The 70887-nt window shown below is 49.9% G+C and overlaps 1 protein-coding gene across 1 annotated transcript; it reads left to right on the top strand.

Annotated features, from left to right (window-relative positions):
- Positions 1-14130: 14130 nt before the first annotated feature.
- COPS8 (COP9 signalosome subunit 8) lies at positions 14131-28636 on the top strand. Its single transcript, XM_045481844.1, has 8 exons — positions 14131-14798; positions 15867-15937; positions 17250-17298; positions 18519-18651; positions 23374-23481; positions 25452-25514; positions 26687-26734; positions 27662-28636. Exons 1-8 carry the CDS (start codon positions 14406-14408, stop codon positions 27739-27741), a joined length of 945 nt encoding a protein of 314 aa, XP_045337800.1. The 5' UTR covers positions 14131-14405; the 3' UTR covers positions 27742-28636.
- Positions 28637-70887: the final 42251 nt, after the last annotated feature.

Genomic DNA, 70887 nt, shown 5'->3' on the forward strand with positions numbered 1-70887 from the left:
AGACGGTCCGGGCCCCTCTCTGCTCATGGATAGAACTCAGCATCCACAGTAGTTGCATGGCATCGGGCCTGGGAGCAGGGACCCTGCAAAACCGCGGGCCTGGACTGTCCAGCAGGGCCTTCTCTCCAGCGCAGACCTGTGAGGCCACCCAGGGCAGCTGCAGAGGCGGGGGCCAGGCTCCCCAAGCAGCCACGTGGAGACCTGCCCGAAGCACGGGTCCCTCCTGGTCCACGGCCTCATGGCCTCCATGGCCTGGCATGACACGGAGGCTGGCGCAAGACATCTGACCTTGTCCCGCCGACCCGGCCCCTCCTCGTCCGTGTGGTCACTCTGCCTTCCCCAGCTCTTCCTCACTGCCACCACGCTTTGCAAACGCGAGCTGAAGGCCACAGCCCTCCACCTGCCTGGCCCGGGCAGACCGAGACACCAGCCCTCACTGGGACCAGCTGGCTACAGATGCGGGGGTCCCACACACACCGTCAAGTCCAATAATTCGCCAGAATGACGCGTGAAACTCAGGAAAGCGCTATGCTTACAGTGACCGTTTCATTGTAGCAAAAGGATACAAATCAGAACTAGCCAGCGGGAGAGACCCGGAGAGCAGAGCCGGGGCTTCTGTGTCCTCGGGGAGGCAGAACCCTCCTGTCCCTGAGGACTGACAGTAGGCCTGAAACGTCGCCAACCCGGGAAGCTCTCCGGAACTCCGGCGCTTATGGTTGGGGTCTCAGAATGGACTGAATTGTCCCCTGTGTGACCAGACTCCGCATCCAGCTCCTGCCCCTCCCCACACACGGGGGAGTGATCCGTGGCTCAAGTCCCAGCTCTCTAACCACATCGTCCGTCTTTGCGGCCTGGCCAGCCCACAGGCTGAGTCAACCGTCGGAGCCTGCCCCGTAATGCCCCCGCTGGAAAAGCCGGCCGCTCACCTGGGCCGAGTGAGCTTTCCACCGACATCTGGCCCAAGCCCTGTGGTTCTCATTCGATTGCCAGACACCCTGCAGCAACACCGGCAGGAAATGTTGAAAAATAGGGGCTCATTAAGCGTCCGACCTCTGGTCAGGTCATGATCTCACAGTCCGTGAGTTCAAGCCCTGCACTGGGCTCTGTGCTGACAGCTCAGAGCCTGGAGCCTGCTTCAGATTCTGTATCTCCCTCTCTCTCTCTGTCCCTTCCCCAATTGCACTCTGTCTCTCTCTCTCTTTCAAAAATAAATAAACTCTAAAGCAATGTTTAAAAAAAGAAAAATAGAGGCTTAGTCCTTACAGGGCCTGGAAATTACACAGCACCCCTGGGGCCACAGGGCGAGGTCGCAGGTAGAGAAAGAGGGGTTTGGCCTTGGCTATTACTGGGGTCAAGGGTGAGGGCCCAGGGTTTTGTGGGCTCACTCTTTATCAGTGAATTTAAAACATAAGGGCAGGCATTTAACGCACAGGAGGGTGGCCCAAATGATCAGTTACTGAATTCAAGCAGGATTTCTAAAACAAAGGGAACTCGGTATGGGGATGTGGTGAGCTCTTTATCTAGTGATGTGGCTGGCAGTGTGCTTATTGTAGATAGCCCTCTGGAAATGGATGCTGGGAACAATGAACGCTAAAGTCAGGCACTTGCAGTAAAAAAAAAAAAAAAAAAAAAAAAAAACTGTCTGGAGCGCCTGGGTGGCTCAGTCGGTTGAGCGTCTGACTTCGGCTCAGGTCATGATCTCGCGGTTTATGGGTTCCAGCCCCACGTCGGGCTCTGTGTTGACAGCTCGGAGCCTGGAGCCTGCTTCGGATTCTGTGTCTCTCCATCTCTCCGCCCCTCCCCTGCTCTCTCTCTCTCTCTCTCTCAGAAATAAATAAACATTAAAAAAAAACTGTCAGGCTTTTATTTCTACGTCAGCATAATATATGCAGGGTTCCCGTACCATGAGTCACCTCTTTGGCAGAAACTGTCAGGTGTGGTCCAAGGCCCCCCCTTACTCCCCCCAAGAATTGCAAAGACACTCCCATCTCCCATCATTAGGGAAATTCCAAAGGTCTAGAGGTTACTTCCCAGGAACTGGGGCTAAAGGCCAACTAAATTCCTCATTAGACAACCAGCTACAAACATCCCTTTGGGTATAAGATTCTGGGACGGGAGCATCTACATTTAAATTCTGTAACTGGGTGGGTGTTTAACCAAACAGCGAAATCACACGCATGCTGCCTTTGGCCTCCCCACTTTCTGTGAATAACTTTGTTTGTTTTCTAACTCCATAATTAACATCAGTAAGTATCATATTCTATTGAAAGCCATCTGTTTCACCAGAACTATGTTATCGATCACCCTGAAATTCAGGAACTTCATCCTGGCCTCCCCACTCCATAAGGCAGGTGGAAACCACACGTGGACAATCAGTATAAATCAGCATGTGCCCAGGGAGGCCACGAGAATTGCTAGGAATCTCCGGAAAGTCATTTACCACAAGGCTTTCCTGGGGATTTTCGGCACTCTCCAACTAACATCAGTGAGCAAAAAGCAAGTCGATCTAAAAGGAAATTATTACACCTGTAAAAATATGAACATCCTCCTTTTCCTTTGGGCAAATGGGGCAGTGGTTTGCTATCTGCCCCAGATTGTGTCACCAATGGTCGAACTCTTCAGGGAATTCAGATCACAGGGAAAGTTTCCGGGCCTCCGGGGAGGGATACCGAACACCGTGTCTGTACTTTACAGATTGGAGGGCTGTGAGCGATGATGCCCACCACAGCCTCCAGGCAGAACCAGGGAAAATGGTGAGAGACACAGACCCTGGCTGAGCAAGTCCAAGAAACCATCTTGGTAGAATCCCAAAATGATCAGGGCAGAAGAGTAGTAACACATCCTAACCAAAGCCCTCAAAATGCCGAGCTGTCCTCGAAAATACTAACATGAAAACCCCATAATGAAACATCAGTTCTTAGAGGGACCAAATCTCTCCCACCAGTCCCTTCCTGGGACCAAACTTTCCTTCAGAAAGTCACTGTAGGTGGTAGACGGTGGGAATGAAGGACATTGGGTGAATTTAAAAGCCCCTCACCATAGCACCCATCGCTGGCCAAGAAAGCCAGGGTGCTTCCTGCCTTCCCTGAGGAGTTAGAGTTGCTAAAGAGACCATGATTTCTGTGTTCTTGATCATACCGCTCTAAGACATTGGTGCATGCACTGTCCTTATTCCGTGTCTGCTCCCAATCTTTTGCAGCATATCCAAGAAAGGAGGTAGAAGTTGCTAGTCTTATTAAAGAACTGGCACAATTCACATTTTCTGCGTTCTGTCGGGCCAAGCAAGACACAAGGTCAGCCCAGATTCTTGATGTGGTTAGCCACGCATGCATGGTGGGACTGATGGAATTCATGGCGCTATCTTGGGACTCAGCCTCCCACGGCTCCTAACAGCATCCATTCCTTCGGAGAGCCACATAGCTGCCTGAATATGTTCCATGGTGTGTTCAACCAATCTTCTACATCTCAGCGTTTAGGCTGTTTTCAATTACGAATAAGCCCCTAATGAATAAGATTGTGCACATTCTTTTTTGTACCATTGGATACATGTCTTCAGGGTAAATTCCTAGAAAAGGCTTTATTTGGCTAAAGAGTACATGTACTCATTGCCTAGGGCTCCCCTAACAAAGCACTCTACTGGCCTTGTGGTTTTAAACAACAGAAATTTATTCTCTCACAGTTCTGGAGACTAGAAGTTCAAAATCAAGGTGCTGGCGGGACCGAGCTCTCTAAGAAGATCCTAGGGGAAAATTCTTCCTGGCCTCTTCCAGTTCCTGGTGCTGCCAGCCAGCCACGTTTAGCATTCCTGGGCTTCTAGAAACATCACGCCAACCTCTGCCTCCTTTGTCATGTGAACGCCTCCCTGAGGCTGGGTGTCTTCTCTTCTTATAAGGACATCGGTCATACCGGGTTTATGGCCCACCCTACTCCAGCATGACCTCATCTTAACTTAATGACATCTTCAAAGACCCTATTTGTAAGTGAGGCCACATCGACAGGTTCTGGGTGGACATCAACTAGAGCAGACACCATTGAACCCAGCACTGTTATCTGTAGACGTAGTTTGGCTACGTCGTGTGGAGTACCCTCCATGGAGCTGTGCCTTGTCGTTCTCCCCAGCGGGCTGCGGGACCACCTGCTTCTTCCCAGCCAGAGACACAGCGTGTCCTCAGGCTTTGGAGTTTCTGCCAGCCCGGTCCATGTTGGACAGTACCACAGTGTTCTGTTGTTCATACGGACAAAGCGAGAGTGTCTTCTCATGTGTCTACTTGCACAGTTTTTGGTCCGTTCAAATCTTTGCCCACTTTTCCAATGGGTTGTGATCTTATTCCCTCCATTTTTCCCATAGAGCTCATCTAGTGTTTTCCCTCAGTCCTTTGCTGTTGTCCGTTTTTGTGCTGGTTTTCCCATCCACAGAGCCCTCTCAGCTGTTAGCTTGTGAAGTGCTTCAAAAACATGGCAGCCGGGTTTCTGCAACTTCCTGGCCGCGTGGCCCTTTCCCAGGGGCTTCTACACACTCTTTTTCCCCGGTTGTCCTTTTTCTGCAAAATATTTTTTCTTACCATGGGCATGGAGCCCTGCCCCGGAAGAAAACCCGGGGGGATCCATTTTGTGAGTCAACAGGGTCTAGACAGCTCTAGTCCCTCTCACGTGCGGCAAGGATGCTGGCAGTCAGCCACCACTGGGGTGGGCACCACCCCTCCCAGCTTCACCTGCTGCACGTGTGCAAATCATTTTCTCTGCTCAACAGTGAAAACCCCGGGGCCTCTGTCTGGGTTTCCTCTTCTTGGGGCCATCAGATATCCTGGTACTTCCTCTGCTTTTTCTTGCAGACGCAAAAACACACAAGTCTCTGCACTGTCAATGGTTTATTTCCATCTGCCTGTATTTTGAAGTTCTTAAGAACATCTTATGACCCAGTTTCATTGTTGTATAAATGTCATGCATGGTATCCATGGCTGTCTGCTTCTCTACCTAGTTGTTCTGGCTCCTTATGGGGGATTCGGAGAGAGTGAAACGTTACGCTACAGCCAGTGTGGCTGTCTCCACCCGCCTGCTCAGTCTTTAAGAAATCTTTATACATTACTGAAATTGGCCCCATGTCTCCAATATACATTACACATAATTTCTACTGGATTGTGTGTTTTTCTTTTTAACAATGCATATAGTACTTTTCGGTGGGTACAGAGTTTTTTTTTTCTTTCCAATTTTTATGGGTTCAATTTGATTCATCTTTTCTTTCATGACATTTGGAATTGGGGTCATAATGAGAAAGGCTTTCCCCACAGAAAAACTCACTGACGTTGTTTTCTAGAACTTGTATAATTTCATTTCTTACACATATATTGCTAATTCGCTTGGAGTGTATTGGTGTGTATGGTGTGAGGTATGGTTATTTAACGTCTCGGCATCATTTATTAAAAAGCCAATCACTTGTCCAGCATTTGAAATATCACCTTTATTATATAATAAATTTTCGTATGTAATCGGGTTATTTGTGGACTTTTATCCTGTTCCATTGATCTGACTACTTATGGACCAAAGAAACTTTCTTTTTGCAACACTTGTTATGAAGTATCAAAGACACACATACCAAAAAATTTGAGGAGTGTGACAATGATCGCCTGTGTCCCCGTCACCCAGGTTAAGAAAGAATTAGTCACCATCAGTCAGACCAGCGGGAGATAGACTGAGGAAGCTATTTAGTTGCAAACACTTTCTGCCTTTCCTTAATAGAGGAAGAGTGAAAGAGGAGTCCAGAGACACGCAAAACTATTCTCAGGGCTTGAGACAGAATGCTGGAACTTTCAACATTTGCCTGGCTGAATTTCAGAATTGCTCTGGACTGAGGACTCCCGTAGGCCCTGCATGTCCCACTTTTTCTGAGCAGGAAGATCTACAGCTGTCCCGCCTGTTAGTGCAACTGGGACAGGACCCGGGCCTCTAGCTCTACAGACCTACTGGTCAAGGGGAAGCATACTTACAGAAGCACACCCCGAGAGCCTCGTTCACACCCACATCTGACTCAGATGGTAAGACTCTGGGTGTCGAGCTGATGCGATAGGGGTGTGAAGTCTCGGGGGAGTCTTGCGGAGAGGGTGAGGGTGTTTTCCACGGGAGAGGGATGTGACTCTTTAAGGGCCAGAAGGCAGACTGTATCGGGCAAGCTCTAACATGACCCCCAATCTCCCCGCCTTCTGGTATTCACAGCCCTTCCATTAGGTGTGGGCTGGACTTAATGACTGGTTTCTGAAACAGCAACACAGCAAAAGCGATGGGACGTCACTTCCAATATCTGGTTACAAAAAGACTCTGGCTCTCATCCTAGGGGTTGTCTCTTGCACTCTCTCGCGCTCCCTGTGAACGATGCCAGCTGACCTCCTGTGAGCCGATCTGTGCAGAGGCCCCCCCTGGCAAGGAGCTGAGGAAGCCTGCAGCCAACAGCCCGAGGACCTGAATCCTGCCAACCTCCACATGAGGGAGAGTGGATGGGGATCCTTCCCCCGTCAGCCTGGGAAAGAAAGAGCCCAGAGCCTCAGTCTACCCCTCTGCCACAGCGGGAGAGACCCTGAGAGAACCCAGCAAGGCTCCGTCCAGATCCCTGCACCACAGAGAGTGTGAGATGGCCAATGTCTCTGGTATTAACCTGCTCAGGTTTAGGATCATTTGTGATGCAAACATACACAGCACAGAAATGGACCAGTAAGTTCTAGAAAGCACAGACCCAAACAGAGCTAGAAGAATTCCTCTGGGAGCGGGTAACTTGAGGGCAGAGGCTGAACCTCTTGGCCGCTGACCCCAGCTCCTGGAGCACTGCCTGCACGCAGTCTGCTCAGTAGAACTGTTCCAGGAAGGATAAGACCTGACTCGGGGGGGGGGGGGGGTGGCGTGGGGGTTGGGGTGGTCAAGTAGGTCTTGGGAAGCAGACAGTAGGCAGAGTAGATCTAGGTGTCATGAAGTTTGGAATTGAAAGGAGTTCCAGGAAGGATATGGGTTCATAATGTTGCCTCGGAAATTCAGCCACCTGGGCACAAATGTGCTTCCGGGCTGCCCCTGACCTGATCCCCCCGAGTCACATAAGAGTCTGGACACAGCTGGAGTGAGCGCTCGTTGGCGTGAGGGGTCCCCTCAATTTCTGTGTGATGCTGTTGAGAAGGGGCCTTGCAAAGGGAGGCAGCCCAAGTTCAGGTCTCTGATGCTTGCTCGCTATGTGACTTTGAGACAGTTCCCTACCCTCTCTGAGCCTTGGTCCTTCGTTTGGTGGTTGTGCCCATAAGGTAGCTTCATAAACGGTCACTCGAATCCACTTAAATCCAGCTTCGAAATCACCCTTGATTCTATCAGACTCAGTCCCGGGTCTCACAGGCCATGCCTCACAGCTTCCACTTCTTTGCGCCGGCCCCTCCTCCGGCCCCTCAGCTCCCCAGGACAGGGACTAGCACCCTTGGGGCTCCCACTCCAGGAGGAGGCTTGCACCCGAATGCCGCCGATTGGCCGTGACCTTCACTCCTAGCCTCGCACACCGCGACCACTCACTTGGACTGTCCAAACTCGGGATGAAGCCAAGTCTGAGGACGCCGCGGAAAATTGAGACAGATATGTGACCCGTGGCAAGGGACACCTCAAAAGCACAGTGCCCCTCTTCCTTTTGAGGAGGAGGAATGAACCGTCCTGAGCTGGGAAATAAAAAGAGACTAAAGATGAAATAAAGCCGGTGCCCACCTGCTGCACTGGGAGGCCTGACTGGGACCCTCCAGTCCGGGGGGGGGGGGGGGGGGGGGGGGGGGGGGGAGGTCAAGGATCCTCCGCGGTGCAACAGCTCCCCCTGGTGGCGAAGACTGAGATCGCACCCACGAGGTCTCCATACCCGGCCCTCCTCGCTGGCCTCCCCCCTTCTCCCTCAGAGGCCAGAAAACTGAACTTCCTTCCCCAGAACAAAACGTAAACATAGTATTTGCTTTCTACCGTGAAAGGTTTCAAAATATGCGTCTAAAAACCCTGTGCGAATAAGGTTATGGGACGTCCCAACTTAGAGGTTACGTGGCTACTTTTGTGGAATAAATGACAATCCCAGTACGTGAGCCCAGGCACTGGACCAGGACTAATCTAACTCAGTCCTCAAAGCAGCCATGCAAGAACCCAGTTGTTACCCCAGTTTTACGGGTGCAGAAGTGGACTCGGAGGGACGGAGGGCCCAAGGTTTGGAGGTCAGTGCTAGGGATCTACGGCCGGGCTCTCAAACATTCTGCTGTAAAGGGGGCAGGAAACACGATGGTTTTTGCTTTGGTTCGCCCCAAAACTCAGGATGAATTCTGATTTGGTTTTCAAAATTCCTACATTTCTTCCCCCACCGAAGACTCACTTTCTCTTAAGCAACTCCAGATCCCGGCTTGTTTCCAGGGAAAGTATGAATCACCCCTTTGAGAAAGTTGATTTACCACAGACTTATTTGCAAGGGAGCCAGGTAGGAGCGGGGAAAGTGAGCCAGCAGGAGGCTCACATTCCGGGCTAGTGGTTCCCACAGGCCCGGTGGAGATAGGATCACCCAAGGTGGCCGATGATTCCAGAACAAGGCTGTGCAGAGGCAGCGGGCTAAGAAATCAAATGAAACCCAGCACTCATTGCCAACACATGCTGCTGCTCTAAGGCCTGGGTTGGGCTTGGGGATCTCCGTGACTCAGATGGGCACAGTTTGCTGGCACTCGGGGAGTCCTGAGTAGGCAGAAGGCAGGAGAGAGGAAGGAACAGGGAGAGAACTGCCTGGGGAGGAATGACAGTCCGGATCCTCCCTCTGGAAATGCTCCAGATTAGGACCCTGATCAAGCACATGGGACACAGCAAGTGTGAAAAATGGAGCAAATAGGTGGGTGCTGGAGGGTGAATCTGGGAGGTGACCTGCATGGCCTTCCATCCCGGGCTCTCTGAAGACTGGAGCAGTCCTGGGCACGCCCCACACTGGGGTCTGGGAGCAGGCAGTGAGCCAGAGCCCCCTCAGAGCAGCACCCAGACGCCCCTTCGTCTGGAGAAGGGTCCTTTGTGCCAGAATTTCCTTGGAGCTGAAGGCATCAGAACACCCTTCCGAAGGGATTTGGGGGACGAGGAAATGAAGCAAAGACTGAGGGACGACGGGAAGAGAAGGCAATGCAAGTCCCGTTCTCAGGGAACGGATAAAGAAAATGGGGACACTGAGTCAGCGTTGGTGCCACCGACATTTACGGAGCACCGGCGATGTGCGTGCTCACAGTGCGAGAGTGTGGGACGCTGCCCCGCAGAAGTCACAGAGTTAAGTCACACTAGCCATGGATACTCCCGCTCATGCCCTTGGCCAACAGACGCATCTGTGCTGAGGACATAAGTGAGGATGAGAAGGGCTTTCACGGCGACACCTTCTGCAAGAGCATCCCCAACACCCGCCCCTCACCGCTCCCGCCTTGCCTGGCACACGCGCCCTTCTTCCCTGCTTTATTTATAATCCCTTTGCTTCTATCACCGACATCCCTTTTTACCACTTTTCTTTATGCCTCCAAACCTCCCCTAACATGTATCTGCCCTCAGCTCCCGGGCCTTTCTGAAGTTTTGCAAAAACGTTCTCTTTTATTACTCACCTGTGACCACAAGCATCAGGAAAAGGGCAGGGGGAGAAAGATGTGTCCTGATTTTGGATTTTGGATTGTTAAAGTTGTGTAAGATTTGGGGCAAAAAAAAAAAAAAATCATCATTAAAATAATTTTACAATATTATAAGGAATCTTACAGGAAATCATTGTTCACCTTGTAATCCAGCCCCTTAATCTTACCAGGACTTTCGGGTCTATGTTCCTTCCAACACATAGCCATACATCTGGTCTTATTATTTCCTCTGTTTTCCCCTGACGTTATCTCAGAAAAGCTACTTTTATGTAGACTTTATGAATTTAATAACTTCAAAACCTCTCCCTGACTGACCATGACATGTTTAACTTTCACCGATTAGATATGTAGATCATTTTTTAAAAAATTTTTTAACGTTTATTTATGTTTGAAATGGAAATAGAGCACGAGCCGGAGAGGGGCACAGAGAGAGAGGGAGACACAGAATCCGAAGCAGGCTCCAGGCTCCGAGCCATCAGCACAGAGCCCAATGTGGGGCTCGAACTCACGAACCGCGAGATCGTGACCTGAGCTGAGGTGGTACACTTAACCGACTGAGCCACCCAGGCACCCCTAGATATGTAGGTCATTTTAAGGGCTTTAGCTGTTCTCTTTGTATTTTACGTTGTTGAGCCATTTTGAGCTACAGCGTATTTCCCCTTTTGCAATGACTTCCGCAGGAGAATTTCCGGGGACGGGACCCTACGTTGAAGGCTACGACTGCGGTCGCAGCTCCCACCGTGTGTCGCTACCTTGCTTTCCAAAATGGTGGCACCCGCTGGCAGTTCCACCCACAGGGGGTGACTTGGCCAAGAACTCCATTTGAGATTTCACCGAGCAGAGACACCAATGTCCCTCTAAGTCAATGATCCGGCGACAGGACACGAGAACCTCCCTTCCTGTTCTCGGCCACATCAGCACCCCCCAAATCCCAGTTCTTCCAGAGGACCAGCTGCCAGAATTAATACACTCCTCTACCTGTAGAGAGTCCGAGGTCTCAGGAATCAAACATGCATCGCTTTTTCTCCCTATCTGTTCTCATCCGGCCAACAGAGACAGCTGGTCATCCTCTGAGGTTAGCCTCCACCCCCAGGGTGAAGCCACAGAGGCTGGCGGGCTCAGGGGTGGCCCATTCCTGCAGTTACTTCTTTCCCTGCAACTCTGGGGCAGAGCTGTCTATAACCTCCATCCACAGCCCTGGTCCCGGTGGCCCACCCTCTCTCCCCAGGTTCTGCCACCCCCCGCCAGGATCTGTCTGCCTCCACAGGGTTGCCTATTCTGGATCTTTCATGTAAATGAAGTCACATGATATTTGGTCACCGCAACTGGCTTATTTCACTCACCATGATGTTTTCAAGATTCGGCCACGTTGTGGCAGGTGTCAATATGCCATTTGTTTTTACTGGCAAATAGCTTTCCACTCTACGGGACGTACCGCATTTTATCATCTGTTTGTCAATGGATTGATGTTTGGATTGTTTCTACTTCTTGGCTATCACGACTAAGGCGGCTATGAACATCGTGCATGAGGTTTTGTATGGACATGTTTTCGTTTCTCTTGGGTATATGCCCAGAATTGCTAGGTCACATGGTGACTCTCTGTTTACGCTTTGGAGGAATCGCCAGCCTGAGTTTCAGAGTGGCCACAGCACAGTACGTTCCCACCCACAGGGTAGAAAGGTTGTGACTTCTCCGCATCCTCACTGACATTTATTATCATGTCTTTTTTTTATTATAACCACCCTAGTGGATGGAATTTGGGATGTGATCTGCCCTAAGGAGTAATGTCCTTGAGCATCTTTTTGGCCATTTGCATGTCTTCTTAGGAGAAATGATTGTGTAGATCCCTTGTCTCCTTTTAAATTGGGTACTTTGCCTTTCCATTTCTGAGTTGTAAGAGTTATTTATTTAAGTCCAACTCTCTTACCAAGTATGTGATTTGCAAAATGTTCTCCCATTCTGTGGTTGCTTTTTCACTTTCTTGTTGATGTCCTTTGAAGCACAAACATGTTTAATTTGATAATGTCCAATTTATCGACTTTTTTTTTTCTTGTATTGCTAGTGCTTTTGGCGTCGTGTTTAAGAAGTCAGTCCCTAATCCCAGGTCAGGAAGACTTGCTCTGTGTTTTCTTCTAACCATTTTAACTTTTACTTTGGAGTCTTTGATCTAGTCTGAGTTAATTATTGTATATGGCATGAGATAGGGGTCTCAGCGTGGGAGCCCATGCTTCCCTTGACATGGGGTCCCTCCCCATGTCAAGCACAGCCCTTGCCACCCCAGAGCCAGCATCCCCAAGATGCAGGGCTTCCTTCCAGGGCCTGCTCTCTTGCCTACTGCCAAGTCCTGATCTCTCTCCTGAGGCCCATCTCTTGAACGGACTGCCTTTTACACCAGCCTCCCCTTTCTCCAATCCCTCCACTCCTCCTGTTTATTATTGAAAGTCTGGCAGTAAAGACGGGTGCAGAACGCACACAGTAACAACTTAAACCTGGATGCCAGCATCACAGCCCCGGAAATCCATCGGCCCTTCCCTGCACTGGGAAGGCCAACGTCTTACCTTTGACCCCAACTGCTCATCCCAGCCCACCGCCAATCCTTCTTCTTTCCCAACACTCTCTTCCTCACCCAACTCCCAGCCTCCAATCCCCAAATGCCTGTACCTGTCTTTTAAAGAACAGTGTGTTCCGGGGCGCCTGGGTGGCACAGTCGGTTAAGCGTCCAACTTCAGCCAGGTCACGATCTCGCGGTCCGGGAGTTCGAGCCCCGCATCGGGCTCTGGGCTGATGGCTCAGAGCCTGGAGCCTGTTTCCCTTTCTGTGTCTCCCTCTCTCTCTGCCCCTCCCCCATTCATGCTCTGTCTCTCTCTGTCCCAAAAATAAATAAACGTTGAAAAAAAAAAAAAAAAAAAGAACAGTGTGTTCCTCTAAACGACACCCCAAATTCTACCGGTAACCTTTGCTCCTATTTCCAAAGCCCCCCCCCCCACCCTGGGATTTTCTGTTCAGCAAAGAACCATTAATCACAACTTCACTTTTTAGCAGTCCAAAGTACCTGCCAAGGCTTTCACTCATACTTTTCCCTTTAAATGATCAAATCACTGGGTAGTTGATCCCACTGAATCTTTCTCTGCCCAAATTATGTTAGCAGCCATTATTACATGTTAAAAAATTTTAAATCCTGCTCATCAAATTTATGTCCAATGGTCTTTGAATCATTTTGCCCTCGGTCCTCCTCTTCATGTGCATGTGGTTGATGAAACTTGGTTGCTCTCTTTCTCCAGAAGATCTCTAGTCATGCCATTTACTTGTCTACCTTCCTAATTAACGTTGACAGTTCTTTGGGGTTTGTGGTGATTTTTTTCTTATATTCCATCCAAAGCATTGGTACACACCATCATTTCCACATGGAGAGTGTTGATTCTACAAAAATCATCAGTGAGGCTGTCACTGTTTTGAAATTCCTAGTCCTTTCACCTTTGAGCGTGCGTTCGGCGAATGAAGCTCATTGGGACAATGAAGCATCTACAGGTGAGCAAAGAGGTACCGGCAATGTTTCTGTTTCCTGCCCCTTCCATGTAGAGTTCCAAATATCACACAAGTTCCCAGCGGACCCCCAATGGTGGGAGTTTGGTGAGACTCCAAGTGGAATCACAAGGTAAGCACCCTGTGTCTACACTTGAGTGAGCTGCATGCTGATAGCCCCGAGAGGCCACATTTTCCCTTGGAACCTGAACTTTCTGCAAATGTATAACGAAGGCAACGGTGTCCTAAGGGACATGAATGTCCAAGGAACGCGCTTGTGCTCTTTCTTACTCGTATTACGTGCGTGTGATCACGTAAATGTGCTGAAAATGTATGAGCTATGAAATACGGATTGTGCGATTTCTGTCATGCCACACAGGGGTTAAATGCACGTACATCTCAATTTAAAAGTTTTTGTGTTTTTTTTTTTTAACGTTTATTTTTGAGACAGAGAGAGACAGAGCATGAACAGGGGAGGGGCAGAGAGAGAGGGAAACACAGAATCTGAAACAGGCTCCAGGCTCTGAGCTGTCAGCACAGAGCCCGATGCGGGGCTCGAACTCACGGACCGTGAGATCATGACCTGAACGGAAGTCCGACGCTTAACCGTCCGAGCCACCCAGGCGCCCCATGTACACCTGAGTTTAAAAGCGGCAGCGCCCAATATAAAGATGGGTGGTAAGATTCATGCTAATAATTTATATTTTTAACTTTTATTTACTTCGAATTATGTTAAATAGCAAAAAGCACTCTGGAAAAGGTGAGATACACTGCAAAGGAAAAAGCTTTACCTTGTATTACCCTAAATGGCACTTCCCTCCCCCCACCCCATTTTTTTGTACAAGGGTCCTGCATTTTCAGTTTGCTCTGGGCCCACAAATTGTGCAGCCAACCCTACGGCAGGACACCAACGCGAGCCTCTTCCGAGGTGGTCTCGCGAAGGGCACCAGGACGTGTAGGCCAATGAAAACTGCACACGAGCGCGTCCGCTGGCGAGGGACACTGGAGGACACCCGAGGCGGCGGCGGCGGTCTGGGGCCGGACCTCCGGGGCCAGACCTCCACGCCCGGTGAGCGGCCCAGCCACGCCGGGTCCTGGGCAGAAGCCCACACCCGACCGGTTTCAGCGCACGCGAGTCTGGGGGTGCAGGAGGGGCGAGAGCCCCGCAGCCGAGCACCCCCCGCACCCGGAGGGGCCGCCCGACCGGCCTTCCTGCCCGGAATCCCCAGGCGCGGCTGGCGCCTCGAAGTACGCATGCGCGTTAGGCCGCCCCGCGGAGGCGCCGAGCGGTCCCCGAACCTGCGCGCACCCCTCCCTTCCCGGTCTGGCCGCGCGCTCGGAAAGCGGCTTCGCCGGGCCGGTCCTCCAGAGCAGCGAGAGCGCCGGCCAGAGCGGCGGCGAGCCTGCCTCGCCGCAGCGGCGGCCGACGACGCGCCGGAACCGACGGCGCACCTGCGCCTGGGCGCTCGGCGGCGTCGGCGGCTCGGTACGTCATCGCGGGCGCGACGGCCCGAGGGACTGTCTGGGGTCTGCTTTCGGGAAGGTGCCGCGGCGGGACCTGCCGGGAAGATGCCAGTGGCGGTGATGGCGGACAGTGCCTTTAGTTTCAAAAAGTTGCTGGATCAGTGCGAGAACCAGGAGCTCGAGGTAGCCGGTCGCGTCGCGCTGGGAGAAGCCGCGGGGTGTTCCGCGGCCCCGGGGCGGTGCCGGTCTCCAGGGTAACGGGGCCCGCGGGGCTCGCGGCGGGCGTGGGAGCCGCGTGTGGGGAGCTCGGGACGCCGGGGCCTGCTCCGAAGGCTGCGTCTCCCCGAACGGGTCCCCGTCTCCCCGAACGCGTCCCCGTCTCCCCGAAAGCGCCCGGAACTTGTGGTGGTTCGTCTTCAGCTAGTGAGCCCGTGAACCCTGTGCATCTTCGCTCCTGACATCCTTCAGGATGCTTCTTGTGTGAACGGGACCAGGCATCTTTCCTCCCCGGGTGGGGGGAGGCGAGGGAGTGTGGATTTCATTAAAGACATTTGTGCAAGCATACACAGACCAAAGAAGAAGTAACCTTTTTATTAACTCAGAAAGCCCTTAGTCTCATAACGTTAGCACCTAAGTTGACTGTTCTGCCTTCAGTAGGATTGTTGGAAGTTCGGTCATGAAGATGTTAAAGTTCATTGAGAACCCCCCCTCCCCCCCGCCCCCGGCACTGAAAAAACATGTATCACATTAGAATAAAAAGTTAACTAACCAAAGGATACAACAGCCAGAAGCAGCAGCTCACTAGTAGACACTTAATATGTGTTTGCTGAATGCATTAAATTTGAAGGCAGAGAGGAATGTCTTTGAAGCTCAGCTGTGATTTTTTGTTGTTACCACTCATCACATGTTCAACGTGTTTGATACAATGGGTGGCTGAATCCTAGTGCTTTAGGGTTCTCTTGGAATTGGAAACGTTTGTTTCTTTTAAGAGTAACACCATATAAGAATTTGAGAACTGGGAAAGGGATCCCGTTTCAAACACAGAGGCTCAGAAGGAGATAAATCACAGCTGCTGGCAGATCTAAACCTAACACTGTGGTTTTTAGTGTTCTGTACCTTCTCTAAAGCTCTTTCTACGTCTGTAGTACTAAGTATCAAAAAATAGGCTTACTTTTTAGGTTACTGTTAATAAAATACTTTTTTTTAAAAAAGTGTAAGTGTAAATAAGGTTTTCCATCTTTGGCCTTTTAGGCTCCTGGAGGAATTGCTACACCCCCAGTGTATGGTCAGCTCTTGGCTTTATATCTGCTCCATAATGACATGTAAGTACCTTCTACCTGAAGCTAAGAGCAGCCGCGTCCCCAGGAGTTACAGAAATTATTCTTGCGTTGAAGAAGCGTCATTAAAATATAAGGCGCAAGAAGCTTTATCTTTAATTGTATTACTTAATACACTTATTTCATATAATGAATCATGATTTAAACTATGATTAGGCCGAGTTGTTTTAAAATATACTTGTATTACAAGTGCGTATATTCTCAGCACCTGGGTGGCTCAGTCGATTGTGTGTCTGACTTCAGCTCAGGTCATGATCTCACGACTCATAGGTTCGAGCCCCGCATCGGGCTCGGGGCTGACAGCTCGGAGCCTGGAGCCCACTTCCGATTCCGTGTCTCCCTCTCTCTCTGCCCCACCCTGACTCATGCTCTGTCTCTCTCTGTCTCAAAAAGTTAAAAAAAATATACATATATTCTCTAAAAAACATTCTAATTTGTTATGAGAAACTGCAGTGTCTGTAAATTCCTTTAATTCTGTTGTCCTTTTTCATCTTTAATGAAACTTTCTTAAGATCTCTGTTTACTTCATTTTGCACGTCACCCATAGACCAAGAGAAACCAAAAGGGAAGATTGAGAAAGCCAAAAGGTTTCTTGAAAGGTGTCCTTCCCTTTTTGTTATTTTTAATTCATGTTTATCGAAGAAAAGTCGGAAAGCATAGCGTACAGAAGGAGTCCCTTCTAATGCTACGAGCCGTTGATGATTTCTATTTAAGTGTTGTTTTAAATTCTATTAAAGCTGGTTTCGTATCTCTTAGAAAACTCACCTGAGATTTCTACGACCCATACACTGTGTAACTGTCGGTTTCGCTTTGTAATCTTGTCATCATACGTGTGTTGTGGTTCAGGTTTCCACACTCTTAAAAACCACCTCGAAGTGTTGGTGGCTCTGTGCCCACTGGTGAGAGGAGTGTTCGTGGTGAGCACCGTGCACCGTGTTCGTTGTCAGGATGTTCCAGAGCCTTGAAAGTATAGATACTTGTTTATTTTTGTGTGTGTATACCTTATCTACTTAAGTGTCGTGTGTTTGGTGCACGTTGCCTTAATTTGAGACCCAGCTCGTTCATAAAAAATGCACCGAAAATGGCAGAATGTTACTTTGGTAAAAATATTTCATTTCTTTTTTTGCCTGGAAAGCTGCTCTTCCTTCCCCTGGACAAATTTATATAAAAGTCAATTTAATTCTATCTAATACAAAGTACTTTTAAGTCTATTTCTGTGTGTTTGCAGTGAGATCTAGAATATTGAACATTTATTGAGATCATTCTTTTTGTTCTTTCTTGGGGGGATGTAAATTAGGAATAATGCAAGATACCTTTGGAAAAGGATACCACCTGCTATAAAATCGGTAAGTATTCTTTAGTATACGCTACTATTTGAATGTGGTAACATTCGTTTAAATGGCAACCTTTTAAAGTTTTTAAGGTTTCTGTTTTCTTTCCTGTGTGGTTCACAGGAGTAGTTACTAAACTGGTATTAAAGTTTAAGAACAGATCTACAAAGTCCTCTAATCAGAAATTTTAATTTCCCTTGGATGGTATAGAAACCTGTACTTAGCTTCTGATCACATTTATTGAGACACTTCTTATAAGTGTCACTTTGCCTGGCAAACAGCTGAGACATTTTAGATGAAGGTTTGCTTTGGATTTTTTTTTCCCTTTTGTAACTGATTTATGCAGTTTCCCGTGATGGTATTTCTTTGAAATTGGTGTTGTTGACAAGAATATTCTAAAAGTGATTTTCACAGCATTGAAATCTTTTGCTAGTTAGCATTTTAGATCTCTTAGTTTCGATGGGAGATTAGAGGAAGTCGCCTCTTAAAAGTGTCTTCCAAAGTGAAATGAAATACATTTTTAACTTCATGGGATTCACTGTTTCCAGCATAAATGTGAATTGAGTTTTTTAAACAGTCACAGAATGTGACCAAGAATTCACCCGAATTCTTTTATTCATTATTGATACTCAGCAGAAATTCATTTTAGTGTTTCTACCCTCTTTTTCTTCTCCAGACATTCTATTAAGTAAGATTGGTACTTAAGTAATTAAGTACTTATAAATGACACTCATAGTTTCAGTGATGTTAGTGAGAATTCTGTCCTGGGAGAGGCTACAGTGTATGGCATCTTAGATTGGCAGTCTTTATTATTAGCAATTTTGTTATACTTGTATCCATATGTATGTATCTCATATATATATGTAAAAATACATATGTATATTTTACATGCACACGTATATGAATATGCTCTATCACGTATATTATGTATGTGTATATATGAGGTAACAAATATGTTTTTGAAAATGATGTGTAAGAAAATTAATTACCAGACTTCGTTCTGAAGTATTTTTAGATTATTTCAGCTTTTAATTTTCTATTATAATAAAAATTTGTATAAATCACACAGATAGATTTTACCTTACTGTCCACAGCATTTAAAATCCTTTTTTGACGGTGGTTGGGCTGAAGAAATCATTATACCTCTTAAAAGAAATGTTGAATTATGTTTTAAGATACAGTTGCTGGTAAATCTGCAGACTGCATATTCTCAAAGGCCGTAATATTTATTGCAGGCGAACTCTGAACTTGGGGGAATTTGGTCAGTAGGACAGAGAATCTGGCAGAGAGATTTCCCTGGGATCTATTCAACCATCAACGCACACCAGTGGTCTGAGACGGTCCAGCCGATCATGGAAGCACTTCGAGGTAGTGTTTCTTTGTGCTTAAAAATTAAATTAGGCCTGTTCTCTAAGTGCTGTAATGTTGAAGTCAGTCAGTTTTTTTTTAAAAAATAGATCTTGGGGCGCCTGGGTGGCGCAGTCGGTTAAGCGTCCGACTTCAGCCAGGTCACGATCTCGCAGTCCGTGAGTTCGAGCCCCGCGTCAGGCTCTGGGCTGATGGCTCAGAGCCTGGAGCCTGTTTCCGATTCTGTGTCTCCCTCTCTCTCTGCCCCTCCCCCATTCATGCTCTGTCTCAAAAAAAATAAATAAAATGTTTAAAAAAAAAAAAAAAAAAGTAAAAAAAATAAAAAAATAGATCTAATTTAAAAAGAAAAAACAGTTACTTTCTGCTAGGTGAGTGGGGCAGCTTTCAAAATTCTTTTGGAAGGATTTGCTGTAACCACGTGTCTACATTTGGTCTTGCTTGAAATACTATCGGCGGCCGAGGGATTCGCTCGCTGTCTCTTTAATTTAATTCTAAATTGAAAGTGCTCTTGCCAGTAGGAAGATTTTTGCTATGAAAATGAAATCTTAGAACACTCGAAGAAGCCCAAGCTGTGGGGTGGTTAAGGTCTTAAACCCCAGGTGTTTGAACGTGGAGACGATGCTTTGGAGGTTGTCGACCTCAGCCTTTGGTAGGGTTTGTCTTCAGCTTCTGGGTTTGTAATTCAGCAGTTCAGTACATAGATGCTCAAATGGTTTTCAGTTGCTTTGAAAGATTACAAGTGCGTGTGACATGGCGCTGATCCTACGATGCAACTGGACCCTGCCTGTCTGTTCTCCCACCCCGGACACCTGACCGTCTGTTCCAGTCTTGCTGGTTCACTCTTACAAATTCACACAGCCATCTCTTAATGCGGTTACCTGGTTTCTGTAGGTAACACTTGCTTCCGCTCCCTGCCTGCCTTCTCTGAAGGAGTCAGCGAGCAGGGGTTTTTGAATAACTAACTGCCCATCCCTCTGTCAAGGGATAGCGCCTTCTCAGGGGAGCAGGAGGTGAAGGTTGCTTCTGAGACGGACCTGATTTCTCTTGGAACGGCGAAGCCACATCATAAAACAGAACAAGGTCAGGGATCGCATAGGAGGCGTTTCCTTTAAATATGAAGGAAGTGAGCAGGACTGCAGGCCCGCAGGTGGGAGGGAGGCATGTGGTACGAGGTCGCCCAGGGACAGCAGGGGCAGGTTCGGATGCTCCCACAGGGAAACCGCCTCAGCTTCTTCGTGTGAGTCCAGAGGACGCCTCGGTGTGGCGGTGGACTTTCTGAGAGGATCTGGCTCAGTCTTAGGGCTGCGGTGTGAGGGCCCAGGCCGCGTGCCGTGTCCCCACGGTCTGTGGCGGGTTCCTTGGCAGGACCAGGGCTTGGCTCTCCTGTCGCATCAGGCAGACGTCCCGTGGGTGTACGGTGTTTCTTCCCAGTGCCGCCTCTGCCCCCGGCCCACTGCGTTAAGTAGGCCTTGAAGGCGTCCGGCAGGCCCCTGCGAGGCTGTATAGCAGAACGTGGTGGGGGGTTGGAGTCCGCAGCCCTAGTTCTGGAGTTCAGGTCTCGGTGCCGTCACTCGAGTGACCCCTCAGTACCTCATTTTTCTCATTTGTAAAGCGGGATCGTAAATAGTACTTGCCTTGGGGGGTCGTAAGTGAATTAATATGTATCAGCACCTAAGTGTACTTACTTAACACGGATAAGCAGTCTGGTGTTCACCCGCAATATTTTTGGACCTATCCTAAGAATTTTACAAATCCCCAGGTTCACGAACGGTACTGGATTTGCCTTCATAAAATGCAGCCTGGTGAAGGAAGTCTCTTCACAGATTTGAATTACCGCTAAATTTAATATTTTGCATTTTAATGTGTTACAAACTTTCGGTTTTCTGGATTGTTCTAAGAACAGTGACTTTCTCCAATCTCTCCCTTTTCTGTTCTGAGTTAGTCACAGTCTTAGAAGGTTGAAAAGCGTTTAACTAAAGACAAGCTAGTGAAGGAGCTGGCCTTCTGGTTTTTCAATGGCAACCAGCGGCCGGTGAAGCACCCAGGGGCTCCCTGTGGGCCCTTCCTCCACGGGGCCCAGAGGGAGAGAGCGAGGGACCCACACTCCTGGAGCCACAGGAAAGGGGCTGCCCCCGGGAGCTGTGGCTCCGCCAGAGCAAGGCCGGGAGGGCGCGGAGGACACGCATTCACCGGACCCGTGACCCATCCGCGAGCAGGCCGTGCGGGTCCCCCCGGAATGGAAGGGCAGAGGTGGATTAGAAAGTGCGAGACCGCTAGCCCAGCCTCTCTCCGTGTCCAGCGCTAGCTGTTGGCGGGTGGGGGTAGATAATGCACACTTGTAGGTGCCGTCCACACGACAGGATGAGCGCTCTGTCAGCGTCTCCCAGGGCTTCCGACCGTGCTGAACGGCCGCAGGCATTAGGTGCTGGCTCCGTTTATATTCCACCTTCTCACGTGTGGTTCTAATGCCCGCCCACAGGAGCCGACACATTTCCCAGGTCTTAAGGGTGGCACGGTGACGAGTGGAATGGCCCTGGGTGAAAGCAGCCCGAGGTGTGTGGCCTCTGACCGACCCTGTGGGACCCCGCCTGGCTTTTCGCTTCCTCTGCCAGCCCGCACCCTCTGTGCCGCCCTCCCCTTTGCCAGGCCTGCCTCAGTTTCTCTCCTCTCCGGCCCTCTCCCACACCATTCTTGTTCTCCTCCCCATCTTTCTCCGCTCAGTTCTAAGCATCTGACCAGGGGTCTTGAACTGAAGTTAATATTTTTAAAGTATGGTCTGTTTGTTTACCAGGCGGCTATAATTTCTGGTGGACACTTGGATTTCCCTTTCTGTTGTTGCTTGTGGCAGCTCTCTTTTATTGAGTGCCTGTGGCCTTCAGTAGGGAAAGATCCCCCATCTCTGACGCAGGTTCAAGCCCGATGTGCGGTCAGGTGCAGAGCCGGCCGGTAGGAGGAAGGAAGGAGCGGGCTGAAGGTGCCGGCGGAGGAGCACGCACAGGCTCAGGGGAGCGGAGAGGATGTCAGGCTCAGTGAGAGGTGGAGGAGCGCGATGGGCGTCGGCGGTTTTTAAGAAGTATGAGAGAACAGGGCCCAAGCCTGGGTCCCGGTGGTAGAGTCAACAGGCGTGTACTTAGTGCACCCTTAGAGAGGGTGGGCACTCCGGGGGCCAGGTGGAAAGATAAGAACGGCAGCCCTCCTCCTGTAGGAAGTTAGGGCATAATTGAGGTGATGGGAGCGTGGACGGGTGGGGTGAGCAGTGCTGTGCATTTAGAGAAGAGCAGAGATGGCCGTGAACCCGAGCGCTGCAGGCAGAGTTTGTAAACAGACCTAGGAGTCCGAGCAGAAACCACATGACAGCCTGAACCCAAAGGCCGAGACGAGAGAGGTGTGAGGCTCGTCTGGGAGCCGGGGGGCGAAGTGGAAGGGGTGTCTGAGCAGCTTGGTGCAGTCGTCGGGCGATGTCCCAGGAACAGAGAGGATGTCGCTGTGTCGTGGGGCCGTGAGGGACGTACGCCCCTGCCTGTTGAATGTGGACAGTAACACGCAGAGTATTTGTCCGCACGCTGACCGCCAGGTGGGGGAGCCCTTGCGTCGCCGAGGCAGCTGTGGGTGGAAGCCAGGCTGGCCGGACTGCACCTCCTAACCTGCAACTGTCCACTCTTCTCTGCCTCATTTCTGAGACATGGAATGTGGGAATTGAAGCCTGGGGAGGTCCCACCCGTCACCTCCAGGGGGGCGGCGGGGGGGGGGGGGTGTTGCTGGAATTGTTGGCGGCCCCCCTGTTAGGCTCAGCCATTCAGGACTGGACCCTAGGATCTGAGCCCAAATTAAGTCAAGAGTTTAGAGCGGACTTGAAAATTAGGAAGTGTCAAAGGACAAAACTTCAACTGAGCAAATCTGCAGAGCTAATTGGCATTTCTAAGCAGACCGTGTTGGGCCACATTCCATCTAGCAAGTAGAGGGGACCCGGAGGGCTCCATACACAATGGTAGGAAGGAACTTGGGGCAGGGAAGGTGTTAGCAAAAGAAAAAGAAGGATTGTTTCCATCAGGCCATCTTCCCTTAAGGGTAGAGCAGGGATGGAGAGGGTCCCTGTGGCAGATTAACTCTCCCGAGCCCATCAGAAAATCCCTCACTTACCGGTTAGGATTATTTCTAGCAGAGATTGAAGCCGTGTCAGGTATTAAGTCCCGGTTTGTTGGCTTGGTGTTTGGAGCCTGTGGTTTTCTTTTGAACAGAAGAGTGCTGTAGTTATACTGTTTGTCTGAAATTCCTAGGTGTGATCCTGTAACAGAGACCCTCCTAAGAAAGGACAGCTAGTTACTGAAGTAGATAATTTCTGCCCCATTCATTCCAGTCTTACGTTTTTAAGTGGGATTAAAAGAGGTTCAAAAAAATTGTATACCGCGTACATAAACATATTTAAATGAAGTTTTCTTGGAGTTTGGGTCTTCTATTTATTAACTTTTTCCTCCTGGGTCATTTTTATTGTCCTCTGAGAGAGATTTGCTGTCTAAGAGGAAGCACAAGAAGATGATTTGTTTATTCGGCAATACCTGAGCGCGTCTTACACGCCAGGCACGTGGATCTATAAGCATAGAAACCTTTGGGTTGATCTAGTCTTGCTGATACAGTTGGACAAGGACAGTGACGTAACTTAATTACTAAAAAAGCCAGTTCTCTTGGTTCACTGTGTTGTGTCGCCCTCCACCCCCGCCGTAGATGCCACACGGAGAAGAGCCTTCGCCCTGGTCTCTCAAGCCTACACCTCCATCATCGCCGACGACTTTGCAGCCTTTGTGGGGCTCCCGGTGGAAGAGGCCGTGAAAGGTATGGGGCTTGCTGGTTACTTTCAGCAAAAGCGAAAGTGTAAGTTACTAGGGCAGGTATGCTTTTGAGATGTAGGTGGTGTTTGTCCTCTGGGAAGGGGATCTGGAACCCGCACGGTCCCACAGCCACAGCGGGGGTTTGGGCAGGAGGCGGCCTGGAGCCCCGCCCCCAGAAGCCCTGCAGTGGCTCCGCGTGAGTGTCCACGTGGCCATGAGGGGAGGTCGTGCGGTTGTGTGTGGACACATTTTGCACGGCCGCTGTCACCACCTGATGAGTTAAAGAAACAACGTTTTAGTCCGCAGAGCTTTTTGGATTTCCGGGTATGGATGAGAGATTTTGTGTTCCTGCTCACTTTCAAAGCACTTTTTGCCAGAGGTAGTTAGTGTCACCTTAGAACGAGAGCTCTGCGAAGGACAACTTTGCCGTTGTTGGAAGTGGGCATTTGGCGGTGTCGGTGAGGTGCGCCGTCCTTGCACGTGGCCGTTCTAGCTCTTGCTGGGGGCCTCTTGGATGTTCCCGTGGCCACTTTTTACCCTGGTTCCCAGGGCTGGATCCCCGAATGTTTTCTGCTTTTAGTTCTAAGAGGTTCGATCAAAACCTGAGTTAACGGTGGGCGATGTGTCCTCCCAGGCTGATGCCCGGGAAGGGAAGCTCGGAGCCACTGTGCGCTGAGCGTGGGAGGGGCGGGGGGAGGGGAGGGGTGGGAACAGAGTTACCGGAAGACGCTGTCCGAGGGTGAGGAGGAAGGCGCCAGACACAGCCCCGCATCCGCATCCGCTCACATCAGTTCTCTCGAGCGGTGGGAAACGTTCACGGGATGTAAGAAAGTAAAGTTGCTTAAGTATGCCGGGAGAGTAGCATTATGCTAGTAATTCTGAGCTTAAACTCTGTAATTTCTGTAAATTATCTCTTTTCCTCCGAAAGTCAACATGTTGATATATGTATTTTTTTACGAAAATAATTTTAATTGCCCTCCCAACACACGTTTGGAAACCCCTCCTCGCTGTCTCTCACCGGTACCTCCCCTCCCTTCCAGCCCCCAGACATGCTTTTGCATTTTCATTCCCCAGGTCATCCCCAGACCAGCTCCTCCCCTCGGTGGATCGCTGTAGAATGTTGTACACGGCCCGTAGCATTGTTTTCCCGTGATTGACATTTTTGAGTCTCCGACCCAAACAGAAACTCCGTGGAGTCCACAGCTTGTTCCTAAATTTCCAAAGCCCGCCACAATTTGAGTCACATAGGAGGCAGCTTGATGAGAGCTGTTGTGGCAGATCATACTGGTACTTACTCACGAACGTTTGTTTCGACTTCTTGAAATTGATCCGTAGCTTATCACATAATAAAGAACATACATACCCCAGAGCCCAGATCTTAAGTGACTGCCTGAGTGTGAGTCCGCGCACCCTCCTTCCAGCCCCCTGCTAGCCGTCTGGGCTGGGACGCGTCGGCGGAATTCAGACTTCATTTTCCACGTCAGTTAAGTGCGGCCCTGTGTCCCCCTGTGTAGAGTGATGCGATGGTTGCCTGCAGTGACCCCCGTGGAGCAGTGCCTTCTGGCCAGCACCGCGTGTGAGCTGTTGTTTCCGTCGTTGGCAACGTCTTTGTTATTATCGGTGCAGGGATGGCAGGCCGTCCTGTCTGTCCCCCTCAGGTCTGCTTTTAGTCACCCTGACTAGGTACATGCGGGAACACACACTTTACGGAAGATGGGTCACCTGTTAAGGGTTGTGTCAGTCTGACAGAGTAAAATGAGGTTGGATACAGGTTTAGAAATATTTAAAAAATAAGCTGACCGGAGAATGTTGTCTCTACCACACTTTTCTAGTAGAAATACACATTACAGGGTAGACTGCACTGGTCAGACCTTCCATACGAGTAGTGTCACGGACAGATGGTGGATCTTAAATGTGAAATTACAGGGGTTTCGTGGTTATTTCTTCATCTGTGTGTTAAATACGTGTTTTTAGGTATATTAGAACAAGGATGGCAAGCCGACTCCACCACAAGGATGGTTATGCCCAAAAAGCCAGGTAGGTGGGGCTCCTCATCCATGGGTGCAGCTCATGAAACTGCGCCAGGGTCTTAGGCGCTGGGTTTGGGTAATGTGATGGAAAGTTCTGGACTGACAAGGTGAAAGTGACTCGGGATCAGTACAGATGCAGAATGACAGACACTTGTGGTAGAAAGGATCTTAAAGATACCTCGTTTTACCTGAATTTTTGAACGTGTATTTCTTGTATAAAAGACTATTTTATATGGGCTTTTTATAATCCTTATTACAATTTAATTTTCACTAGCGTTAATCTCCCATCCTTTTATTTATGCGGCCATTTCTTTCTTTTTCTTTTAATTTTTTTTAATGTTTATTTTTGAGGGAGAGAGAGCGCACAAGTAGGGGAGGGGCAGAGAGGGGGGGACACAGAATCGGAAGCAGGCTCCACGCTCCAAGTTGTCAGCACAGAGCCCGACACGGGCCTCGAACTCGTGAACTGTGAGATCATGACCTGAGCCGAAGTCGAACGCTTAACTGACCAAGCGACCCAGGATGGGCTACTTCTGTGTTTATCCTTAATATCAAAACTGTTGCTTTTTTTAAAAAAATATTTAAGAAATATTTTCTCCTTGTACTGTAGACATGTAAACTCTTCTCCGATACAAGACTTTCAGTGGTTTCAGTGTTCAAGAAATTAAGCTCTTTGGCTTTCTAAGGCTTAAATTATTTGACCTGGCCTCGCAGTCCCCATCTGAATTGCAGTCCTGCAGTCTTCTTCTGAAGTGAGCCATGCTCATTCCTGCTTGGAGGTCTCTCTTGTGCTTAGCAGGACTGGCCTTTTCTCCCACGTCTTTCAAGCCGGCCTTCATGCCCACATCCATACAGCCTTCTACTTCAACCCAAAGTTCCTTCCACCTGCTCTGAATTCCTGTTGTTTAGACATTGTTGACCTGACCGTAAAGAATTACTCAAATTTTGGTGGGTTCTGCCCCGTGAAGGTGCAGGAAGTGGTGAGACATGGTCCCAGCGAGTCTAGATGCTGGAGAAACTGCCATAATAAAAAGAGTCGTGTGATCGAATAGAGCATTATTGTTAACTCTGGTAGAGAAGTATTAAATGGCCATAAGTGCCATCGCATGCATTAAAAATGACATGTTCTGTGTGAAAGTTCTTGCCGGCAACTTGTGTAAATTCAGTTGTTACTTTTAGTTGCAGGGGCCCTGGATGTTTCCTTCAACCGGTTTATTCCCCTATCAGGTATGTATCTTTCATGCTCATTTAAAACGTGTTTCGTTGTTTCTTTTTTGTCGCGTGTATCTGTTTTTCTTAGCTCTAACCTTGTAAAGGAAGAGATTAAATTCTGCACTTGCTATTTATAACAACATATTTGGTTACAAGCGAGACCAGGTGGGTTCTCCTGTGTGGCTGACGTTGAGGCCGTGGCACCTCCTGACCCGGCCACAGCACCTCCTTGATGTCACGTAGGGAAGCCGTGGTAGAGCTCCTCCCGAGTGCTTACTCGGACGGCATCCCTAGGCTGGCGTGCGCTAACTTAAAAGCTGGCACTAAACTCCTTGACGATGGGGTTCTTTGTGGGGCTTTTTTGTTCACTGACAGCTGAATATTCTAGAGCAGTGCCTGGCACACAGTGAGCCCTTGGTAATTATTCACCAGACTTTGTGTCACATGGGCGGGTATCTTTCCAAGAAGAGCTGTATTCTCTTAAGAGAGATGTGGTGGGGCACCTGGGTGGCTCAGTCAGTTGGGCGACCGACCTCGGCTCGGGTCATGATCTCACGGTTTGTGAGTCTGAGCCTCACGTCGGGCTCTGTGCTGACAGTTCGGAGCCTGGAGCCTGCTTCGGATTCTGTGTCTCCCCCTTTCTCTGCCCCTCCCCTGCTCACACTCTGTGTCTCTCTGTCTCTCAATAATAAACGTTAAACAATTTTATAAAGAAAAAGAGAGATGTTGCATGTTAACATGGGAAGTTCAACCAAGCCACACGTGCCTTTACTCCCAGTTTAGGAGAACCACTCCTGAGACTTGAGACTTCTTGGCTTATTTTTCAAAAATGTCCGAAATCAGTAACAAAGTTTCCGTTGGAGCCGTGGGTGGTGGGGCCAAGGCACTGTTCCTCGGGTGTCTGACCGTCCGTCTCTCTCTCTTTCTCCTTCGCGTGCACAGAGCCCGCCCCAGTCCCGCCCATCCCCAACGAGCAGCAGTTAGCCAGACTGACCGACTACGTGGCTTTCCTCGAAAACTGACGTGTCATTCTGAGTTCAAGATCCACCTCCAGAATCCTGTATACTGACAAATAGAGAAAAGTAAAATTTTTATTTTCAACCTATTGGCTGGATTAGCACCTCGGCATTCCTTGCGGAGTATGTGATAAAATACATATATAAAGTATATATTATATATTTTGTCCTTAAACATTATGCTGAATAGTTGTCGAAACGATTCTTGTTTTGTAACATTTGACAATTTGGATGGAGCCCGTCAGTATTACGCAGTTTATATTTCCTGGTGACTCCTGAAACCCGGCCGCCCGGCTTCCCGTGGGACGGCGCCTGTCAGCCGTTTGTCCCTGCGCGGCACGCGGCACAGCCCCGTCCGCAACGAGGGTTGACACTGAACAGCGACGTGTGTGGGAGCTGAGGAGCGGCCGGGGGTCCTGAGCCCCCCCCCATCAGAGGACGTGCTCCCCTTCTCCCCAGCCCCGAGGACCACACCCCGAGTGCTGACGCATGGCAGAGGAGGAAAGGCCGTGTCCTCAGCCAGCAGAGCGTGAGCTCCTGGGGGTGTCAGCACATCCGCTGCCCGCGCTGGAGGGCTCACCGTGAAAACGCGACTATCGGAGACCTTCAGGAGCGCGAGCCGTCGTAGTCCTTTCTCGGGCAGGGGAGCGTAGGGCGAGAGGCGTTGTCCTGGCAAAGACGTCCTCACGACGAGTGACCCGCTTTGTGCCGCCCGCACCCTGCAGCCCCGGTTGCTCGCACCCGTCCTTCGCTTCGAGTTCCGCCTTTTGGAGAAATACTGAACGAGTCTCTCAGTTTTTGTGCGATGGCCTCTGACTGTTTGGAGGTGTTTCGTGTGTCTTCAGGCTAACACCCCCCCCCCCCATTTATTCTGCATTTGTTCAATAAATATTTAATTGAATTCAGCTGTGTCACCTGAGATCGTTTCTGGAAATTTCACCATCCTGGTCTTTCTGTGGATACGTTCTGGTTTGTCACTGGCTCTCGAGATAGGAGTTTCTTCGTTAAATGCAAATGACCTATATGGTAGTGGGCACGCGATTCATGTTTTCACCTGCTTTAAACCCATTTTTCGGTTACTGTTAACATTTATGGAAATACTTTTCAAATTAACGTTTTATTTAACTCAGATGTAGAAGTCATGTTAAAAACTGCCTTGCCTTACAGCTGCGGAAGTGGAAATTCAAGAAGCAGGAGGGTCGATAGCTGGACAGCGATGACTCCCGTTTTTGAATTTGCCGGTGTTGAGTGCACGTTGTCTCCGCGGGCCTTATTCTTAATGGACTGGAGTCAACCGAGCGTTCACCGAGGGGGACTCGCCGAGTAAACAGGGGTGTGCAGGGCGGTGCCGTGCAGCTCTCGAAGCGTCAACGACCGAGGGAAGACCTCCGTGTGCTGAAACACGGTCCTCTCCAGAATGGCCCCTTGGAAAGGAGGAGGACTTTCTACTGTTGCCTTGAGGGTGAGAAAGGGCCAGGGGACACAAGCGTGCATACGTGCCTACTTAACGTTTCGCAAAAACGATCGGAGGTTAAACCACAAACTAGTGAAACTTACTCCCTGAAGGGGAAGAGGACGTCTGTGGACTTCATGTAGCACAACAGTGATTATTTCAAGTGACTCGACCCCAGTGTTTTGAGTCCGGGTTGTCAGTGGCCCCTACGCCAAGGACACGGAGCCCTCAGGCTACTGAGTATGGTTTCATGGTTTCATGGTTTCATAGTTTCCAAAAAACTATCTTGATGTTTTCACCATTATTAAAAGTATATTTCAGGGCCAGAAAACTTAGAAATTAGGTAATCTTGTGAGAAGCCAGTAATCTTAAATTTCAGTAAGAAACCTTAAATGATGTTTCTTTCTAAAGAAGAAACAGTTCCTGGCTCTGCCCGACTAAAAAGGCCTGGAATAATCATAGCCCAGCACCAGCGAGAACCAGTAAGGCTGAGAGAGTGGTCTCCGAACTCCCATTTTCAACTAAGCAGAAGCAGAACTTATTTTCAAAGTAGGTGCTAGTCTGGGGCAGTAATTGTACGAGTTGGTCCCCAGGACAGGATGTCCCAGGTTCAGGAATGTTTTCGGAGTCTAATGCGGTTTTTTTAAGTTTGAACATGAGACCGGCTGAACATGAGACAAATTGAGCATGAAAAATTTGCTTATGTGTTTTATATTTTTAATCCCAAGTTCATAATTCTAGTACTAAGATGACCTCATCATGGTACAATAAAGTCAGGACAAGTGCCTGATTCAACCTCTCCCGTATTTATTTATGAGTCTTCAGAATAATGAAGTGATGCCCTAGTGATATCCAAAGTAACAAAACGGAACCACCGAAGTAATCAAACGCATGATGATGGAAAATTCTTTATAGAAGGATTCCACCTGGTAAGTGGAGATAGAATTCGAAAACCAGTGCTTTGCAGTCCTTTTCCTAAAGGATCTAGGAAAGCAGCGTCATTGGCTGCTGAGACCACGGGGCCGAGAATATGAGACTGAGCATAAAATAAGGCCCCACGTGCATCCGTCCGTCTCTGTGCTCTGGCTACTGCCAAGACCGCCAGCTGCGTGCAGGTGTGGCCTGACAGCACCTTGTTTACATCCACGAATGTATCTACCTTTGTTGCTCTGGGACTCCCCGGACAGTGCCGCAGCAGTCAACAATGCAAACCTGGGTGAGGGGGAGTTAGCCTCCACAGCACCCCTGCAACAGATGGGTTAGAACAGATCCAGTGAGTACCACTGCCCTCCTTGGGAGGACAGCTGCAGGGTCTTGGGAGGACAGCTCCAGGGTGCCGTCTGTGCCTGGCTCTGGAAGAAGGAGCCCAGAGAGACCCCATTGTGACCAGTCGCAGTGGCATACGTAGGTTGCTGGTTCCTCCTCCCTTGTTTCTCTCTTCCCAGTTCTACCCCGCCCCACCCACCCCCCCACCCCCCGCCACTGTTTCCTGGGTGGGGAGAAGGGGTCTGTCTGCGTGTAACTTGAAGGTACCTCAATCCATCCTTTCTTAACATCGCCAGCGGGCACCAGGAGCCTGCCGGGGTGTCGTGGTACAGCATCGACCATGACTTCATGGTTTGCCATGTTTCTGCCAAAACAAACTCCCCTCCCCGGAACGAACGGGAATCTAATCACAGTTGTAGACTCAACTGCCCCTTTCCATGAAATGCGGATATTAGATGAACAAGTTAAACGCCCCACCAAGAAGCAATCAGCCAGATCTAGAACGTGGGGGATTTAACAGGACCAAAAAGTGAGTTTACTTACGAAATAAATGACCTGAAAAGGGAGGGTGGTAGAGACAGAAACGAGTACAGATTTCTGCCCCGCGCTGGCATGCTGGGACGCGGACTCCGGTTGTGCCAAGAACTATGGACAGATGTCTGCGTGTGAAGAAACCTGCCCAAGGGCATCACAGAGTTCCTGAAGAAATGAGGCTGGAGGGGCTCAGCTCTGAGCGAGCAGGGAACCGCCTTCTGCGGGCGTTTGCTGGTCGGGGCAGGGTCCCCTGCTAGGGGGCCTCCAACCCAGGGGTTTGGGCATTGGAGAGGGCTCTCTCTTAATTCCCCTTTCATGTGACCTAACATAGTCATGGGTGTCAGGGAGTAGGATATGCACACCTTTGGGGACCATTGTTCTTAACCACTATGGGGCTCAGTCCTGTAGGCATCAGGAATGTATAATTCTAACTCCATAATCTAAATCTAAAATGCCATGTAAGGGGCGCCTGGGTGGCGCAGTCAGTTAAGCGTCCGACTTCAGCCAGGTCACGATCTCGCTGTCCTTGAGTTCGAGCCCCGCATCGGGCTCTGGGCTGATGGCTCAGAGCCTGGAGCCTGTTTCCGATTCTGTGTCTCCCTCTCTCTCTGCCCCTCCCCCGTTCATGCTCTGTCTCTCTCTGTCCCAAAAATAAATAAACGTTGAAAAAAAATTTTTTTTAAAAAAATAAAATGCCATGTAATCAAAAGTTGGCAACTGAGAGTCACTAGCCTCTAAGACATTATGACACTAGCCTCTAAGACATAATGCCACCAAGACATTAAAACATAATCTAGGGGCACCTGGGTGGCTCCGTTGGTTAAGTGTCTCTTGATTTCAGCTCAGGTCATGATCTCCCAGTTGGTGAGATCGAGCCCCGCATCGGGCTCTGCTCACAGCACGAAGCCTGCTCGCGATTCTCTCTCCCTCCCTCCCTCCCTCTCTCTGCCCCTCCCCTGCTCATGTGCATGCACTCCCTCTCTCAAACTTTAAAAATACTAAAAAATAAAACATAATCTAAAGCTTCTTACTAAAACCGCACAACAGTAGAGCATGAATAGTATGTAGCCCAGCGGAATAAATGAGGTGAGAACTAGACCAAATAAATGCAGAAATGTACCATATGGTAAGGATGGCATCTCAGATCACTGGCGTAAAGGTGGACTTCTTAAAAATATTTTTATTTATTTTTGAGAGAGCGTGCACGTGCACATGTGCACAAGAGCAGGGGAGGGGCAGAGAGAGGGTGACAGAATCCGAAGGAGGCTCTGCACTGACAAGAGAACCGACAAGGGGCTCGAACTCATGAACCTTGAGATCATGACCTGAGCTGAAGTCAGGTGCTTAACCGACTGAGCCCCCCCCCCCCGGGCGCCCAAGGTGGACTTTTTAATAAATGGCTCTGGGAAAATTGGCTAGCCGTTTGGAAAAATAAATCCATTAGAGTAAAATCCAGATAGATCAGAGATCTTAATGGAAAAGAATGATCCCCGTGCCAGCACTGGAGGAAAAACAGGGGACTTCCTTTGTGACCGGGGTGAAGGAAGGGTTTTGGTGTCTCTAAATTCTGACTCGTTAGAAGAGTGATCAATTCGACTACTTAAAAATGTTGCAAAGTACAAAGACATCTGAACAGAAACAGAAACCAGACGTGAATATAGAGAACAAACTGGGGTTTGCCGGAAGGGAGGGGTGTGGGGATGGTGGGTGTGGAAGGGCTGAAGGGGTGACGAAGCACAAACTTGCAGTTATTAATAAGTCCTGGAGATGAAGAGTAGGGCACGGGGAGCAGAGTTGGCAGTATGGTGACATGTGGGGACAGATGGGGCCACGCTCATCATGATGAGCCCTGAGTACAAGAACCGTCAGGTTGTACCCCTGAGACTAATAGAACCTTGCATGTCAACTGTACCTCAATTAAAAATTTTCAAAAAGACACCTGCCAACTGACAAAATATTTACAACAGAAAGGGCTGGTAATACTCTTCCCACATAAAGAGTTCTTAAAAACTGAGGGGATCGAAACCAAAAATCAATAGAAAAAAAATGACAAAAGATAGATATTCCTCATATATAAAGAGTTCTTAAAAATGGAGGGGATTAAAAACCAAAACCAGTAGGAAAAAAAGGAAAAGGACAAAAGACATGAACAGGCAATTCGCAAACACTTCCAAAGTGGCTCTTAAACATGAAACAATGTTCAACCTGATTGATAAGAGAAATGGAAACGTAAAATAACACCGAGTTTGCATTTGTGACCCATTCGAGCCGCAGAACCTCGAGAGTGTGACAACGCGTTCTGCAGCCAAACTCAGGAATCCAATGCTCTTAGGGTTTGCTGGTGGGAGCACAGGTTGGAAGGACCCCTGTAGAGGGGAGTAGGGCACTACCTAAGAAGTCCGTATGCATATGTAGTTCAACCCCACAGCAGGAGAAGTATGGATATGCAAGGTTGTTTATTGCATCATTCCCGATTGGCAAGTCCTAGGAATAACCCAAACGCCTCTACACAAGGTAATGGCTGAATAACGATGGCACATCCACGTAAGCAATTCCTATGCGTCTATAATGAAGAGTGACATAGAGCAATCTCCAGGAGACCTTGTGAAAGCAGGAAAAGCAAAGTTGCCTACAAATGCCTGGAGTCTGCTATTTTTTGTTTAAGAGAAAAGAAAATATACATGTATTTGCTCACCAGTGGGGAAAAAGAGAAAAGAAAATCAAAATAATAGGGAACAGGAGGGAACCAGGTGGAAAAGAAAGAAACAGTGGGGGGGCGGGGCGGGGGAGGAGATGCCATTTCCGTTTTGTGCAGTTCTGACTTCCTGGATTATGTTCATGTTTAGTGTACTGGGAGGAGAAATAAAATACACCATTGGGGGAAAGGGGAATGAACCAAATTGATATATTTAAAAAATTTTTTTTAATGTTTTTATTTATTTTTGAGACCCAGAGAGACAGAGCATGAGCAGGGGAGGGGCAGAGACAGAGGGAGACACAGAATCCGAAGCAGGCTCCAGGCTCTAAGCTGTCAGCACAGAGCCCGACGCGGGGCTTGAACTCACGGACTGTGATATCATGACCTGAGCCGAAGTTGGATGCTTAACCGACTGAGCCACCCAGGTGCCCCTAAATTGATTTATTTTATTTTATTTTATTTTATTTTATTTTATTTTATTTTATTTTTTAATGTTTATTTCTGAGACAGAGAGAGACAGAGCATGAGTGGGGGAGGGGCAGAGAGCGAGAAGGAGACACAGAATCCGAAGCAGGCTCCAGGCTCGGAGCTGTCAGCACAGAGCCCGATGCGGGGCTCGAACTCACCAACTGTGAGATCACGACCTGAGCCGAAGTCGGTCGCTCAACCGACTGAGCCACCCAGGCGCCCCATAAATTGATTTATTTTAAATATATTACATAACTTCCCTGAAGGTAAGGGATGTGAACTAAAGGAAGTTTTGCACAATCCTCTTTAGACTGTATAGTCCCTAAGGTTAAAGACAAAAGTAACTTTAAACATATACTGAACTCCAGTTACTGGGTTTTTTGTTTTGTTTTGTTTTTTTGGTTTTTTTTTTGTTTTTTTTTTTGCAGAAAAGAAAGGTTAGCAACTCTGAAACTATCTCGTGTGTTCTAGGATCGAACAAAATATGTAGAAAATATGTTTCACTGTCCGAGAAGGAGTCCCCATTCCCGGCGTTTTAAATTGCGCTTCACAGGTGTGGCTTTTTTTTTTTTTTTTTTTTTTTTTTTGGTTTGTGGCTGATGAAAGAAATGTCTCAGATCAAAGGAGACTAAAGAGAACACAGCAATTCGGTGCAGTGCTGTAACTAATAAAAGTAGATTATAAAGTACAATTGGGAATTGAGGAGATCTGAATAAATGCTGCAGATTACATCAGACATTGGCAAACTGCAGCCTGTGGGTGGAGGCCAGGCTACTGCCTGTTTTGGTAAATAGAGTTTTTTTGGAACACAGCCACACCCATGTATTTATGTATTGTCTATGGCAGCTTTCACACCACAAAGCAAAACTGAGTAGTTGTGATGGAGAGTGTCCTGCAAAGGCTACGATATTTCCTGTCTGACCCTTGATAGAAAATGTCCCAACTCTTCTATGAGATAATGTTGTTTCAACAGCAAGTTCCTTGATTTGGTTGATTCTACTGTGGTTATGGAAGACAACGTGCTTATTTTCAGAAAATAAGCTTACTTAGAAAATAAAATATAGATAAATGTTTATATAGGCATACAGAAGTATTTGTCGGTAGTAAATATTAAAGCTACTTTTAGATGATTTCGTCAATGAAGGCACCAATTCTCAAAATTGTTTTGCCTCCATGCTGTTCATATATGCAATACATTCATTACATAAGTTTTCAAGTTTTCTTTGTCTTTTGTGAAATGCATGTTCCTGAAGAGGGCAGGCCAGTTCTGTTTTTAACTGTCCTTCATTTGGGGTTTGTCTGATGCTTCTTCATTATTAGGTACAGGATATACATGTTTGACCTGAACACCTTAGAAGTGATGTGCTCTCTTCAGTGTTTTGTGACAGGCACATGGCAGCAGAAGCCCCTACTTCCTTTTAGAGGAAAATGCTTCTAGAAGCAGTGACAAGGGCTGGGCTTGCTCTCCGCTGCTGGGGTGTCCTTGCTCTGTGATGTCTCCATGGAGGGAACTGGGAGATGTATCTGTGTGCGCGACTAACTATGTGTGTATTAGTGATTCTTGAAAAGTCTCCTGACCATCCTGATTCTCCCTGCCTCTAATCGGGAATTATTAAACTAGAGCCACCTAAAGACAAAATGCCTCCAACCTTATGAACTCTTACTGCCTAGTATGTTCATCTGCAGTCATTGAAGTGTTCAAAAAGAAAGAAAGATACAGATTGAATGTAGACTTTAAGTTACAGGTGCGTGTTAGGGACACTTTGGTGGCTCAGTCGGTTGAGCATCTGACTTCAGCTCATGGTCTCATGAGTTCGTGACTTCAGGTCATGATCTCATGGTTCATGAGTTCAAGCCCCACATCAGGCTCCGTGCTGTCAGTGCAGAGCCCGCTTCACATCCTCTGACCCCTCTCTCTTCTGCCCCTCCCCCACTCATGCTCTCTCAAAAATAAACATTTTTATTTTTATAAAAATAAATATATATTTATAATTCATAATATGTATACATTTATAAAAATAAATATTTCTATTTTTATTTAAGTCAATGTTAAAATCCAGGGTGATTGCTGCCAATATACTTAGCTAAATGGAGAAAACATCTGAGTCTAGACCAACTGAGATGCTGTTTAGAGCACTAAAATTATTTTGTGATATATTGATGAGCAGGCAGAAGAATAAGGGACATCGCCAAAGGCCAGAAACAACTAGTCTTCTCCTGCTGGGAGCATCCCCAACCTCCACGGCCTAGAAGCTGAGTTATTTTGTACCGCTGATGGGAAGGAAGCAAGCGACAGAACCTAATGTTAGGTGAGGGGAGGGAGATCAGAAAACACACAAGAAGCAGGGCACCTGAAAGCCAACAGCCTCCGAGAGAGACTAGAGAGAAATCCTATCACAGGAGTGATAGACTAGGGGTGTAAGAGCACAAGCCTATCTTCAGGGCACTCAGCAGTTCCTCCCAGAAGCTGGGCAGAAGGAAAAGCACGTATCTGCGGGAACGAATTTACCCTAAAGCCTGAATGCATTGCCACCATCAAGGTCCCAAGAAAGATGCATCCACGATCAAAGACAAAAACTCACACGGAAGATAGGCCATTATGAACAAGAACTAAGAACTAGGGGACTAAACCCTCAAAGGCATTAGGTATCTAACTTATAAAATGTTAAATGTGTTACATGTGAAGCTACGTTCGCTATGTTGGGATAGGATTATTTCATCAGACAATTTGAATTTCCCTAATGTTATTAGAGAAATATATTTAAGGCAATCAAGGTATTGAAAGAATGAAGGATGACCGAGAGACGCAAAGACAGTACCGGGCATACGTGCGAAAGCACTAGAATCTCTCAAAAAGAAAAACATAATGACCAAAATGACAACCTCAACAGATGGTCTACAGCTCGGTAACGTCAGGGTAGGAGATTCGTGGGCACAGCAGGAATTTGTTGCCCCGTGAAAATGGTAAATTTGGTATCGGGTCCAGGCAGGTCCAAGGGGTACAGGGAAATGAAACGGGTGACCCAGACTTACGGAGCTCCTCGATTGCGTCTGCACCTCCCCCTCAACTCGTGCCCGTAGTTTCACGTGAGGTTTCCTTTGACCAGCCGATGGAGGAGACAAAAGCCCAAGGCTGGCTCACAAATGGGTCACCTTGCTGTGTCGATGCGAGCCCAAACTGCACAACTGCCACATTTCAGACCACTTAGCGGCGATCATACAGGATGGCAGTGAGGGGAGATTCTCCCAGTGGGCAGATTTCTGAGAAGTGCATTTGGCCAGGCACTCTGAAGGAAGAAGGAGCCTACGGTATAGAGTTTACGACAGTGACAAATGGCTAGGCTGGTTGGTCCGGGGCCCGAAAGGAACCAGATTGGAAAATTGGAGACGAAGAAGTCTAGAAGATGCACAGCTGGATTTAAGGGCGTGGACACAGAGCAAACACATCTCTGGGTTTCACGTTAAAGCCCACCAGGGAGCGCCCAATAGAGAGGATAATCCCTACTCCCACGGGGGCGAGATACTTTTTCTTTCGGATGTCAGCCAGGCTCTCTTCAGTCACCCCAGTGCCGGCACAATGGGCCCATAAATGGGGTGGCCTTCATGCCAGGGATGGAGGCTATTCCTGGGCCAGGCAGCGCAGGTTCTCCGTCATCAACACTGACCCCACTGTTTGCTAACCTAGCATCAGCAGTCTGTGATATCGAAGCACCCACAACGGCACCATTTCTGAAAGAAACCAAATAACTAATTGGCAGCAAATTGGTCACTGTGGCCCTTTCTGCCTTGGAAAGGCCCGTGTTGCATCCTTAGTGGAAATGACATCTGCTTCAGGTATGCGTTTGCCTTCCATATGTGTGGTGGCTTCTCCAGCACCACCTTCAAAGAACATATAAAATATCTGTTGACCACGAATCCTATAGAACGTTGCCTAGTCTAAGGGACCCATTCTATGACAAAAGAGAAGAGGTGACAATGGGTGCGTGACCACGTGATCCACTGATGTTAAGTTATCTCATTGATGCTAAATCCTTACCCCAAAGCATCCAGCCTAATAGAGTAGTGGACGGTCTTTTCAGGGCTCAGCAGACATGCCAGCTTCATGACAACTACCTGATGACTAATGCTTCCTTCCAGGACATGGAGTATTCACTGAACCAAACCACAGCTAATATGAGGCTGTGTCCCCAGGAGCTGGAGTACAGGGGGCCTGAGAACAAAGCGTGGCTAGATGTCCTCACCACAACTCCAAGAGATCTATGTATGGAAGTTTTGCTTTTCACCTAAGGTTATAAAGGACATTACTTGTTCTCTAGCATTAAACTCTGAGTAACAATCTGCAACTGATAAATGGCCAGACGTTTTATAGCCCCGTAAAATCAAAGTTGCATTCCCTGGGAGAGAGCCCTGTGAAGTCACACAGCCTTATGAGAGAGATGGCCTGGCAAGGTAGCAGCAATCAACTTGTCATTTTGGGGGTAAGTAATCTTTTTTTATTTACTTTTTTTTTCTTAATGTTTTTATTTATTTTTGAGACAGAGAGAGACAGAGCATGAGCAGGGAAGGGGCAGAGAGAGAGGAAGACACAGAATCTGAAGCAGGCTCCAGGTTCTGAGCTGTCAGCACAGAGCCTGATGCGGGGCTCGAACTTACGGACTGTGAGATCATGACCTGAGCTAAGTCGGACACTTAACTGACTGAGCCACCCAGGCACCCCATGGGGTAAGTAATCTTTAACATGTCCTGGAAAGGATGTTCGTGATGGGCAGGGGGCGGGGGGGGGGGGGGCGGGGAGGGGGGCATCCAGCATAAGAAGAAAAGGGGCTGAGGGTGATGCCTGTCTTCCAATACCGGACTGTCATGTGGACACGTGTTGCTTATTGCTTCCAAAGGCAAGATCAAGTGGTTGGAAAAGGCTAGATTTGACTCCACACAAAGAGCTTTCTAACTGTCTAGACCGGCACCGTCTGGTAGAAGTAGAAAGTGAGTCACGCACGTGACTTTTAATTTCCCAGTAGCCACAATAAGAAAAGTGAAAAAGGAAAGCAGATGACATTGATTGGAACAACATAGCTTAGTTCAGCCCGGTCCAAAGTAGTATCAGTTCAACATTTCACCCATATCAAAAAGGCCGAGGAGTTGGGGCGCCTGGGTGGCGCAGTCGGTTAAGCGTCCGACTTCAGCCAGGTCACGATCTCGCGGTCCGTGAGTTCAAGCCCCGCGTCAGGCTCTGGGCTGATGGCTCAGAGCCTGGAGCGTGTTTCCGATTCTGTGTCTCCCTCTCTCTCTGCCCCTCCCCCGTTCATGCTCTGTCTCTCTCTGTCCCCCAAAAAATAAACGTTGAAAAAAAATTAAAAAAAAAAAAAGGCCGAGGAGCTGTTTTGCATTCTTCCATGCTAAGTCTCGAAGTCCCACGTGGGTTTCACCCTTCCAGCCCGGCTCAGTTTGCACTAGCCTTCCAAGTGCCCCCTGGCCACGTGAGCCTCGTGCATACTGACGGCAGGGGTCGGGGTTGTGTCAGAGACAGGGAGCATCCTCCCGGTCCGATACGGAAGCCAGGTTGAATAAGCCCCATCAAGGCCGCGTGGCGAAATGTCCATGCACTGATTACGTTGGGGACCGTGTCCTGGCCTCCCCTCCCCCTTGCCTCGCCTCTGTGTAACAGCGACCGTCTTCTCTGCTCCCATCCACCAGGTTACGGCGGTAAGGGCTGCTATGTCTTCTGGGAGAGATGAGCAGTTTTCCTGGAGTCTCCCAGCTTTCTGTGTGTCTGGGGAGCTTAAAAACAACCCGCATTGACACCCTGCCTTGAGAAGCAGGGGAACAAAGGTATCTAGGGGCTCTTGGCTGGAGTAGCTCAGGAGATGGGGAGTCGGGACCTCCTTGCGATGCCTACCTTTCCTCTTCCTCGAGAACCACTCGTAACACTGCAGTGTGAGGACATGAAGTCTGCCTTTTTGGTGGAGTTAGTAACCCTGATTATTACTAATCTGATCCGTTTTGTTTGTTTGTTTGCTTACTGTTAAGCAAAGTAATAGCTTTCCTCTGATTTTGTTGCTTCTCTAAGTAAAAGAAGCGTACAGACCTTCAGACCATAGTGGAAAAGACAGTGCATGGGCTGCCTGGGTGGCTCAGTGGGTTAAGCATCTGACTCTTGCTTTCTGTGCCGATAGCACGGAGCCTGCTTGGGATTCGCTCTCTCCCTCTCTCTCTCTGCCCCTCCCCTGCTTGCTCGCTCTCTCTCTCTTTCAAAATAAATAAACTTTAAAAAAAAAAAAAGAAACTTCTGGGGCACCTAGGTGGCTCGGTCGGTTAAGCGTCCAACTTCAGTTCAGGTCATGATCTCATGGTTCGTGGGTTCGAGCCCCATGTCGGGCTCTGTGCTGACAGCTCCGAGCCTGGAGCCTGCTTCGGATTCTGTGTCTCCCTCTCTCTCTGCCCCTCCCCTGCTTGTGCACTCTCTCTCTCCGCCCCCCCAACAATAAATAAACATTTTTAAAAAAAGAAAAAAGAAAGAAAAGACAGTGCAGTTTTATCCAAATATCAGAAGGCAAGCTAGAACCAATATGGAAATTTCCTTGATTTGAATCATTGACAACGTATCCTTGATTGGTTGAGACAGAAACCAGGAGTTCTTTGGACGTATTTTCAAGAAACGAGTGAACTTTAACGATCACATTGTGTGCACCCACCTGACCGGGGTGTGCATCCTGGATGTGAATCATGACTTTTCTCCTGGGTGGAGCTGTAGGAAAAGATTTCATTCTGAATAAAAGAGGACCCAGGCCATTTTCCACTTGTGAATCACATGATGGGGAGAGTCGCCAAACACCAGTTTTGATTTAATAACGTTCTCCTAATTGTACGCCTGTGTCTAGTCTCTAAGAGCAACTCAGGACAGCCAGCAAAATGCTCTACGCCTAATAATCCATATAGCGATAAAAACCTATTCACAGGTATCCCATGTGAATTAAATAACATGCTTGAAAAAGTGGCTTAGGTTGTTTGTGAGGTTGGCAGCAAATGATGTCAAAGGAGAATGGTCCAAGAAATTCCAAATCCATCTGGTAGCCTTAAGCCTGTTGGATGCCTTCCCTTAAAATCTAGATTTCTAGCAGAATGCTTCACAGGATTTCAAGCCCATTTCCCCATAAACACAAAGAATGTGGATGGAAATATGGGAACGTGTCCTCAGCTGCTTTCATTTTGCTGAGGCACTTCAATATGGACCGAATTCAAAAGATTAGGAGGCTTTAGTTTTGAACTTGATCTCACATTATCAACATTATCTTGGCTAAACGTTTGTTTTGATGCAGTGTCTGATGTGCTTCATGTGACCAGAACTGCCATTCTAGATGCGGGAATCTGCGCAGGAGAAGCTTTTCCTCCCTCCCTCAAGCTGGCAGAGGCTCTGACCAGGAGAACGAGATGCGCAGGGTTAACGCCGGGTTTCGAAACCCTCTTGAGTTGAGCTGTCTACACTGGCAAGCGGCTTAGCCAGACATCTGTTTGATTCTTACCCTTCCCTGTCACTTGTGTTCTCTACTCGTTTGCAGCATGCTTTTCCAGCTCACTAGTTGGGGGGCCGTCCTTACCACTCCATTCTTTGACTATCAGGTCACTGGTTAATGACACAGTCCCCGCCGAGAAAGCAGCCTTCCTAAAGGCTGGGGACAGTGCCATCCGTCATTGGACATTTTTCACGAGACGCTTTGTTTTCTTGCTTTTTAATTTTTTTCATTGGTCCTTGAAATGCCCGGTCCTGTTGTCGTAAGAGTGGAATGGATGTGTTTACGGAGAACTGCAAGAAACAAAATCCGTGGTGAACTTGGAGAGCTGAGCTCTTAACGATTAAGGGAAACAGTAAAAGATCCGGCGAAGGTGTGATTGTTTTTGAGGAGGGGGGTTATCACATCTTTGTACTTTATCGGTTCTGAAGACCAAATCGAAATGTATGTATGACAAACTTGAAAGATAAAATAAAAGAGAATCTAACAAAATCATCCTGGACATTTGTGGAGAGGACGTGCAGAGTCAGCATCCTGGAACCCCAGCTGGACGCCGATTAACGGCAAAGCCCCTCCGTGGAGAAGGATGATGGCCTTGGCTCCTGTCCTGGGCAATATTGTCAGGGACAGACGGTGTGGCCCTGCCTTTGATTGCAACACAGAATATAAAGACACCCAACTCTCATCGGAAAATTAACTCTGAGCACTCTGCTCTCCGGGTTTTATCAAAGGCCCAGTTATGAAAAATAATATTCATGGAGAGTTCCCAGGAGCCCTTATCCTCAAAGTGTGTTCTCTGCGCCACACGGCGGGCATCCCCTGGGAGCCCCAGTCCAGCACCGTATGTTTGTTCTGGGCCTTGCCCTTGAGAAGACGTTCTGAGAAGGAGACTCAGGACAGTACCACTGTGTTGGCTGCTAAAATATGGAGGCCATACCCCCTATCACCACGTTACATGCCTATGTGAGACCCCCCACCCCCCCACCCCAAGTGAGAGATTCCTGTCAGGTCTCTGTCAGGCAGTAACTTGTGGACCCCGAGCATCATATAGCCATTAGCTCCGCCATTTTGCTTTGACCCATAGGGAGCTCAGAGCTGAATGCCAGGCCCACAGCATGACTTCAGCTTGGCCACGGCCACACAGCGGTGTGATGGGCCCAGCAGGCCGGAGCTGTCATCTTCATTATCACACTGAACTGACACAGAGGAAGGAGATGACTGAGGCCACGTGTAGCGATGCTGGCTTAGACAGGAAGTTTCCGAGAGACAACTGAGACATCTTGAACTCCTTAGTGTCAAATGTTCAGACAAAGCAGCGTATGTAAATATCTCAGAGATCTCTTATCTGCTTGACCCCATCATGTTTCTCCCCATCATTCTTTTTCCTAGAGAAGTAATCAGTGGGAGCCTGGGTGGCTCAGTTGGTTGAGTGTCCGACTTCGGCTCAGGTCATGATCTCACGGTTCATGAATTTGAGCCCCGAGTCGGGCTCTGCGGTCTCGGTGTGGAACCTGCTTCAGATCCTCTGTCTCTCTGTCTCTGCCCGTCCCTTGTCCCTTCTCTTTCTCTCAAAAATAAATAAACATTAAAAAAAAAAAAAGTAATCTGGGGCGCCTGGGTGGCTCAGTCGGTTAAGGGTCTGACTTCAGCTCAGGTCATGATCTCCCAGTTCGTGAGTTCGAGCCCCGGGTCGGGATCTGTGCCGACAGCTCGGAGCCTGGAGCCCACTTCGCATTCTGTGTCTCCCTCTCTCTCTCTCTGCCCCTCCCCTGCTCACACTCTGTCTCTCTCTCCCAAAAAGAAATAAACATTTTAAAAAATGTTTTTTTTATTTTTTATTTTATTTTTTTTTCAACGTTTATTTATTTTTGGGACAGAGAGAGAGAGCGCATGAACGGGGGAGGGGCAGAGAGAGAGGGAGACACAGAATCGGAAACAGGCTCCAGGCTCTGAGCCATCAGCCCAGAGCCTGACGCGGGGCTCGAACTCACGGACCGCGAGATCGTGACCTGGCTGAAGTCGGGCGCTTAACCGACTGCGCCACCCAGGCGCCCCCAAAATGTTTTTTTTAAATAGAAGTAATCAGAGATGTACCTGAAGATTTCGGAACAAGAATATTAGTTAGAAAATTAAAATGAAGTTACAAGGTAAGCAGTGCTTGAGCAAAAACCTCTATCCCGACCCTCATGCTGAGGTTGGGCTGATGGGCACTGGCCATGGCGGCCTCTTCCTCCTTCAAGAGCTGGGTCTGGGGGTGAGGAAGACGAGCGAGGGCTGAAAGTTCCAAAGTGCCAAAGGATGCTTCTGTGCTAAGCGCCTGGGGGGTCATGGCTGCAGGTCTGCTCCTGGGTGTGGAAGAAACTCCCAGTCGTGCAGAGTGCCAGCTGCAGCTCTGAAGGGTTGGCTTTCGGGTGTGGGGACACCGGGTCTCAGCTCTCAAGCATGACCTTGTGTCAGACCTGAAAACCAGTGTTCCCCTTCCCCGTGTATGACCTGATGCAGAAGGTTCACCGCATTTTCTCATCCCTAAAACACGGCTTCTAACAGGGTTAGAAGGGTTTTCACTCCAACTTCCTAAACCGATTTGGGGAACACAAGTTTTCACGGTTTGAGAAAAACAGCCCCAGACACCCGATGACTCCTCTGCATGCTTTTCCATTCGCACCCCCTCGGAGCCCTGATCACCCAGCAAGTTCCAGACATCTGAACGAGGCATGCGCACGTTGGTGGCGGACTTCTCTAATTGAATTCATTCTTTGGCTCTGGAGACTCTGCTGGGAGTGATAGAAAAGACGTTTAGGAAAGACACTCGTTGTCTTAAACATTTCTTTTTTATGTTAAAGAGAAAGAGCACGAGTTGGGGAGAGGAGTAGAGGGAGAGAGAGAGAGAAAGAGACATCTCAAGCCGGCTCCACACTCAGCACGGAGCCTGACGCGGCGCTCGAGCCCAGACCTCGGGATCACGACCTGAGCCGAAATCAAGAGTCGGACACTCAACCGCCTGAGCCACATGGGCGCCCTGCCTTAGACGTTTTAAGAAGAAGCACCTTTGCCGCAGTGCTACCCTTCACTGCTCCAGGTCTGCCTGCCCTGGTGCCGGCCCGCCGGGACCCCCAGCCTCACCAGGTGCCCCTAGGCACCCCTGCTGCCCCAGCCTCCCGACCGTGAAACCAGACTCTGCTGGGAAGCTGTCTTCCCTTGGTGACACTGTTGCTGCCATCACCCTGGCCTTAGCAGAGGACACAGGTGTACCCCTTCCCCCTTGTCCCTGACCCCCCACGGCATGGCCGAGACCGGTCTACGCATCCCAATACCGTTTTGCCAAGGGTTCAAGGACAACAGCAGAAAAACACAACCCAGAGCAAGCCTCACACTGACGCGAGTGACCTTTCCTTGAAGTCCCGCAAAGGCCTTCTGGCTGCCTACGTGCGTTTCACAAGGCCTCGGAAGCTCAAGTTCAAACAGCAGCCCATCTAGGGATGCTGGGCCCAGCCCCACACGTTCTTTCCCATGCTGTCCTCACCAGTACGTCCAGAGGTCTGGGCTCCAGCCCCCTCAGACCCCTCTGCGCCTTCACAGGCCAACTCCAATGGAAAACTGGAATATTCTCTTCCCCCACCCCACCCCCACACCCCCCAGACGTGCCTCAGGAACCCCAGGGCCAGGAGAGCACACACGGGAAGCGACTGGCCACTCGACACCATCTATATTCTCTGTCATCATTTGGGGAGGCCTAACTGGCTCAGTCAGTTAAGTGTCCGACTTCAGCCAGGTCACGATCTCGCGGTCCGTGAGTTCGAGCCCTGCGTCAGGCTCTGGGCTGATGGCTCAGAGCCTGGAGCCTGCTTCGGATTCTGTGTCTCCCTCTCTCTCTACCCCTCTCCTGCTCACGCTCTCTCTCTCTCTCTCAAAAATAAACATTAAAAAAAAATGTACATTTGTTTTGCTTTAACGCTTTACCTGAGAGATTGCATTCGAGGAGAAGCTTCTCTTCTGCTGAGAGAGAGCCACAAGCAGGTGTTCCCTGGGCGGGTCTGCAGGTGAGTGGCCTGGCCGCTGACAGGCGCCCGTGCACCCTTGCCCGAGCCCCAAAACACCTTCACCTATAGCACGGGAGAGAAGGGTGCCTGCTTGGAGCGAGAACAGATAGTTTTCCCCCTGAGTCAGAGGGTTCCGATGCATGTTTGTTTTGGGGCGCAACACTACACGACAGACCTGGTGCGCTGAACAGGTTCTCAAGGGAGTCACGCACCCACGTCCCTGTCTCCAGCGGGTCCCTTCCCATGAAGCTTGGCTAAAACCAACCTTGATATTATCCGCCCTTGGTCCCAGCACCCTTCCTCGCTCTCTCTCTCTGTGACCCACCGATCCTTCACTTATTAGATGAGCCAGAGCCCAGGGACAAGGAAAATAAGGACTATTCTCAGACACCAACAAGTGTCACCACCGAGGTCCTCACCCTCCCGGTGCCTCTCTCCCACCAGGGCAGCGAACGCTATTTTGTCATTCAATTAACCTCAAAGTATATTTAGAGGAGCACCTGGGTGGTTCAGTCAGTTAAGTGTCCTACTCTTGATTTAGGCTCAGATCATGATCCCAGAATTGTGAGTTCGAGCTCCTCGTTGGGCTCTGCGCTGACAGCTCAAAGCCTGCTTGGAATCTCTCCTTCTCTCTGCCCCTCCCCCGCTTATGTGTTCTCTCTCTCTCTCTCTCTCTCTCAAAAAAGGAGGGGGGGTACCTGGGTGGCTCAGTCAGTTAAGCGTCCGACTTTGGCTCAGGTCATGATCTCAGGTTTGTGGGTTAGAGCCCGACATCAGGCTCTGTGCTGTCTTCGGATCCTCTGTCTCTTTCTCTCTGCCCCTCTTTCTTTCTCTCTCAAAATTGAATAAATGTTTAAGAAATATATATACATCTATACATATATATATGTGTGTGTATATATATATGTGTGACCTTTGGCATTTACAGACCCATTCTATAATTACAAGTACAAATAACTGAAGGCTTTCCCATCGTTCAATAGTATTGGTGAGATTAATTCAATTATTTTGCCATTTTCTGTGTCTACTTTGGTCTAGACAAAGATTGGGAGGGGCACCAAATGCTTCATCTGTTTTCTAACATCATTTGAAAGACTGTGAATTTTAACACACTACCAATCCTGAATGTCAGTCCCCGAAAAAGGAATTCAAGGCACTTCAAATATTAAGAATTGAAAACGCCCAAGCCTACAAATGCACTGGCTCAGCATTTCCAGAAAGAGAACTTGTGTTTTTGTCTGATCGACTCAAGTTTTCTACCAGCAAGAGGATTTTGTTTCTTTGGATTTTGGTGGGAACCTAGAGCGTCGCTGGTATCGTGCAAGTTCAAGATGGGCTCCTCCTCCGGATGAATAAATTAACATACATTAATATATTAATATACATGCGCCACAAAAGATCGCCTACTGAGAGCCAAATTCCTTTCTCACCCTTGCCTTCTGCTTCTCCCGACAGAGTCTTGTTTCCCGTGTGCTCCTGTCGTCTGCCCTCCCCGGGGCAGGGGTGCAGGTGAGGGTCAGCCCCAGGGGTCTGGCCGGCCCCAGCCCATTCGGCTTCCCTCCTGGGCTCCCCCAAGAGCTCCGGGCTCAGCCTCACTTTTAGGCTGATCGAGGCTCCTGTGTGGGCCTGGGCCACACACACAGGCCGCAGTCTGTGAAGGCCACATGTTTGTGTGCAATGAGGGGAGCAGGACGTGAGACTTCCCTCCGGCCTTAAGGGAACACAGGTGCAGAGCCCCCCTCCCCAGGCCTGTCCACCGGAGGAGACCGAGGCTGGTCTGGGAGCTCCTGGGCTCCCTGCACGCTACCCGCTGCGGAGTCAGCACCCCCGCCCCCGGTCTTGAGGCCCTCTTGGTATGGAGTCTGAGTCCAGGGTCCCGCGAGGGCCACCATCCCCAGTGCTATCCCATGGACCTCCCTCCCTTGCTGTGCCCCTCTGTCCCCACTCCCCCTATTTATATCTCTTTGAAACTCGGTTTCCAGCTCCCCCCTCCCGCCCCTCTCCATTGCCTGTCCTTTTTCTTTCTCCATTTCCTCTTGAACCGAAACCAAAGACTGTCGAATTCAGTCTAAGAGACACTTGTCCTGAAACCATTGTCTCCAGCCGCCGCTAAAGGGCAAGCGGGGACATCCACACAGGCGCCGCTCGCTTCCTTGGATGGCCTGCCGTCCCCAGTCAGTGCCTGGAGCCCCGGCCTCGTCCACACGGGTCCCGGGTGACAAGCGGGTGTGGCATTCGAGTGAGAGGAGCCGCGGTCTCAGCCCCACAGCCTTGGACTCGCATGTCTGGCCAACCCGGGGATTTGTTTTCCGTGGCTTCTGGAAGAAGAGTAAGGATGTGCAGTGGGTTACTGTCCCCTCGAACCCCGGTCCCCGTGGGTCAGCCCGAGGACAAGAGATGCCCGCCAGATTCACCCAGGATGCATCAGAGAGGGGACGGCCGCTCTGCTTGGAAGGAAATGTCAGAGGGGCATCCGCGTGTGCAAACCCCTTCGAGAAGTAGTTAAAACAAGTCTCATTTCCTACCCGGGTGGCGGCTAAAACACTCTGCCTTCCCCCTTGGTCTTCCCCAAACTGACAAAATCCTAAGAAGCAAATATGAACAGCCCTGCTGTTACTGAGCAGCCCACCCACCCTGGCCCTGGCCCCTGGCCCCTGGCCCCCGCCTCCACAGCCTCAGATAGAGGCCCTCCAGAAGTTTCTGGCAGCCTCCGGATTTGCTGGTGTCCTGTTTCCTGGGCTCTTGTGAGCACCGCCTGAGCACAAAGCAGAACATTTCTGCAGCTGCCTGGGTTCTGAGCTCAGGGCTGGGCAATCCAGAGGCGGCGGGTGGGGGGCGGGGCGGGGGCCCTGGGCAGTGTCTGCTGTGGGCCGAGGGCGCCCCAACTCTAGGGGCCTCTGCGTCCTGGGGCTGGGGACACCTGGCAGCTGCCGGCAGGGGAGACACATTAGTTTCCAGGGGAGTGCCCCCCCATCCCCAGCCCACCTCCTCCTGAGTCGCTGGGCAAGAACGCCCCTGCTCGTCTTTGCCACCCCCGCCCCGCCTCACGTCCCCGCTGCCCAAGAAGACACCTGGCAGAAACCCAGCTTCTTGAAGTGGTCAAATAAACAAGAGGCCTGTGAGTCATCGCGGACCGGGCGGCTGGAAGATGGGGGGACCCAGTGCCAAACCCATGATGTGGCGCGTCTTCCTTCTGGGAACCCTGAGTCATAGAGGGACGCGGGAGCTGGCAGGGTGCTAGGGGTGAAGACTGAGCGCGACTGTGTGAGTCTTTCCGTGTGAGAGTCTGTGAGTGAGTGTGAGCTTGCGTGTAAGTGTGCAAGAGTATTTGTGCATGTGTGGGAAGCCGAGAGTGTGTGTGTGTGCGTGCGTGTACACATGGGTGATCTATGCGTGCACACACAAGCTTCCTTCATCCCCCTTTTCCTTCCCCCAGATGGCTTTCCGGGGGACAGGCCTTGAACGGGCACTTGACGTAGGTAGGAAGGTTCCAGGGGATGGGTCGTCCTCCCCGCCCCGCGTCCTCCCTGCCTCCTCCGCCGGCCTGGTGGGATGGATTGTGGGGCTTCACAAAGCCTTCTTCTTCGGCCCACCACGCTTATTTGTTCATCTGGGGGTCATTCCGTGCCAACTCGGGAGATGTTTACAAAAGTCTCGAGTTCTGCTTTCAGTTGTTAATGCCAGGCTCGTCGGGACAGCCAAGGCTGTAGGTGGCAACACGGGGAGCTCGCCCTTGCTTGCTGATGCTTCTCAGCCACACGGTCAGGCAGACAAGCAAGGGCCTCACAAGGGGCAGCGAGGGGAACGAGACGCCCAGCCAGCCCGAAGAGGGGCGAGTGCATTAGGCGGAGGCATTACCGCGGGCTTTAGGGCTGTGATATCGTTCACTCCATCCACCCCATGGGTCGGGGAGTCGTTTACGGTCTGAGGAAGCTGCCCCCCTTCCCCGGACAAACCTGACCCAGCACCGGGGCGAACGGTGCAGCCTGGACTCTAATGTCCCCTCTTTGACTCCAGAGCGTTCTGCTTCCTCAGTACCAACTCATCTCAACTATTTTTTAAAGGCATCAGAAAACACAAGCTTTATGTTTTTCAAGTATTTTGCAGGCAAAGTCATCCTTGGAGCTGGAGGAGGGCCTGAGGTTGCGTGGAAAATAGCCTCGGACAAGGGAAGCAGCCATGTGAAGTTTGTCGGGGAGCTCTGACCTCACCTGGCTCAGCTGCTTAGCAGGAAAACAGTCCCTCGTTACAAAGGAGATCCGGTGAAATCCTGCAGCCGTCGGAACTCAACTGTATATTTTCTAAATCTCTAAACCAGTAGTTCTCAACCATGAGCGATTCTGTCCCTCCCTGTTCATTTGGCGATATCTGGAGGTTGTTCGGTCATCACAGTTGGAGGCAGAGGGTGCAGAGGCCAGGGATGCTGTCCAACTCCCTACAGTCACAGGACAGTCCCTGCCACTAAGAATGACCTGCTTCAGAATGCTGTTAGAGCCATACTTTTCTTTGCCTGCTAGTCCGGTGGCGCAAAGAGCCCGACGTGATGGTGGCCTCAACGTCAGTGGGACCCTTGCAGCGCCCCCTACTGGGAGCACTTCTGGGTGCCCGAAGTTGCAGGTTCAGGTAATGGGCAGTGCAAGTTCCCTGGGAGTGACGAGGAGCAGTCCTACCGAGGGCACGAGCCAATGTCAGCTGTAGGCTTAGCCCACGGGTGGCGGCCTGGGAGACAGGGCCCTGCGCAGTTCACTGGCCCTTTATTATACTCTCCTACGTGACCCTGCCCGAGAGTGCCATCTGTTTCTTGCTGGGGACCTGACTGGCACGTCTCCAATCTTCTTGAAGAGTGGTTCACAGGGCACAGAGCCCCCAAGCCATTACTACTGAACAACAGGAAGAGCCCAGATCCAAGATTCCAAATCCCTGATCCAAGGGTTTCTGCCTTCCTGACCCATGGAGTTTCCCAAAGAGACTGTACCAATCTACGCTCCCACAAGCAGTGTGCAAAAGTGCAGGCGTTTTACATCTTTGCCAACACTTAGCATTGTCTGTCTTTAAACATGTATTGTTTCAGTCATTCTGATGCGTGGGGAGTATCACTTCAGTAGGTTTTTTTCTTAATTTATTTTTTTTAATGTTTATCCATTTACTTTTTGAGAGAGAAAGAGAGCACAAGCTGGGGAGGGGCAGAGAGAGGGAGGCACAGAATCCAAAGCAAGCTCCAGGCTCCGAGCTGTCAGCACAGAGCCCAACGCGGGGCTCCAACTCACGAACCGTGAAATCATGTCCTGAGCCAAAGTCGGATGCTTAACCGACTGAGCCACCCAGGTGTCCCTCACTTCGCTGGTTTTAATTTGCAACACTCTAATGACCCGGGTAGTCGAGCAGCTGTCCATACGTTTATTGGTCATTGGATGTCATTTTTGCAAAGTCTTTTCCTCATTTTACTGTTGGGTTGGTTTTACTGTTTTACTATGATTGATTTTTAGGAGCTCTACATATGTTCTAGAGATGAGCCTTTTGTCAGATATATGCGTGCAAAGCTCCTCTCCCATGCCGTGAGTCACTTTTCACTCGCTGGATGCCATCTGTCTTCATATTAGTATCCTGTGGTTCCTTTCCACTGCACTTTTGGTTTATTTCCATTGATTCCTGAATTTCACGTTTCCTTTTCCTTAGATTCCTCTTTTATTTTGCTGAATTTTATCCCCGAGGACATCTTCCTGATCCCTGAAAGGACATATAGAAGATAATACTCGCATTTCTTGAATATTCACGGGCCTTTGTTTTGCCTTCATCCTTGATGGGTAGTTTAGCTGGGTACATGATGCTTTGAGAATTCTTTTTCTCAGGTTGCATCAGTGGAAACAGTCATGAAGAAAGGATATCTCCTCAAATCTCATTTAGAATATATATCTCAAATTTCCTAACTTTCGCTTTTTGTTCTTTAAGTTTTCTTCTGTTTTTCTTAAAATACGTCCTCTGTTTCATAGATGTCCAATTTCCCTGAACAGCCAACTGGTCTCCCCATTTTTTCATCCACAGAATCTGGTGAGTTTTCAGTGCTTTTTTAACTTCAAAGGAAACCTATCCAAAATAAAAGGATGGAAAATTTTGGAATTCTTGAATTTTTTGGTGAATTTAAAGTAATTTGGTGTGCAGGGTAGGAGCTGCAATTAGAGGGAGGTGGCACAGACCTGGCAAGTCTGGTGCTGGAACCTGTCCTCTCCTCGAGGCCACCTGCTGTGGCAGTCCACAGCCAGATGGGGGCGCTGAACCCTTGTCTCCTGGTGCCAGCTGGCCACCTGCAGGGAGAGCTGACCCAGCAGGACATCCTGCTCTATGCCCTCACCACCTCTCTCCAGGCAGTTACTGTGGGGTGAAGCTGGCCCCAGCCTGGGGACTGATGTTCCTTCCCTATTAACTGAACCACCATAATCTGCAGCCCCCTCCAGAAGATGTAAGTGGTGGGATGGTCCACCTTCCTTTACCTCATTTTTGTCCTGGTATCATTGCTTACTGTAAATCATCAGGAATTTAGGAATTTGGATGTTGCCTTTTCCTAGTTCCCAATGATTACAGAGAATCCCCCCTATTATTTTGTTAGGTCACGTTGGTGGAGATTTGGCAAAGGATATAAAAACTACAAAAGGCTGGGAAGTCATCCTGAATGAGAACTTTTAATGGAAAGTCTGTGATGGAAATCATCTGTAGTTTCAAATGCACGTCGAATAGTAAATTCAGAGATTCAGGATTAAATGTGATTAAAATCCAACTTGATATCCAGACTTTTGACTCTTTCTTCATTTTCTAGTAAAACCCATAGCCAATGGGAGGGTCTCCTTTATTAGCTCATTCTGAAATTGTCAGTAATTTACGTGTTACCCAAGCGATACAATAGCCCTGGCTTAATTATCCATGAAACTAGGGATGGCCTTCAGCTGGAAGAGCTAATTGACCTCCTTCTTAATTCAGCAGCAGGGAACCCAAGGTATGTCTCTGAAAAATATCTTGATTACGTACATACTTTTGTGGGACTCTCCCTCTTTGCTAAGTGCTATAAATGCTAGTTTAAGTTCTTTTTTAATCAAGACAGCATGTCCAAGATTTGTATAATTAGTTCAACTTGAGCTCTTAGTGGGTTCAACTCAGTCAACACTGTTGGTTTGGGATAACTATTAGCTCTACAGCTCACCATAAAATATATTCCCTTTCCTAGCTCATTTTACTTTCAAGATTTTTAAATAAACTCTATGTTGTTAGTTTGTTCGTTTTTCTTTTTCTTTTTTTTTAAGTTTATTTATTTATTTTGAGGGGTGAGGGGCAGAGAGAGAGGGAGAGAGAGCGAATCCCTAGCAGGCTCTGTGCCACCAACACAGGCTCAAACCACGAACTGTGAGATCATGACTTGAGCCAAAACCAAGAGTCAGACACTTAACCGACTGAGCCAGCCAGGCGCCCCAGTTTGTTCGTTTTTAAAGAAGAGACCAAACCATGTGATCTAACAGTTTAGTGTTGTTCAAATACCAATTTTTCCCAAAGTGATTAGGAAATAAAATTCCCAATGAAAAATTTTGAAACCCTACAAAATCATGCCATCACTTTTTTGAGTTTTTTTTTTTTTTATTTTGAAATAATCTCAAATTTACAATACAACGGTACATTGTACACAAAAATAGTACAGAAATTCTACTGTGCCTTCTTCCAGTTTCTCCAAATGTTAACGTCTAGTATAACCAATGATATGATTATCAACGCTGGGAGATTAATGTTGACATAGCCTTATTAACTCATTTACAAACTGTATTCTTGTCTGTCTTTCATGACTTCAATATCAGTGAGGAATACTGGCCATTGTTTTACAGATTGTCTCTTAATTTGTATTTGTCTGGCGTTTTCTCACAAAGAGACACGTTATGCATTTTTGCCAGCTCCCCCCCACACCAACATTAAGCAATGTTATGTCCTTCCCAGTGCCCACAACAGGGGGTACATGAGACCCTTATGTTCTATTACTATTAATGACCACTTTGATGATTTGGTTAAAGTTGTGTCTGCCAGGTTTCTCCACTGTCAAGTTACCATATTTCCCTTTGTAATGAATAAATAGCCAGTGGGGAGGTACTTTGAGATTACGTAAATATGGCATTTCTCACCATACTGTCACCCACTGATTTTGCCATCCATGAATTCTTTCTGCCTACAACAATTATTAGTATGTGTTCGCCAAATAGTGACTTTCTATATCCACCATTTCTATATGTTTTAACTGGAATTTTACTCTAAGTAAGAGCTGTGTTTTCTCGCCTATTTATTTATTCACTTACACATTACTATCAGCATGGACTTGTGGGCATTTAGTTTATTCTAGGGATTATAATCCATCACTAGCACTATATATTTTGTTGCTCAACTTGTCCCAGATCCAGTCATTGGAAGAGCCTTCAAGGTGGCTCCTGTTTGGGCATGACCCCATCGTTTTTGGATCCCCGTCTTACTATCTGGCACCACGGAATGTTCCTGGCTGATCCGGTATGTTCCCTGGGCCAGCCCCTGTGTCAGCTGTTTCCCAGGGAGCTCTGTTCCTTTCAGTGGAGAATGTTACTTAGAAGCCAAGATCCGGACACCAGGTGTGCTCACTGCTACTGGGGTGTCACTGCTTCTCAGCCCTTTCATTCATCATTTAGGTTCATTTGTTACAATGTTCCATTTTGGATTCACCTCACACTCTGTGTGTGGGGGAAAAAAGTAAGATAGTCTCCATTTCCTTTACTGAAGCTATTGGAAGCCAAAATTCAATCCATCCAATTCCCTTACCCCTCTGTTCTCCCATTCTTGCATTGCATGTTCAGAGTACGCAGAATGTTTGACAAATCTGATACGGTTCCTAAGCAAGCTGGAGGGGGCCTTCAGTCCTAGAGCTGGAGAAGCAGGCTGGCTGGCATTCCCACTATAGCACTTTCAGGGTCTGAGAGCCCAGCAGACCCATGCAGCCCAGTGCTCGTAGTTTAGTTCCATCTCTCAGACACACCACTTAAGAAGAGGAAGGATTAATCATGCCGAGGGAAAACTGTTTCCATCAGTAGGATCTAGGATAGTTCAAACACTAGATTACTAGTTCAACCTTAGTGTTTGTTTTGTTTTGCTTCAGTTCCCTTGATCAAAATACTAGAAGCCTCTGGCTTGGGAAAGAGATTTCCTGTTGCAATATGTGGGATATTCCTACCCACAGTGTGCATCTTGACCTGTGTGGAGTTGTTTTTAAAATAGTAAGTTGTTGCTACTTTAGCTCTGTGCTTCTAACTGCCCAAAGCCAGTGAGGATGTATGAAAATAGGTACCTTAAAACACTATTGGAGGTAAAATATTTCAAAAATTTTTCAAAATGAATTTTGCAACGCATTTTATACGTTGATGGTCTTTTCTTAATTTCCTCACCAAAGTCAAAGAGTGATTATGTTATGGTACTTTGAGTATTTTTCTTTCTTCCTACTTTTTTGTATTTTGTAAATCTGCTTAAATAAGCAAAATCTACTTTGATAACAATGTGTAGAAAATAAGGCTTTTCATTTCTAGGAAGAATAAGTGGGTGGGCTCACTTAATAGATTTAGTTATAGTGGTATGGAAGATTAGTTCTAATGTTAAAAATAAGAATTCTCAACCAAAAGGGGTGTGGCTAGCAGAATCATCTAGAAAGTCTTTCCAAAATACATATCTGCATATTCAGCTCTTATGCCCACCCAATACACTTGTTTGCACACACACACACACACACATACACACACACGCATACATGCACATGCACACCTACATACACACACACAAACACACATGGTCATTAGGACTAAGAACTATGGTTCTCATTCTCCATTGGGAAGATGCATCACCAAGGGGTTGGGGAAATCTTCACTGAGAAGGTGGTAGGCCTCCCCTGGGGGGTTGGGGGAGGACACAGGTAAAGACTGGAGCTCAGCGGCCCCTCAGTGGCTCAGTCGGTTAAGTGTCCAACTTCAGCTCAGGTCAGTCTCACAGTCTGTGAGTTCGAGCCCCGCATCAGGCTCTGTGCTGACCGCTCGGAGCCTGGAGCCTGGTTTGGATTCTGTGTCTCCCTCTCTCTCTGCCCCTCCCCTACTCATGCTCTGTGTCTCTCTGTTTCAAAAATAAAAACATTGAAAAAAAAAAAAAAAGACTGGAGCTCATACAAGCTTTTAGTAATAACTTCACTAAATTTGTTTAAAAATATAGAAAGTAGTCGGGGCAACTGGGTGGCTCAGTTGGTTAAGCGTCTGACTTTGGCTCAGCTCATGATCTCATGGTTCATGAGTTCGAGCCCCGCATTGGGCTCTGGGCTGATAGCTCAGAGCCTGGAGCCTGTTTCTGATTCTGTGTCTCCCTCTCTCTGCCCCTCCCCCGTTCACACTCTGTCTCTGTCTCTCTCAAAAATAAATAAACATTAAAAAAAATTTTAAATAAAATAAAATAAAATAAAAATATAGGAAGTAATATTTGGGAAGCCCAAGAAAATCAAGAAGTTACTTATAATTCCACAGTCTCCAGAACAGCCAGCTTGCATTTTTGTGTATCTCATACCAGTGTTTTGGAAAAACATAGCTCTTGAAAAGAAACTCCTTCCTTGCTTGCGAAGGCAGGTGTACAAATGATACCATCTGATTTGTAAAAACCAGAGACGATCCAGTTTGAGAGGCCAGGCAGATGCACAAGATCAAATTACCGCTGGCCGTGGACCGCCGAGGACGCTCCGAACTGAGGAACGTGGGTGGAGACACTGGCTGAAATGCGGGTCTGGGACTGGGGGTGGGTGTAAGGGAACAGAGCTGGCACAAGGCCTCAGGCCAAGGTCAGAGCAGGTCTGAGGTCTGGGAGGCCAATCCGAGGAGACCCGGAGAATCCCCCACGTGCAGGGCGTGGCATCCAACGGACGTCCTGCCAGAGGGACCCCGCCTCCAGGATCCCTTCCACAGGCTCCAGGATTCCCGGCTCTGAGAGCAGGGCCAGGGAGCACAGGGCTCAGCCTCAAGGTCTTCAAACCGGCCATTTGTCTGATGGTTCAGCCAGACCTGCAGTGAGCCCAACCGTGCACGGAGCCAAAGAGCTACAGAGACCAGACCCATGACACCCCCTTCGAGCTGCCCTGGTCACTCTGGGGTCTCCTGGTGTGGTTGAGGAGAGAGGGGGCCGGAGAAGCAGCACATGTTTGGAACAGCAGGCCGTGACCATCGGTCAGGACGCAGCCTCAGGCCACGGCTCAGGGTAAAGTACACTGGCTGGTGTCAGGATGGAACCTGGGACCCTGGCCTCGTTTGCACTGGGACCTCTCAGGGCAGACCCTGGCTCCCTACAGTGTCACTCTAGTCCCTTAGCCCTGCTTGCTGCCCCACAGATGCTGTGTCTTCTGTGGGTTTCCTGGCACATGGTTTCCAGTGGGTCCAGGTGGGTGGGAACATGGGCTCAGTGACCCTAACCACAACCTCACGGCCACAGTCCCCCTGAAGGCCAAGGGCAGTGAGCCCTGTTCCGACACGCCATCTCCTTGATAGGAGGAGCTGTGGGGGGTCACGGCCCTGAGTCGTGGGTAAGAAAAGCACGTCTTCAGGGGCGCCGGGGTGGCCAGTTGATGCAGCATCCGTCTTCACCTCAGGTCACGATCTCGCGGTTGGTGAGTTTGAGCCCCACGTCAGGCTCTGCACTGACAGCTCAGAGTCTGGAGCCTGCTTCCGGTTCTGGGTCTCCTTCTCTCTCTGCCCCTCCCCTCCCCCCTCAAAAATAAATAATGGAACATTAAAAATTCTTTTAAAAGAAAAAGAAAAGTGCATCTTCGGGACAGAGAATACCGAGCATTTTTCGTCCGTGCTCCCTCGCTCACCTCAATGAGAGGGAAAAATCATCCCAAGATCTAGAGACCGGGCCTGTGGTCCCTGGGTCCTCAGGTTCCCCAGAGCGAACCACTGCTCCGGGGGACAAGTAGAGGTGAGGTCAGAAAGGCCAGGCAGCGCCCCCAGGCTCTCTCCCCCTGTGCCGGCTGCCCCAATCCTGCTCTCCAGCCTCCCGTGTTTGCACCACTGACAGCCCCCAGGCGGTGGCTCAAAAGGGCAGGCCCCTATCTCACCCTTCTCTCTCCCACACACTCCCGTGGACAGTGGTTGAACACAGGTAAGGGTGGCACCGAGGAGCGAGCCGGCACTGGAACGTGAGGAAGGCCGCACAAGGCAGGAGACTTGAAGTTGGAAGTAACGTAACATTGCGTGCGAACTCCGCTTCGTTGGGACAAACAAGTAAAAAGAAGTCCAGGAAACGTCTCCAACATGCTGAGCAGTGGACGGGCCTGAAGGGGGTACCGTCGGTCCCAGCAGACAGTATACGTTCCTGATAGAACTGTCGTGTATTGGAAAGTCTCTCCTGGGAAGCAGGTGAAGGTTCCAGAAAGCCTCGAGCCTGAAGGGCCAGGTCCTTGAGGGCATGAGGCTGTGGGAAGATCTGGGGAAGCGGGGCAGGGGTCAGCGCTTGGCGGGCAGAGGCCCTGGGGGCTCTGGCCAGCCCACTTTAAATGGGCTACACCCAACACCACCGAGGGGAGGTCCCTGGAGAAGCACCGTGTTTCTTCCCGCATGGCGGCCTCCGGCAGAGGCTGGCCTCTTCTCCCCACAGCCCACTGGGTCTTCCATTGAGCCAGACGCCCTCAGAGTCAGAGCCACAGCCTCCAGAGGGGGCCACCGTGGGACAGTTAGCAGCCAGGGGGTAGTTAGGGGACACGGGAGAGGTGGCAGGGAGCAACTTGGCCTGAAACACTGAGCTGGTGTCCCCTTATGTGGCGACAGGGCCGACCTTTATCTGGGTCCTGGGATGGGACAGATTGGGGGTGAGGAGCCTGAGGCCAAGGGAAAGCACATCTTTAGGGGTCCTGGGAGACCTCTCGGAGACAGACAGACATAGGTCTGTCCCACCTCTTCCAGTTAGCAGCTCTGTGACCTTTGGGCCTCAGTTTCCTCATCTGGAAACTAGGTCTAACCTCAGCACGTAGCACACGGGGATTTTGTGAGGACTCTGCGTGATGGCATCCGGCAAGTAGCCCAGCACGGTGATTTTAGGATGGCTGCTGGAAATTATGCCCCCTAGGCTCAGTGCTGGGCCCCGAAAACTCTGGCAGAGGCAGACGTTCAGAGTGTTTTTTTATGTTTGTTTATTTATTTATTTTGAGGAGAGAAAGAGAGCCAGCAGGGAAGGGGAAGAGAGAGAGAGAGAGAGAGAGAGAGAGAGAGAGAGAGAGAATCCCGAGCAGGCTCCACAGCTGTCAGCACAAGAGCCCCACGCAGGGGCTCGAACTCACAAACCATGAGATCACGACCTGAGCCGAAACCAAGAGCAGGATGCTTCACTGACTGAGCCCCACAGGCGCCCCTCCAAGAGCACTAACTGAATCTACTCCTATTTATTTTAGTTATCTGGTGCTGGAGAGCAAACCACCTTGTAACGCAGTTTCTTAACGTAGCAAACATGATTTGTCTCAAGTGGCTTCTCGTGGGTCAGGAATCCAGGAGCAGCTGGGTGCACGATTCTGGCTTCCACTTTTCTCGAGAGGTCGCGCAGCCAGATGTCAGCTAGGGTTTTAGCCACGTAGCCCCTGGACTGGGGCTGGACGACTCACGTCCAAGGTGGCGCATTTGCACGGCGAGAAAATTGGTTCTGCCCATTGGCAGAGGCCCCGTCCCTGCCCACCTGGGCGTCTCCACGTGACTTGGTGGTACCTGGGTTCCCAAGACAAACACCCTGACATCAAGAGAGGGGGACAGAGAGAGCCAGGAGGAGGCTGCATCCTTTTGACGACTTAGCACAGGAAATCAGGCATCATCCACCTTCTGTCACACGCACCGGCCACAAGTCCCTGCCCAGACGGGAGCGGAAGAGACCAGCCCCCCCCCCCCCCACTCGCGCAGTCACACTGCAAGAAGAGAGGGCAGAATGGACTGGAACAAATACCGCAGCAATATAAACATGTGTCATTGGAACGTACCATCTGACACATTGTTGCTCTTATTATCGTTGGAAATCGAGACAGCGGCTTCCCACCCATCTTTTGTCAGAAGTTACTGGCAGTCAGAAACTGGTCTTGTCCGTCCCATGTGTGAACAGAGGCGGACCTTTTCTCGCCAAACTCTTAGTTTGAAAACAACTGCCTGGAAATATCGAGAAAAATGAAAAAAAAAAAAAATTGGCTGGGTTAGGAAGGTAGCATAAAAAACAGAACACCAAAGGACAATTCCAGAAGCCGTCAAATTTATATCACATGGCAAAATTTCTTGCACTTGAAAAAAAAAAAAAACAAAAAAGCCTGGCTGATTTCCTGTCCGTGACGTAGCTGCCCGTGATCTGTGGCTCTGAGGACGGGGGTGGAGACGTGGCCTCCAGGGATGTGCAGGGGGGACCCGTCTCTCAGATCTACAGCCTTTGCTCTGCCCAGGCCTCTGACCCCACTCGGCCCCTGGCTCTCAACACGTGGCCTTGCTTCCTTCTTCCCGGAGAAAGTAGAGGGTCTCTCGAATGGTGCCATCAAATCTGCATTGCCAGGTGGCTTCTCTGCCCTCACCCTTCCCTCCCGGCACCGGGCAGAGCGGCCTGCCCGACGGCAGCCAGGCTGTCTGGAGCCCTCCTGCTCCTTCTTGCCCGTGTCTTCGACTTGCCACTTGTAGGGCGTCCGTTCCGTCATTTCATGCCACCGTCATCTGTCAAAGCACACACAGGCTCAGCACCGCCGTCTCAGGTACAAATCGCCCTCCACACACACACTCGGCGAGCCTCCTTCTTGCCCGGCTGTCCTGATGCCCGGGCCCAGGGTCCGGTTCACCTGCTCCTGCTTCCCCTCCTTCCGGGAGGAAGTAAAAGAATCTCACTGGGTTTTGCTCTGCGCATCTTTTCTTCGAGGTCCCCTCGAGAGACAAAGGAAGCCTGGAAAGCTATGGCGGTGTGTCCCCCAAGGACGTTGCAGCAGATGAAAAGACCTCGAGATTAGAGCAGGTGGGGACCCCCATCTGACGGAGAGCCTCAGTGTTTATCGCCTGCATCCCAATCCTTCCTCGTTCGGATGTACGGTTAAAACTTCGCCCTTGATGACCAATCCCTAAGACGGGTTGGGATTATGTTTTCGTTTTCAGTTAAACCTTATTGAATCCGTGGGTGTTCATGTTCTTGATTTCACGCAGGAATTTCTCTTTTGCCCAATTTCTTACTTAATTGGAGGACAGTGTTGATATTACCTGGGAGCCGGGCTGTCTGCTGGGGGCGCAAAGCCTGCCTTCGGTTGACCCGCCTGGAGCAGCCCCCGGCTCGTACGTCCTGGCTTCTAAACCAAGTATATTAGTTAAAATTAAGGAGAGAAGAGCCTTTCTGTGTCTCCACTTAAAAGGAAGAAGCCATTCCTAGATGAGCTTAGGGTTAATACCAACGTACAACCGTCCAAGAAGTCCTGCTGTAGACCATGCTGGTGACATGGGCCCTTCACCTGCCAGCAGCCTGGCCCCTCTCCAGGCACATCCCTCCACCACATGTAGGCCGGGCTGTCCCTGTTCTGCCCCCATGACTCCTGCTCAGGCTCATCCCCATGGATCCCAGAGGTGAGTTGAGCCTCCTTTCTCCCTACAGTTCATCTCTGGGGACCCCTTTCTCCCCAGACCAACTGCAAAATGGAAGCAGGTGTCAGCCTCAAAAAACAAATGTGTGACTCCCCTTTGTACCAAGGCTTTGTTCCCAGCCACAGCCTTTCCTCTGGGCCGTCTGGCGCTAAGCCCCGTGGCTGTGGCCCCTGGGTCCTGCTATGAGTCATGGGGGTCTCAGGCACCCCATCGCTATCACTCTGTGCCCAGGAAGCGAGGCCCCCACCCGCCTGCTCCGAGGCTGCAGGCTCCTCTGTGATGATCAGGTGTGTGAGCCCAGCCAGCTCGCTCCCTGTCACACGGGGCCCTCCTGGGTCAGGTGGGGGGGGCCCTGTGCCACTCGAACTTCCGGCCACATCACCCGGCACCCAGGGCCCAGTGGGACTCTCTTCCTGAAGGTTTGACACAAGAGCGAAATGACACGGGGTGGAGGTCCTCCTCCTGGGCGCCATCCAGGCCACTGTTCACACTCCGTTGTTATTACTTGATAATCAGTTAAGGAGTGGCCAGCTGTCATCATGGGAAGGTTCCAGAATGACTTAAAGTGAAATAAGCGAGCAAGTTCACAGTCTCTTGGGGCATCCTCCGCTCCGACCTTTTTGCAGACAGGTCATCTGCCAACCTCCAGAACTCTGGAGGCAGAACTTTCCAGAACCATACAGGGACCCTCAGGTAGAAATGTATGAGATTATCATCAATCCCTTAGGACTGCGACTCCGACTTCTTGCTGGACAAAAGAAATCAAAAAGAATGTTTTTAACAGCTGGCACTGACTTCAGGACAAGACTGACTTTAGCAGACAGACAGACAGAGAGAGAGCACTCGGGAGAAGGAGGCAGAGACTGTCCCCCGCTCCCTTCTCTGAACATAAAAGAGTGCCTTCAGCAGCTGGCTCTTCCCTGCTGTTCAAAGAACAAGTCGAGTTATGAGTGCTTTTGCAAAGCAAATGGGTTTGCTGCCACGTATTTGCTGAAGCGAATGTGGACATTCCCGAGGACAGTGTGGGGTCTGTCCGGCTCCGGGGCAGCTGGGACATGGCAGAGAGCACCTGAGTCCCAGACTGGACCGCAGTGCGCATCGTGGGGCAACTGTGGGCGTCCACCCTTCACTTGCTACCTTCAGAAGGGGTGTGTGTGTGGTGTGTGTGTGGGGGGGGGGGGAGGTTCCTTGTTTCAGCCACTCACTGTGGGAGGCCCGGAGGCTGCAGGTAGGTGGAGAGTGAAAGGAATACTCCCCTGAAGAATGAGGAAGGATGGAGAAGCCAGAGGATGGGGGAGGAAGGGAAGAGGGAGAAGGGGGGAAGAGGGGGAGGGGAGAGGAAAGAGGAGCAGGGGGGAAGCGGGGAGACAGAAGGAGGAGGGGGAGGGGAGAGGAGGGAGGAGGGAGAGGAGGAGGGTCATGGGGAGGAGAGAAGAGGGAGCAGGGATGAGGATGGGGAAGGGGAGGGGGAGCAGGGGGGAGGCGGGGAGACAGAAGGAGGAGGGGGAGGGGAGAGGAGGGAGGAGGGGGAGGAGGAGGGTGATGGGGAGGAGAGAAGAAGGAGCAGGGATGAGGATGGGGAAGGGGAGGGGGAGCAGGGAGGAGGCAGGGAGAGACAGAAGGAGGAGTGGGAGGGGAGAGGAAGGAGGAGGGGGAGGAGGAGGGTGATGGGGAGGAGAGAAGAGGGAGCAGGGATGAGGATGAGGATGGGGAAGGGGAGGGGGAGCAGGAGGGAGGTGGGGAGACAGAAGGAGGAGGGGAGGGGAGAGGAGGGAGGAGGGGGAGGAGAGAAGAGGGAGCAGGGATGAGGATGGGGAAGGGGAGGGGGAGCAGGGAGGAGGCGGGGAGACAGAAGGAGGAGGGGGAGGGGAGAGGAGGGAGGAGGGGGAGGAGAGAAGAGGGAGCAGGGATGAGGATGGGGAAGGGGAGGGGGAGCAGGGGGAAGGCGGGGAGACAGAAGGAGGAAAGGGAGGGGAGAGGAAGGAGAAGGGATGAGGATGGGGAAGGGGAGGGGGTGCAGGGGGGAGGCGGGGAAGCAGAAGGAGGAAGGGGAGGGGAGAGGATGGAGGAGGGGGAGGAGGACACCCAGGGTCAAGATCCCAGCCCACAGGCCTCTGCTGCACAGGCTCCCGGGGTCCCCGGCTCCTGGGGAAGCAGGCCTCAGGCTGTGCTCATGAGAACTTTGCCACAGTCTTGGCTGTGGGGACAGGGGGTGGGGGGGGGAGCTCAGTGTGAAGCGGTCGCATGGACTGCCAGCGCAGGACAGATGGCCCTGTGTCCCAGCCATCACTCCTCTGCAGGGGCTCCTGCTTCCCTTGAAGAAAGATCTGGCTGGGCTCCCAGGGATTCTCCAGAACTGAGAGGGCCCTCGGAGGGCTCCCCAGGGCTGGGCTTACTAATTTTTTCCTTTTTCCTTTTTTTTTTTTTCTTCCCTTGAATGTGACTCCTGTCGGGACCTCACTCAGTTTATTTACCAAGCACTGATGGCGTTCTTGTTCTCTACCAGCAGCGTGTGGCCTCCAGGGCTGCGAGACGATCGCTGGTCCCAGGAGGCTTATCCCCACTCTTCAATGTGAGCCCTTCGTCCACCCCCATTTCTCTATAATTCTCTCTCCTGAAAAGCATTCTCTTCACTTGCTCTGCCATATTGGTCCTGCCTTAAACACCAGCTTAATTTTGTCCACCTTGTCCCCAACACATCTTTTTTTTTCGGTGAGATGAAATATGGCCTTGGGAAGAAGCCCCTGGCTCTGAGGCCTGAGACGTCCCACCTCACCCCCGCCCCCTCCCCATCTTCAACAGACTCTGTGACCTTGGGCAAGTTCTCTGGCCTGGGAGCATCTCCATGCCCCCCTTTGTGGGACCCCATGGCAGGACCTAGCTCAGACAGTCCTCATGCAAAGTATGTTAGAAGTATTCTGGGGGCGCCTGGGTGGCTCAGTCAGTTGAGCGTCCGGCTTCAGCTCAGGTCATGATCTCACGGTTCATGAGTTCGAGCCCCACATCAGGCTCTGGACCGACAGCTCAGAGCCTGCAGCCTGCTGCAGATTCTGTGCCCCCCTCTCTGTCTATGCCCCTCCCCTGTTTACGCTCTGTCTCTGTCTCTCTCTCTCTCAGAAATAAACATTAAAAAAAATTTTTTTTAAAGAATAAATGTGACCTAAAAAGTAAAGCAGAATATAAGATAGCTTTTAACATTGCAAATACGATAGTAGAATATAATGTTTGTGGGAGAGCTGGAAGACAAAATCAAGGAAATCTTCAAGGTAGTAGAAGAAGAGAGAGAAAGAGAAAAATAAGAAAAGGAGGTACGCTGTTGGAATGTGCTGAATAGTTTCTGTTTCCCCTCCACACCCTTGTTCCCGCCCCCCCTCTGCTCTGCACCTGGGAGCTGACCTCTAGGACCCACCCCCAAGAGGACCCCAGCCCCCGGCTTCCAGCTGAATTGGCCAACTGGGAGCTCTAGGAAAAGAGGTCTTACTCTCCTAGAAGACCCTATCCCCGTGACTCTCTCTGATTCTGGAAGCAGCTCTCTCTCCTTCGCTCTGGGGGTTATGGCCCCACTGTTTCACCTTCGGAGCATGCCCAGGCCTTTATAAATTCTCCCTTTATTGAATCCTCCCGAAATTAAGAGCATACCCTCTGTTGTCTCCTGAGTGCTAACTAATCAGAGCGCTAGAGAAGGAACCACGGAGGAAACAAAGAGGAAGAAAATTACCAATGAAACATCCCTACGATACTTTACCAAAATTCACAATCTCGAACCTCCAGATTGAAGGGATCCACTGAATGCAAGGTACAGATAATTAAAAGGATAGAAGACCACTCATATGCATATTGGTTTGAGATATCACAACAAAATCCCAACCTTTTCCAGAGGAAAGCAGCCAGTCAGGATTGAGATTCTCAAATGGCATCAGACCCATCTGGATGGATATTGGGAGCCGGGACACAATGAGGAAATTACAAGTTTACAGAAGCAGAAGTTCTATAACCAGCCAAGCTGTCAGTCATTCTTCCTGAGAGCCCTGCTGAAGGGTGTGTCCAGCAAAACAAGGGGCCAAACTGAGAAAGAGAGACCTGGGATTTGGGAAAGAAGGGATCCCAACACACAGCATGGCAAGGGTCGAAACCTACTGTGGCCAGGAGCATGGTAAATTCCAGAAGACTAGCTTCCAGGGGAAATAACGGGACTGTTCCATTCTTTCAAAACACTTAAGCATTGGAAAATAGGATTTGCTGAGTATTTGCCAGGTCAGATAGATCATGTTCAGAACGTAGTGAGAGATATGTTGAAAACCAAGGCAATAAAAAAAAAAAGATGCAGTTGTGAACTCAAGGAAAAACAAAAAGTTGTGTAAGACAAGACTCAACAGTGAACACGATTTTATCAAATCCTAGGATTTAACCATATTAGGAAGATGAAACAGGGAGCAGGTTTCGAGTAGGGTGAACAGAGCTAGTCCTTCTCAATTCCAGATCCTTAACCAAGAGACAACATCTAAGGCTGAGCACCCATGAGAGGCCAGGGCAAGCATAGTATTTAGAAATACAACAGGAAAGAGAATTGTTAATTTTTTTAATGTTTATCTATATTTGAGAGAGAGAGAGAGAGAGAGAGAGAGCACGCGAGCAAGGTACCGGGGGCAGAGAGAGGGAGACACAGAGGCTCCAGGCTCTGAGCTGTCAGCACAGAGCCCGAAGCGGGGCTCAAACTCACAAACTGCAAGATCATGACCTGAGCGGAAGTCGGCTGCTTAACCTACTGAGCCACCCAGGTGCCCCAAGAAACAGAATTTTTAAAGGTCTGAAAATATGATCTGAGGGTGGGAAGGTTTGAGTGATGTTGGGAAATGAGTTTTTGTTCAATCCTTGCGGCCCTGCTTAGTCTCCTTAAGCTATGTGAGTGTACTACCTTGAAAAGAATTAAAATTAATTTTTAAGAGTGTGTTGGGAGAGAAGGAGGAGGTTTGGAAGAAGGTTCTGGCCAACCAACATCAGATGCTGCCATGTGGGAACTCGGGCTTCATATGAACAAAGACAAGCCAGGGGATGCCTGGGTGGCTCAGTCAGTTGAGCGTCTGACTTTGGCTCAGGTCATGATCTCGAGGTTTGTGAGTTCGAGCCCCATGTCGGGCTCTGCGCTGACAGCTCAGAGCCTAGAGCCCGCTTCGGATTCTGTGTCTCCCTCTCTCTCTCTGCCCCTCCCCCACTTGTGCTCTGTTTCTGTCTCTCAAAAATGAATAAATGTAAAAAAAAAAAAAATTAAACAAAGACAAGCCAGAAATTCTGGTTTTCCCATGAAACATCATGATTTTAAATGGTAGTAAATAATTCAGAAAAGACTTTAAAACACTGTGAAGGCCAAAAACCAACATAAAAACACCACGTCCACAGCCTCCATGCACCTCGGGAGGGCCATTGTGATGATGCCCCCAATTATAATTCTTGGACATCATCTGTCTTGGCTTCTAGGGCTGCTGTAGCAAATCATTGGAGGCTGGGTGTCCTAGAACAACACAAGTTTAATCTCTGACAAAGGGTTCTGGACTAGAAGTCCCAAATCAGTTTAACTGGACTGACGACAGGGTGTCGGCAAGCCTGGCTCCCTCAGGAAGCTCTGAAGGGAGAATCCGTTTCTTGATTTCCTCAGCTTCTAGAGGCACCTGCGTTCCTTGGCGCCCGGCCCCTTCCCCCATCTGCAAACGTGTCACGCCAGTATCTGCTCCTGTTGTCACATCTTCTCTGGCCCCGACTCCCTCCCACTCTCTTAATGACACTGGGCCCGAGGGCGAGCCAGCAGAATCTCTCCCTTTCAAAAGCCTGAACGGAATCGCATCTGCAAAGCCCGTTTGGCCACGTAAAGTGACATTCACAGACTCTGGAGATTAGAATGTGGCTATTTTGGAGGAGCCGTTCTTCAGCCCGTGGCTCTTGACCACTGAAGGGTCATGGGAACAATTCAGTGGATCACAGATGGCATTCCTAAACGTGACACAGAATAGAATAACCAGAGGCACCACCCTTGGTAGGGGTAGGTCCTCCTGCATAAAATGAAACGCGCATCAGTGCCGTTCATACGTTCATCCGCATACACAGCACACGCGTGTAGAGAGGACTCCAAGTTCGAAGCTGGGCGGACGTTGGAAAGCCACTGGTGGAGAGCACCTGGCGGTACATTTTGCACAAAGTGCGCGGTGAAGAGCGGGAAGGACTTTCAGGGAGGCAACCGGGCTCTGCCTCTCCTTGGCTGGGTGACCTTCAGGAAGTTAATTAACCTCTCTGAGTTTGTTTCCAAGACTGTGAAAAGGGGATAATCACACGGTGGCCCAGAGCCACGGAGACCAAATGAAAGACTGAGCATCCTCTGGAGACAGAGCATCCTCTGCGCTCTGTACCCTAGTGTCACTGGATTGCCTTTGATGAAAAAGTCTCGCCAGGAAAGACTTGCCATTACCCCCGCCTTCCACCAGATGGCATCCTTGAGACACAGGCAGGTGGCTGTGGGGGGGCCCACCGAGGCGGCAGGGTTTAAGGGACATTGACTTCAAACTTTAAAGGGTCAGGGTCTCCTTGCAAAGAGTCGTCCGCTGTAAAGACTGGTTGTCCTGATTTACTCCTCCTTCCCAGCGGCGAAACCAAGGAGGCGTTTCCTGTCCTCAGGGCGGTTGTCCAACACTGTGAACAGTCCCCAACAAGAGGGTCAGACGATCAAAGAATCCCCTGAGAATCCCCCTCAAAAGGCAGACCTTCGTCAGGGGTTCCTGGACCAGGTGCAGTCCTGAGTCGTCCCTGAGCAGCAGGATGGAGTGGAGCGAAGGACCGAAGGACCGGAGAGGGAAGGGAGAGTGTCACTTCTCAGGACAGGTCACCTGTTGGTTGGGTTGTTTGCATCTGGATGCATCTCAATGAGGACATTGCATCTCAATGAGGACAGTCCCCATCAGCAAAGACACACACACAGGGCAAGCTAGCCCCTGCATGCAGGGTTACTGCCCTTTCCTTCCTCCCTCCACCCCCAAGTTTCTGGAAAGAGAAGCCTATGTCCTTGGGTCTACCTACTTCCGTTGTTTATTGACTCCCACTCTCAAGCCACAGTTGCACAGGCCCAGGATCCTTTCCCTGGGGGCCTCCTGGTTGCAAATTCCACACCTCTGCTCAGCTCTCTGGCAGCACAGACCCCTCCCCCTACGAACTCCAGGTCTCAGCCAGCTCCCGAGCCCCTGTGTCCTGGCTCCCGAGCTCCCCACACCCTCGCACCCACCCCTGCTCCCGCTCAGCCTCTAGGCACTGCCCTCCTTCTCCTGTGCAGCTCCTGGGTAAGTGCCTTCTGGGGACCACCCCACTTAGACTTTAGGGCAACCTCAGGGAGAATCAGTGTCATGCCCATTTTGCAGGGAAGGAAACAGAGGCTGAGAGCAGTGAGTGAGTCTGCAGATCACACAGCCAGCAGGGCTGGGGCCCCCAGACCGAGGTCCTCCTCTCCCTGTGCACCTGCCCAGGGCACGCGGACAAGCACAGCTAACCAGACATGCGTTCTGACGTGGCTTCAGGTTATAGCGAGCATTTCCTGAGGCTACAAGCTATTTCTTCTTCTTCTTTTTTAACGTTTATTCATTTTTGGAGAGAGAGACAGAGCGTGAGCGGTGGGGAGGGACAGAGAGAGAGGGAGACACAGAATCGGAAACAGGCTCCGGGCTCTGAGCTCTCAGCACAGAGCCTGACGCGGGGCTCAAACCCATGAGCTGTGAGATCATGACCTGAGCCAAAGTCAGACGCTGAACCAATTGAGCCACCCAGGTGCCCCCGCCCCTCCAAACTGTTTCTTTTTTAAACAGGGTTTGGGGTTGAACTTAACTGGAGGGTTCTTTAGACCTCTGCATACACAGAAGAAGAAACACAACAGCTGCCAGTCCCAGAGAACAATTTTCCCAGGATAACACGGCCCTCGAACTTTACACGGATGGTGCTGGGACATCTCCTTCCTTCTTCCTTTCCTCAAATTCGAGCGCTGTAATTAGAAAAGAATTCTGCCGTTTCCCACACTGCCCATAAAACGGCCCTTGAGGGGAACACTGGTCAGTAGTAAAGACCACGTGACGGCCTGTGGTTTGTGTGTGAGGAGTGCCCAGCAGGACAGAAAATTAAGAACAAATAGAGACCTGAACGCACTGCCCGCCCACCACCTGTGAAGCAGGGTCCTGGTGTTCCCCGCGCTTCCTTTCAGGAACACCCTCTGGGGCGGTTGTTCTAGAATTTGAAGCTGCTACTTGTGGGGGGGCACGCAAGGGGGAGGACGCTTTACAAACCCCGTGCTCATGAGTGTTCAGGGGGCCGAGAGCCTTGGAGCGGCCCGGGGCGTCCAGACGGTTCTCATTTCCCCGGGTAACCATGGAAAACATGAATCAGAAGCCCGGGCCCCGCTTGGGGGGCCGCGGTGTGGGGGCGCCCGGCTGTGAGTCAGAGGCCCGGCTCTGCGGGGGCCGCCTTGTCATTTCATGTCCGGGGACGGGTTTTCCCTGGACACCGGGTCTGTTCTCTGGGGACCCTGCCCAGCCGGCTCCGGGGGTCCCGTGCCCTGATGTTCCAGAACAGCAGTGATGACAGTTGATGGAGGACGTCTTGGTGACAAGCCTGTGACATAAAGTAGTGTCAAGGATCGCCAAAGCAGCCGGGAGGACGGTGCCTCTCGACCCACTTCGCAGATGGAGACAGTGAGGCTGGGGGCAGCGGCCCCACGTCAGACCCTCCCCAGGTTCTTCCGCTGGAGTCCACACTCCTGATGCCCCGTCAGGAGCTAACTGCACACAGCTTTTTTGGTTTTTCAGACTTTGTGATCACTCAAATGATTCTTTTTCCTTTTTTGTTTCTTAATTGAGATATAACTGACATATAACATTGTATCTGTTGCAGGTGTATGAGCCTAGTCAACGTTCCGGTCCTGAGCGCAGCTTTGAAAACAACTGTGAAATGACCCTGTGGTCCCCCAAGTCCAGCCTTTTCCTGTGGGGATGGCCACAGGGATGTGGTGAGGTCACCCTGAGTGTCCAGGGGCGCCCAGTGCCCACTCAGCCCTGGGCTGTGAACACAAGCGTTCTTCAGCCTCACACACATCTCCCAGCTCTGCCCTCAGCCTCCCGCTTCCTGGAGAAAAGAGGGGGCCGGGTCTCTTTCCCGTGCCCCTGCCCGGCCACTCTGCTGCTGCGACCTGAGTGAAAGTCCTGCCTCTCCGGGCACAGTGAGGGGCCCCTGGGGTCAGACCGGCAGCCGGGGGTTTGACCCAGTGTCTCTCAGTGGCGGGCACTGTCACTGTGCCCACTTTACAGGCCAAGAAACTGAAGATCAGAAAGTCGGTGAATTGTCGTGGTCACTAGGCCTTGAAGCAGCAGGGCCGGGATTGGAACCTTGAGCTGATAGCTTCAGAGTACTTCTGACTTTGCCTTCCTCCTCCAGCCCTCCACGGCTGACGGTAGGTGGGGTGGAGAGCACTATACTGGTCCCTATAGGATTAAAAAAAAAATGCGCTTTTATGCCACTGCTCTGG

This window comes from Leopardus geoffroyi, chromosome C1, assembly GCF_018350155.1.
Source record: "Leopardus geoffroyi isolate Oge1 chromosome C1, O.geoffroyi_Oge1_pat1.0, whole genome shotgun sequence".
NCBI classification, from domain to species: Eukaryota; Metazoa; Chordata; class Mammalia; order Carnivora; family Felidae; genus Leopardus; species Leopardus geoffroyi.

What these genes read in the sequence shown, in the direction of transcription:
- COPS8 (XM_045481844.1), top strand. Translation starts at nt 14,406, where the DNA reads ATGCGCGTTAGGCCGCCCCGCGGAGGCGCCGAGCGGTCCCCGAACCTG. An exon ending in TATCTGCTCCATAATGACAT is followed by an intron (nt 15,938 to 17,249) that starts GTAAGTACCTTC and finishes GATGTAAATTAG; the next exon opens with GAATAATGCAAGATACCTTT. An exon ending in GGTTATGCCCAAAAAGCCAG is followed by an intron (nt 25,515 to 26,686) that starts GTAGGTGGGGCT and finishes TGTTACTTTTAG; the next exon opens with TTGCAGGGGCCCTGGATGTT.